General features: G+C 38.6%; 2 protein-coding genes across 2 annotated transcripts in view; both read right to left on the minus strand.

Moving 5' to 3' along the window:
- LOC307254392 (sterile alpha motif domain-containing protein 9-like) overlaps window positions 1-9,308 on the minus strand; it is a 10,043-nt gene extending 735 nt beyond the window's left edge. Inside the window, exons 1-4 of the mRNA XM_080032774.1 lie at window positions 9,210-9,308; window positions 6,135-6,876; window positions 5,592-5,874; window positions 1-3,240 (exon numbers count right to left, since the gene is read on the minus strand). The exon at window positions 1-3,240 is cut by the window's left edge and continues 735 nt beyond it. Of these exons, the coding sequence (XP_079888900.1) occupies window positions 1-3,240; window positions 5,592-5,874; window positions 6,135-6,866 (4,255 nt within the window). The 5' untranslated portion in view covers window positions 6,867-6,876; window positions 9,210-9,308. The remainder of the gene's footprint in view (window positions 3,241-5,591; window positions 5,875-6,134; window positions 6,877-9,209) is intronic.
- Window positions 9,309-25,969: 16,661 nt separating this feature from the next.
- Window positions 25,970-59,262, minus strand: nrd1b (nardilysin b (N-arginine dibasic convertase)). Its single transcript, XM_080032752.1, has 32 exons — window positions 59,165-59,262; window positions 56,200-56,478; window positions 55,401-55,501; window positions 54,726-54,874; window positions 53,951-54,032; window positions 52,856-53,009; window positions 52,210-52,283; window positions 50,833-50,928; window positions 50,086-50,208; window positions 48,363-48,420; window positions 47,205-47,278; window positions 46,591-46,660; window positions 45,930-46,007; window positions 44,451-44,571; window positions 42,772-42,830; window positions 42,562-42,616; window positions 41,705-41,809; window positions 41,301-41,424; window positions 40,510-40,596; window positions 39,634-39,753; window positions 39,084-39,135; window positions 38,154-38,304; window positions 37,413-37,540; window positions 36,240-36,402; window positions 35,848-35,879; window positions 34,882-35,020; window positions 33,959-34,006; window positions 33,817-33,869; window positions 32,068-32,151; window positions 31,316-31,523; window positions 29,781-29,870; window positions 25,970-29,057 (listed from the first exon to the last, which is right to left on the minus strand). Exons 2-32 carry the CDS (start codon window positions 56,463-56,465, stop codon window positions 28,812-28,814), a joined length of 3,390 nt encoding a protein of 1,129 aa, XP_079888878.1. The 5' UTR covers window positions 56,466-56,478; window positions 59,165-59,262; the 3' UTR covers window positions 25,970-28,811.
- Between the last annotated feature and the right edge of the window lie 3,877 nt (window positions 59,263-63,139).

The raw sequence follows: 63,139 nt of genomic DNA on the forward strand, positions 1-63,139 counted from the left end.
CCTTCACATACGTCACAATTTCTGTATTTTCATCAGTTGGACTTGGCCAGAAAAGCAACAAGGCCAGGTAGTATGGGTCAGGGAACGGATACCCAAGTCCTACATCTTGCAGGGTTTGAGAAAGTAGATCAGAGAGGTCGCCGTGATTCTTCACAAGTTTAGAATTTTGTTTCAGTAGGTAGAGGACTATGTTTGACAAGATGAAATTGATGGTTTCCTTTGTCTTTTGCTTTTGGTTGAGAAATAGTTGGTGTTTCTGCAAGAATGCATAGCACTTTGTGATCTCCTCAATCTCTTTGTCAGGTTTGTCCAAATGCTGTAGAATCCCTGCAAATGTATCTGCTTGTTTCACTTCGAGGGATAATCTTCGTTCCTCAACATCAATTTTCAAATTGAGAATGGGATTGTTTTGTCGTTCTTTTTTAATTTCCTCTGGTGCACTGCAAAAAAAAGCGATATACTTTTTAAAAAGACCACTGACGGTCCAATGATTCTTTGTAGCAAATTCTGAACTGTTCGCTTTTATATACATGAAGTAACTGCCAAGATACTCAAATGTTTCTTTCACTTCAGTTTTCAAACTGAGGAGAAACGGCTCATGTTCTTTGATGATCTCCACATATCTGTTGTTGAACTCACTGTCTTCCTTATACACACTGGTGATTGGGATTTTTCTTTGCAGAAAACTCTGAAGGTACTTCTTCTTCATTGGAACACGTTCCTCAAAGAAGGGCAACCTGCTCAGTATCTCAAAGACGAAGAAAGCAATTTCCAGCACACCCATGTAGCCATAAACATTGTATGAATTCCTGGGATAGTCATCTGACTCATCATCGGCAACTTCCTTCTCAGGTTCATCCTCTGCATCTGCCAGCTCTTGAGCTCTTTTAAATGCTGTGATAGCATGTTGTGCCATTGTAAGGTCAATGTCCAAGTCTTCTGGATTGTGCGATGTCTCCTGCTTTTGTCTGTCGATGTTAGTTTTTAAATTGCTTTTGTGAATCTGTGCAATTGTGTCAAATGTGTAGGGGTTTTCCTTGATGTTCTTGGCCTTCTCAGCCCATTTCAGAGCCTCTGGGAAGTCACGCTCTTTGATATACAAGTATCTCGCCAGTGCCTGAGGAATAGATGCACTCACCACAAACCTGGATGCTGCTTTCTCAAAGATTTCCTCAACAGTTTGTCTCCCTTGCTGGTTGTGGATTTTGTCAATGAGAAGAGAGAAGAGATCTCTTTCATTGCTATCTTTCCTGCGCTGCCTTTCAATCAACATCTGTTGAACTGAGAGCATGAATCTGTGTTTGACAACTGCAACACTGAAGAACAGATCACAGTGAAGAATCTCCATAGTGATATCACTTACTTTTACGTTTAAAAAGCTTCTCTCCAACTCCTTCAGACACGCAGATGCTATGGTGTGATGAAGGATTCGGATTCCTTTGTATCCTCCCCAATCTTCAACCCTTTCTATGATGAGAAAGTTTGAATATGGCTTCATTTTTTCCAGTATATTCTCCTCTTGCCATCGAATCATTTTCATCCCCAAAAAATCTTCACAGAGTGAGAGAGAGATTTCAGATGCTGCCACATAGGTGTTAAGTAATGCAAGGAAGGCAAAAAGTCGGGCCTCCTTTTCGCTGAAATCAAAGTTCTTCAGTGTGTTTCGAGCAAGATCGTCTATGTATTTTTGGTCAAAATTGCTTTTCATGATCATGAAGGTGTAAAAGTTTTCAGGTTTTTCATGAGTTTCTTTGAGATCACTGAGTTTTTTTTCAAAATCCTTCTGTTCTTCTGGTGTCAATGAAGAAGTAATGTATTGACTTTGTGTTTGACTGGGTCTCATGTATTGCTCCTTCGGGCTATGGGAACGAACACAGTTTAGGATGATGACTTTGCAGTGTTGTGCGTCACCCACAGTTTTGTTTAAGTTATCCTCTGAAGCTTTTTGAATGCAGTTCACAAGATAATAAGGATTCTCTGTTTCTTTTAAATTATCGACTAACAGCAAAACCGGAGTTGGTTTCTCACTTTCAAGTTTCATGAGTCTACTGACTTGAATCGCAACTTCTTCCCCAGTCAGTGTGTGGTCTTTGAGCACGGCACATCTGAACTTCTTACGGAGATCCCACATCACGTGCATTGCTAATGTGGTGCCACCACAGCCCGGATGGTGAAATAGATTGAGTAGAACACACATGTCCTTTGAGTCCCTTAGCTGAGACCTAATCATCTTCTTCACATTTTCATACTTGTCTCTTTTGACAAATGGCTTTTCTTTGTCTTTTTCACAGAAGTAGAAGTTCCACCATTTGACTTTCCCTCCTCTGTAGAATTCCTCCTCTTCTTTGACTCTGAAGTCTTTATACTCTTGACTTTTTTCATCGTGGATGTTTTCACACTGATTCTGACACAAAATGTCCAGAGCTGTCAAAAGTTCTTCATCCTTCTGTTTCAGGACAACAGTGCTGTTACCAGAAGGAATCCGCCTTACAGATGACGTATTGATTGGTCCCAGGGCCAATATGGTTCCGTTGATCTCACTGAGGGTTAGTTCATTTATGGATAGATGGTCAATATCAAAGTCACACTTTTCTTGTATCAGCTTTCTCCATTTTGCATATGTGCTCTGACATTCACAAATAGTGATGATGCTTTCCTCTTTTCTACCATTTTTTATGAAAGACCTGTACGTGTCAAAGATCGGGTCTTTCTCAGAGTCCACAGGTGAAAGTAGGAGGAATATGACGAGACTTCTTCCATGGAGAAGAACTTCAGGGTTGCAAATAAATGAAATCAACTGGTCTACATCTCTGTATGTTTCCCTGAACCAGTTCTTGTAGTCTAACTCCTTGTATGAGTCACTTTCAAGGTCATGTCTGCCATTGCAGAAGACCCAGCTGGTCTGTTTGTAGAGATTAAGGTCCTTTATCACTGAATCAGTCTGTCCTTGATATTGTGAGGGTGTATGCAGATTGGCTACCCGTGACTCTCTGTATGAAGGACACAGTCCACCTGGAGCATTAGAGTTAGGGTCAAAGTCTAACACACAAAACAGTTTCAGCTTATTCAAAAACTGGAGATACGGCACCTGTTCTGGACTGCTCTTGTTTACAACAACAACAAATCTATCATAGCTGTCAAGTGAGTTTCCACCACAAGTTAACAAATCCTTAAGTTTGTCACCCTGGTTGGTTTCTTTCTTCTGAGCTTCTTTAGTAGGACACTGCTGCTCCAGTTGACCTGTAAAGTAGCAGTAAAGTACATATATTAATAAGTTTAAAAAAACACACAAAACAACACCACTATTAACTGAAAAGGTTGAGGCAGTTCTCCTTTTTTTCCATTGTCAGAAAATCCCATTAAAAAAACTTAACAAAGATTTAATCCATCTCTCAATCCTCTCTGACTTGCTTTCAATGATTCTCAGCTCCACTGCCTCTTAATGAAGATGTATATTTTATTTTTATTTAACCTTTATTTATCCTTAACAACAACACATATAATATTATTTAACAGAAATGCTGCAAATTTCAGATGGGTTTTATCAGACCCGCTCCACTGACATGCTTATGCTTTATGTCCCACAAGCCCGGTCTGAGCATTGAAAGACAGCTTTTAGCTTCAGTGCCCCTGACTCCTGGAACAACTTACAGCAACAAAGTAAAATGAATACCATGATATCCTTTAACCAATTTAAACATACTATGTAGTACTGTAGTTTTAATGTAACATTAATGAAAACATGAGAGGGTGCATTTGTTTGGGACTATTAGCAGCTGAAGATGGATATATAGGTGGGGCTGTCTATTGTGCAGCAGGAAGGTGAATGTGGGACTGAGTCAGAATAGTGTTCATGATGATAAAGGAACATGTCACGCAGTGTGAGTGTGGCTCACTGGTGTTTTTTAAATTGTATTTTTGACAATAGCACTTACGGCCCCCACACACATCCTACCTCTACTGCGCGTCTACCTCGCGTCTGCGTCTGACTTTTTGTCACAGACTGTGAAATCAACGTAGAGCGAGCACACATCCAACCTCAGACGCACTGCTGAGGCGCGTCGGAGGCACGTCTGCAGCGACGCTCCCCTTCACCTCAGGAGGCTCGCCTATTTTTTTTCTGAGAGCAGCGCGTCTCTCTCGCGTCTATGTGCTTTAACTGATAGAGAAATACTCTGCTGACAGTCATACCAGCAGCATTCACTCTAGTTACACGTTTACCCGGTGTGTTTATTTCAAAATAAAACATCCCTCAGTCGTATACGCGAATAATCCCTTTATTTCACGATTTAATTGTGCAATCAAAATCCGAGGGATTTAAAACCTAATTTTCAATTAGGTCTGGCATTTCATTTTTGGATAAATGACACATATAGAGATCCAATATAGTGAAGAAATAAAAAAGATCATGATGAGCGCAACAGTTTTCCGTTGCTCTATCTGTGTCTACGGCCTTCTTCTTCCCCGACCACACCCCCCTCTCTCTCTCCCGTATAAATCAGTAAAGTGATTTTTGAAATACTCTGCTGAGAGTCATATTGACTTCATACTGGCAGCTTTCGCTGTAGTTTCACCATTTCCTGGTGTGTCCCCTTCAAAATAAAACTTCCAACAAGCGAAAATATGGCAAAAAAAAAGAAAAAAAATGGCAATGGGGCGCACGGATTACTGTCCAGACTCAATATAAATCATATGCATCATAGATGACATGAAAGAACTTCATTTTTAATGGGAATTATCTATGAAAACTCTATGTAGAAAGATAGGGCTTTTAGAAGCAGCGCTGCAGCAGCAGCAGCTGCTGAGACGTTGCATGTGTGTCCGAGAAAAGTCCGAGAGAGGCAGCAGTAAGGTAACGCGACGCGCTCCAGAGGTAGACGCAGGATGTGTGTGGAGGCCGTTAAACCTGTTAAACCAAATCTGAAAAATCCTTCTATGTAATATGAGGAGTAACATGCATGATATTACGCATATGAAAAGAGTTAGGCATACAGTATTTATAAATTAAAGATATTGTAATTTTAAGTTTAATAAAACTGAAATTCAGTTTAGATGAAGCGGTTTATGCTGTGGTTCTTATTACACATTTCATCTTCATCATCTTCAACCGTTTATCCGACACATTTAGTATTTTGAAATAATCACAGCAGTTCTCTGCCCGAACATTCTATAAAAACTATCATACGGCCACACAGTCCTGTCAAAAAATCTAGACAGTATTAAATCAGTCTTTTAAAAACTAAAGTGTTCTAAAAGCTTATTGAGAAACCCACATTTGTTATCATATATTAATATTAACTATCTTAGACCAGGTTTCCATAGGCTTTAACGGCTATGTGCCCCTGAAGTACAAGTATTTGTTGAGGGTTAATCTCCACACCCACCGCCCAGAAAAGTCTTGTAAAAAAACAAAATACAGTCTGAGGATGTTAAACACAAACCCCACATTCTAGTGGGGCAAAAGTGATCAAAAGTGAGAGGGATTAATTTTATATGACTATTCTTTGTTTATTAGGAAAATCCAATTAAGTACGTATTTAAGGCCAATGAAATTAAACATCTTTGAATATATTGTTACATTGGTGTCTTACCCATGTTGTGTTCCAGTTGACGAGCCAGTTCACACTGATTGATGTCTTTGAGGATGTCTATTGTGACTCGTAAAGCCTCTTTGCTTTTATAGTTTTGAATCATTAGGTCAGTGGTGTCCATTCTGTCCTTGTTCTCCAGTTTACTCCAAGGAATAGGTTTCCGCTTGGATTTAGAGTAGTCTTTTAAGTGGAAGTGAAATGTTTTCATATCTTCTTTTAAAAGGTTATCTAGGGTTTTCAGGATCACCTCAGTAATCTTGGGTATTTCTGGTTGGACATTGGTCTGTAGGAAGAAACAGAAATAAATATTTAGTATAAACTTTTTTCAATTCAGTTTGGCAAACATTCTGAAGTATGATTTCGTTCTAAAAACAACTTAATCTTTTATCTTTTTTCGCCGTTAATCATGGAGCTATTAGTCAGCGTAATCCATTCTTAGTGGATCTGTCCCTTAGTTTTTAAGGTCACTCTACAATTTAACATTCTATTAACAGGATACAATATTTCATATACTTTGACATTTAAAATGATGTAGAAATTTACCACAATAGTTTCTTTCTTGACTCCCACGTTTTGTGGCTTTGGAGGCTGAATTTCTTGCTTTTCCGAAGATTTCTTTGATGGTTGCTGAGCTTTTTCAGATTTACATTCCAACGTTTTGTCTGTTTTTGAATCAGTTTTGATATGTGATTCTTCTTGTTTTGCTGTCATTGCCTGAGCAAGACTTAAGTCAGGCGCAATGGGGTTTGTAGCTTCTTTTTGATCTGTGCAGGTGTGAAGGATGGGTTTCAGTGTTGGCTCTGGTTTGTTGTTCAATTTACGGAGTTCTGCCAGAATCTTAACAGCAGGACCGTTTTTAAGTTCCAGGTCCAGAAAGTCATGCTTCTCGAAGCATACCAGGCAATCTCCAGACACGTCTTCTTCTTGGAGACGTTCTGCATATTTGCTGTATAAATTCACATGCTGCAGTAACCACTGGGAGACTTGTTCCTTTGTCCAGTTTTCCATATATGCTGGTGACTGTGAGTCATGCTGTGCTCCTTTTTTCAGACTCTCTAGATACGATTTGATTTTGACAGCAGGACCATGTTTAAGTCCCAAGTCTAATATGTCTTTTTTCTCAAAAACTTCTAAAACATCTCCCGATACTTCCTCTTCAGAGAATCTGTCTGCACATGTCTCATGAACTTTGACCTCTGTCATTAGCCAATGGTGGACGTCTTCTTTGGTCCATTGTTCAATCGGGGGTGGCGGCGTTGTTGTTGAGCGTCTCATTTTGGATCAGCTAGAAATGAAAAAGTTGGTGATTTATTCAAATAATGAAAGAAACATACAACCCCAATTCGGAAAAAGTTAGGACCGTATGTAAAATGTGAATACAACAGAATGTGATCATTTCTTAATCCTTTTTGACGTGTCTCCAATATAAAACAGTTCTAACACATCATATGTATTTGTTTAAACTCATAAACTTTATTGTGTCTTGTATATATATACACAAATTGTAAATGTTGTGCCTGCAACACGTTTAAAAAAAGTTGGGACAGGGGCATGTTTACGGCTGAGTTACATCACCCTTTCTTTTAACAACACTGAGTAAGCATTTGGGAACTGAGGACATTTATTGTTGACATTTTGAAAGCAAAATCATTTCCTATTCTTGCTTGAAATACAACCTCAGTTGCTCAACATCCCGGGGTCTCCATTGTGATATTGTGTGCTTCATAATGCACCACATTTTTTCAAAGGGAGACAGGTATGGACTGCAGACAGGCCAGTCTAGTACCGGCACTCTTTTCATACGAGCCAAGCTGTATTAAGATGTGCAGAATGTGGCTCGGTATGGTCTTGCTTAAATAAGAAGGGACGTGAAATAGACGTTGTCTGGATGCCAGCATGTTGCTCCAAAACCTGTATGTTCTTTTCAGCATTATTGTTCCCTTCATAGATGTGCAAGTTACCCACGCCATGGCACTAACCCTCCCCCATACCATCACAAATGCTGGCTTTTCAACTTTGTATTGGTAACAGTCTGGATGGTCCTTGTGCAGACTGCACATTTACGGGCCAAACTTTATATCCATTCATGATAATATCACTTGTTACCAGTTAACATGTTTTTGCGAGTACTGTTCCAACAGGTATTTTTTTTAATTCTACAGCTTTCCAAACCTTTTAATGCCCCTTTCCCAACTTTTTTGAAATGTGTTGCTGGCATCAAATTCAAGGCATATATTTACGAAAAACAATTAAATAGATAGGGTAAAACATAAAATACATTGCCTTTGCATTATTTTCAACTTGATTGTATGTGAAAAAGGATTAACAAATGATCACATTCTGTTTTGTATACGTTTTACATAACGCCCCAACGTTTTCGGAATTGGGGTTGTGTGTGTTAAGCAATATCACATGAGAGGGAGTACGTTGTCACTCTATATCAGCAAGGCTGTGATTCAGTCGTAGGTACGAGGCCGCAGGCAGAGTGCCAAAGCTACTATAGGGTAGGCCTGCTAATGCAAATAACACAACACATAAATTGTGTTTGTTTACAAAATGTATTAATTTCTATTTAACTGCTCCACATCCGCTCAGCTGATCCGCTCGAGCCGACAGCGATAAATGCAAGGGTGTAACCGTTAAGTCATTTTTGTACATTTTCACACACCCCTGGGCTTTACACTTGACACGTGGAGGTGGTAGAACTCCACGTGTCAAGTGACAGACTGATACATCTGCGGTGTGTGAAAGAGAGATCTTTTCTTCCTGCAGCAGTCAGACTGTAAAATCGGCAATGTTGAAATATCTGTTTACTTTTGTAATGTTTACATAAGTTATTATTATTGCAAATTAGTGCTGTAACCCGAAAATATCCCCACTGTGGGACTAATAAAGGATTTTCTTATCTTATCTTAAACAAACATGGCACAGTCTAAAGGTTAGCCTCACAGCAATAAACTGTAGATTACACTCGGATGAAGTCCAATCAACCAGAACTAAAAATACTGCAGAGCAGCTTCACCAAGTTCAAACCAACAAGAAACTAAATAAAAGGTTAGTTTGTGCCAGTTTGAGTGTGAAAACCCATATACTGCTATACACAAATCAACTTAAGTGAGATAACACGCGATGCATTAAGATTTTTGTGAACCAGTGTAGCCATGAAAGGAGACACCCTGGTGGAGCATTGTTCCCAAACTGTTTTAAAATGCAGCCTCTGAACTAGGAAATAAATGTAATACAATTCACGCAAAGAAACAACATTGAGGACATGTCCGCCTATTGTAAGAAATCATACGTTAACACAATTTTGAGGTTCCACTACCTTTAAATGTATATTAGCCTATTCGAGCTCTCTCCCCCCTTTATGACACACAGACTGTAAAATCTGCACGTAGGATTCTTCAGGACCCCTCCTCCCATATCCTGTTTACTGAGTTTGAGTGGTTCCCCTCCATTCTGTCTGAAACAAAGGAGGAAGGCAACCTTCATCCCCAAGGCTGTCCAGCTCATTAATACTGATCACTAACTTGTGAACATGCTGCTATGCACTTTATAACCTGCTATAATGCAATTTAAGAAAGTATTCATACGCAGCCAGGGACTTTTTCCACCTACCTCAGACTGGATTTCAACCGCTGACCATCTCCCCTGGAATGTAACTGTACACTCATCTATTTGCTGTAAATTTTGCTGAGAGGAAAACGTTGTGCTGCCGAGACCCGTGTATGAAACTTAAGCCCATCCCTCCTACATTACTCCCTGCAGTTGTAAAGTAATAGTGACGCCCACTCACAGACAGTTGAGTTCAGAAGGGATGAGTTATTCAGTTATGGCAGCATTTAAATAAGATTATATAACACTGTTTATTGTTTGTATTTCAGTAAAAACTTGTTAAACAGTAAAGCTATGTTAAGAAAGAAAATAGCAAAACAGAGGGTATGAGGGTGAGTTGCTTCCAATGTACAGGTTAGAGGAATAAACATGATCCAGGAAGTCCAGTTTAAGGAATATATTATGAGTTTAAAATATAATCAAAACACAAAACTCTGCTTAGTGGTTTATAACACAATGAGTCAGCATTTTATAATATGGCAGCAATTATATTTTAGGATGTAATGACAATCACAAGGGGAACAGAATATTTTCCATGTCCATTACGTAAAACGTAATGTAATGTAATGTAATGTAACGTTGATTTTTATAGAAAATTTTGATTGGTCATAAACGGTAGCTTGTGGATTTTATCACATATATGTTCATAATTACCCCCTGCATATTTTATTGTCACTTTTGAGTATATGACACGAGTGTTTGCTGTCATCGCTACCAGAGCTGCACATCTTCCTTCTGCAAACACAGCTCAACATCCTGTTCTGAGGAAACTGGCCTCACACCCTAAGCACATGCTAACCTTGTTTCCTGTGAAGCCTCAACAAGCGCAGCCGAGTCTAGTCAGCAACCCGTTCCTTAGTTTCTACCCCATATATCCCCTGACATAACTCTGAATTATTTGTCCCTCTGCTCTTAACCCTGTTTGAGCAAGTATATTGGCTTATAATAAAACTCTCAAAGACAAGCTGAATTCTTAAGAACTCTTGATTTCAGATATTTCCCACACAATGGCCCAAGAACTAGTTGTCACTCTACTGTTTTGTGGTAGAAGTGGTGTCAGGCTCAACTTTTTTTTCATAGAATGCCAGACAGTACACAGTGAACGTATAAAAAAAAATAGGAGACTTCATTATATAAGGTGTGGCTGCCACTGCAGTGCAAGGATTGGTATTTAAAGCATGATTGTGAATGTATTCTACATTTATAAAACAAATACAAGATTATTTTTTTCTTGGTGACTCTGAATCTTCTGTGTCATCCCCACTCCTCACTCCCTTGCTCCTGTGTAAACAACAGAGAAGTGAGTCAATCAATCAAAAGTTCCTATGCAATTATAACTAAAGGGTTCGTTCTGCCATTTCAAATAGCTGACACTGGAAAATAAAATGTTTTAACCTTTTAAAATGCGTAGCTTTTGGGCAGGGTCACATGAAAGTAAAGAAAAATCTAAGGTGAGCAAGTGCACTTTCAAACACTTTTTTTCATTTTCTTTTTAAAAGAACACATACACACACAAATGAAAAACTGAACTCAAAAACAAAAGACAAAATAAAATGAGAGCCAACACGGCGTACTCTACTTTACAGGTTTCTAAGGACTTCCAATTACATTGTATAAACTTTAGACAAATGTTAAGCAGAAAATAAAAAGGTCATGAAGATCCCTTCAGTACTGTTATATAGTCAAGGAAAGGCTGACATATCTGTTTATTTTTTTCTGAAGTGAAATTTTTAATTTTGATTTGTTTTCTTACCCATGTCCCTCTCGAGCTGACAGCCAAGATCGAGCTGACATATCATGTGTAGAATATCTCTTGTGACCAATAAGGCCTCATCGCAGCCGTAGTAGTTTGTCACTAACGTGGCGATGTCCATGGTGTCCCTGTCTTCCAATTTGCCCTGAGGAACGGCAGTGTAGCCATTCCTGTTGTAATTTTTGAGTTGGAATTTAAAAGATTTTAGGTCATTTCTTTCAAGTTTATCCAGGATGTTTTTAATCACAACAGCTGGGATCTGGAGGGACAGAAGAGCAGACATGTTTTTGTTATTAATACACTGATACGCCTTTTTCATTTCATTTTGGCCACAGTAGCAGACATAACAAACTCACAGTCAACCATCATAACACAGGTACAAACTACATACTACTAATATTAGTTATATATCAAATTCAAAGTCAGCTTTACAGTCAATTTAAAATATGTGCCAGACATACAAAGGAATCGAAATTGCGTTTGTCACCGACCCAAGGTGTAAGTGTGTGTGTGTGTGTGTGTGTGTGTGTGTGTGTGTGTGTGTGTGTGTGTGTGTGTTTGTGTGGTGCAATAAGAACAAGAGGACAATTAGGTCAAATAAGATAAGTAATATTAATAATTAATACATTCTTAGTAGTGCCAAAAGTAAGGCAAAACAAATCGGTATACATAAAATTAAATATAATAAAAAAGTTAAAAAAAAAAAAAGTGCAATATGTGGAACATTATTTCCAATATGTACAATATGAAATTAGAAATGTTAAGTGTATAATGTAAAAAGTATAAGGGCAATAAATAATGATATTCTTTGAAGGTGTTATAAAAACAAAAAGTTTTACCACAGCTGTTTCTTTAGTCGCCCCTAGTGTTGCTGTTGCCTGCACCGCTTCAAAAGTTTCCTCAACTTCTGCAGGTTTCTCCAGTGAGTGATTTTCCTTTTGAGATTCTTTCAGTTCTGTGAGATTTGCCGGTGTCTGTGTGACTTGAGGGACAGGACCAGGGTAGCCGCAGATCCCTGAAAAGTCTTAAAAAGTAATTAAATTTAGGTTGTGGTATTCAAGGTCTTTAAATGTCTTAAAAAGTCAGGGCAGAATGAACAAGCTTGTCTTTTTTTGTTTTCAGTCTATTTTTCTAGTTTAATTGTTACATTTATAAAGGTTTTTTATATTAGGTTTTATTTTACCTGTTTAATTTATATCCTTCAATGATAATCCGGCAAATCCGACACCCAATACGTATCGGTATTACATTTTAATTTTAGAGGTCTTCAAAAAGGTCTTAAAAGTCTTTAAATTAGAACTTTAGAAATGTGCAGATACCGTGGACAGGACGCAGTGTTGGTTCTGGTTGAATTTTCAGTCGCTGAAGCTCTTTGAGGATCTTTACAATGGGACCTTTTTTCAGGTCCAGATCTAGAAAATCCTGCTTGGTGAAGCAAACCAGGCAATCTCCAGACACATCTTCCTGTTGGAATCGTTCTGCCTTTTCCCCATCTACCTACGTTTAAGGTTTTTTTTGTTTGCACCATTAAAAATGTACAGAACAACAAAGATAACAAACAATTACAGTGCAGGGAGAGACTAAAAAACAGTGGGCTTATCTGAAGCCTCCACCCGAATAATTTTAAAATTTCATAATGTTATAGACATCAAAGAAACAGAAAAATAATAATAATAAACAAGACAACATAAAATGTGTACAAATAAAATACATACCTTCACATGCTGCAGTAACCACTGGCTCACTTGCTCTTTTGTCCAGTTTTCCACATCAGCTGGGAACTGTGACTCGTGCTGTGTTCCTTCTTTGAGCCTCTGTAGATGAGATGTGATTTTGACAGCGGGGCCGTGTTTAATTCCTAAGTCTAATACATCCTCCTTTTCAAAGTCAACTAGAAAATTGCCTGAAACTTCCTCTTCAAAGAATTTGTCCGCACAGCTCTGATGAACTTTGACCTCTGTCCTCAGCCAATGGTGGACGTCTTCTCTGGACCATTTTTCGATGTTAGTTGGTGGCTCAGATGTCGACTGGCTCATTTTTTACTATCTAGAAATGGGAAAAAAAGTACAATACAAAAAACAAAAAGTAATTTCGATCGGCACGTGTGAGACTTACATTGCATGTGTGTTAATTGACAAAATAAAGACATAACTTTACAAAGAGAAAGAAAAGGAGCATGAAATAAGGGCTGTAGGGACAACCTGACTGGCTGGATAAGGCAAATGTATGCTGCTCTAAAAAAGGACACTGTTTTGGAGGAGCTTTGCGCTTAACTTTTTCAATGTCGATTACATTCAAGCCATCGCAAAACGTGTTAACAAAAAGGTGATAAGCCTGTCAGCTCTGAAAAAACTCTCTCTGTATTTCTCAGTATGGCAGCGTTTACAAACGGATGTCTGACACTGGCCCAGGAGCAAAAAAAAATCCCAAGAAGAGCCCAAGAAATGTTTCAGTTGTTGATTCTACTACTAAAAAAACCTGGATGTACAGAATAATAAAATCCATGTGCCATTACAGAAGGCTTATCTCATGTAGATGCACTGACAGTGATGCTGTAATTGATCAGAATTCCTCAAGGGGGCGACATAAGTTAAGAACTATAGCTTTATATTCTCTGTGTCCTTAATCTTTTGGTTGTGGCTGGTTATGTCAATGCAAGTTGTGAGCCCTGCCCTGATATTCCTTGAAAGTTTTCAGGCGAACCACTTTGCAGTTGATAAGATAAGATAAGATAAGATAAGATAGTCTTTATTGTCACCGTACAGTCACCCGTACAACGAAATTGGGATTGCCAACTGAAGGTGCATTATTACACACAGAAAAAACAGACAAGCAATTTAAGATAAAAACAACAAGACACATAAATAACACAAGAAACAAGACAAGGACAGGCATGTCATAATAAATAAATCTAAAAGGCAGAAAGCATATTGCACTTGTGTAAGTGAGGTAGCCTATGTGTATGTCTGTTTAATGTGTTTATGTTTTTTGAGTGTTCAGTGTCCTGATTGCCCAAGGGAAGAAGCTGTTTGCCAGTCTGTTGGTTCTGCTCTGCAGGCTCCTGTACCTCCTACCCGAGGGCAGTAGGCTGAGCAGGTGGTGGCTGGGATGGAGGTGGTCACGGATTATTTTCTTTGCTCTCGAGAGGCATCGAGAGCTGGCGATGTCATTTAAGGAGGGCAAAGGAGAGCCAATGGTCTTTTCAGCTGACCTTATCACCCTCTGCAGCCTTTTCCTGTCAGCCACTGTGCAGCCAGCATACCACACAGTGATGGAGAAGGCCAGCACACTCTCGATGGTTGAGCGGTAAAAGGTCACCAGCAGCTTCTCCTCCAGTCTGTTCCTCTTGAGTACCCTCAGAAAGTGGAGTCGTTGTTGGGCCTTCTTCACCACCGCTTTGGTGTTAGCTGACCAGGATGTGTCCTCTGAGATGTGAGTTCCCAGGAACTTAAAGGTGGAAACTCTCTCCACGCAGTCACCGTTTATGTGGAGAGGAGCGGGGTCAGCTCTGTGTCTCCTGAAATCCATTATGACCTCCTTTGTTTTTGTGGTGTTAAGGGACAGGTTGTTTGCAGCACACCACTCCACCAGCCGCTGCACCTCATCCCTGTAGGCCGATTCGTCTCCTCCGGTTATGAGCCCCACCACAGTCGTATCATCCGCAAATTTGACTATTGTGTTGGTGGGGTGGGTGGGAGTACAGTCATGTGTGTAGATGGCTAAGATAAGCAAACACTGATACTATCGCAGTGTCTGTGACTATCTTCAGAGGTCAGAATAGTCATCTTAGGCCCACAACCCACTCCATTATACATTAAATATCAAACACTCCAACACATGAGTTGCTTTTCTGTGTTTCTTGGAAATGCCTGTCCCATGTTTTAGTGTTAAAATAACCACCCAAAAAAGAATGTGAAATAATTCTGGTCACGATAAAAAACAAACATTGATGGTTGGTTCAGTATGTAGTGGAAAGCAAACAGTAGTCTTTCGGGTTAAAGTCTGACGTTTGCTCCGAATAAGTTTCTACAGGGCTTAGTCTTTTCATTGTTCATTTTCTGCAGCAACTGAAAGTGTAATTTTCTTAATGAAAAAAAGCAAAAAGGTCCAAATGCCTTTAAGTGTTTTTAACAATCTTATCTTTTTATCTTCTATCTTTGGGAGCTCACTTTGCTGGGCTAGTATTCAGCATGCATTACACACCAATCATCACTGGCAAATAGTGCAGTACAACAAATCAGTAAGTCAAAACCAAACCAAGCAAGTGAATCAGAGGTTTTCTTGTTTAACACGAGCATTCCTCCAGTAGTTGAACAAAAAAAATGAAGTTTAAAATCTATAATAAACATATTCAGGTTCAAAATGTAAATCAAACTAGGAAAATAACATCAAGTTGTAGGTTAAAACATGTAAGACAGTAAAAAGTAAAGATTTGGGAACATTATCTTCAGAGCAGCTCAACTGTGGAGTCAGTGATGAAGCAAAATGATTTGAAGTTCACGCTCCAGCGCCGATGAAATAAAATAAATAAAAAACAGCGATACAGAAACTTAAAATTTTACGAGTTTCAACAACTTTCTCTTGTTGATTATTAACATCTGAACACAATGCGTCTTGATCGTTGACCTCTACAAACACAAAAGACACTGCAGTAGGAGGAATATTACTAAACAAGCAAAATCATACTGTATGTCTGTGTGATCTCTAAGGCTTTCTAACAACATTTTTACACTTAATTGCACTATACTATCATGCTTAACCAAAATGCACATTGTAAATATTATACCTGCTTAACATCAGCAAGTGAGCATTGTCATTGTGAGCATTTAGCTCAAAGCACAACTTGCTGTAGACTTTCACACTACAACTTCTGTAATTTTTCATGTGAACAACCAAGTGTTACTACACTAGTATATGCACATGTTTAAGATCCAACCAGAGACCTCATGGTTACTGGGAGGAGGAACCAGAGACCTCATGGTTACTGGGAGGGCCCTCTCAAACTCAAGGGCATTCAAACACCCCCAAACTCCAAAACTCTGCGTTTTATAATACTATGAGAGAGAATTTTACAATTCTGGAAAGTTATAGATAAGTAATAATTCAACCACAGCAATCATTGTATTTTATGATTTCATGACAACCACGAGGTGAACAGGATCATTTCCCTGTTCTGGTTACAGAGTAAACTGTCATTGGCACCTATTTGATTTGCAAGGAAAGTTTGTTGGAAAAAATCGAGCCTGGAATTTTGAAATGTTGTTTTAATTGTAGGGCTGTTACTTTTTTAAATATCATTATCGGAAAAGCCCACATAACTTCATGAGCGATACTTTACTATTTAGTTTTTTAGTTGTGTATTGACAATGACCTAAGAAATAATTAACATACCAAATTAAAAAACAAAAACAATTCAATTTGTCCAATTATTGAATGTATGACCAAATACCTGAAGAACTTAACATTCATCAACTGCTCAGCTTTGTTATCCAAGAAAAATAGCAACATTTGTTGCATGTTAACAAAGACGATTTCAAAAGATTTGAAAATGTAAGCATTTATTTATTAGATAGTTTTATACCATAAACATTTCATAAAAGTTTTATGGGGAAATACATGCATTCATGTTTGTTCATTTATATAATTACTTAAAGACCTACTTCACTGGTGGAAATATGAAGGTGTATTGAACTCTGAGATCCTTTGTAGTATAAATGTGCAAAACATTTTTGAAATCGGTTCATCCTAGCCTGAGAAAAGGTAGAAAGAGTGTTTTATGGTCTCACTGTCTAACCCTACATTTTACTAGTGTGACATCACACTAGTAAAAATGTAGGAAAATAAAAAAGTAAAAGTATGTCCCAATTGTAGCATACTGCATGCTAACTGGATATTCTGTTATGATTATGTAGAATAGAAAGAAGAGAATATGCAATTTGGAACGCAGGCGAATCACATTCTAACACGTGGCTGCCATTGAAGTATAAGGATGATCAGTCAAAGCATGATTAGAAATTCATGTTGATATTTACGGCAAAAAAGCAACATCTTTTCTTTTTTTTCTTCTTTTTCTTGAGTTTTTTTCCAGACGATGACTCCGGCTCCTCTTTGCTCTTCTCACTTTCAGAAGAACTGCTGTCATCCTCCTTCACTTCTGTGTAAACAATAGTAAAGGAATAAATAAGATGCTGTTATGATCAGAAAACACTAAAGAAAATGTAAATAATGTTAAGAACCATATATAAACTTTTTGGAATATTGTATTTTTTTATATGCTTTATTTTAGGAGCAAAAAAAATAGAAATAATTGGTAGAAAACAATAATTAAAGAAGATAAATGAACAATTAAAAAATGTAATAAAAAAGAAAGAATGAAAAGGAAAAAAAATACATACATACCTACAGTGTATATATAAAAGAAAAGGGAGAAAAGGATTAGGATTTTTAACAACTAAAGGACAATTTGCAAAGTAATAACATATCCAAGATCAGCAAGTAATACTTTGATATTGCAACAATTTCATACATATTTTTTGAGATATATTTTATTTGTTTTTCTTACCGATGTGGCTCTCGAGCTGAGAACCAAGAGCGCGCTGATTTATCTTGTTGAGAATATCTCGCGTGACACGTAAAGCCTCTTCGCAGCCGTAGTAGTCGGTCACTATTTCAGCGATGTCCATTGTGTCCTTATCCTCCAGTTTGCTTGGAGGAACAGCGCTGCAGCCATCCCTGTGGTAGTTTTTGAGTTGGAATTTGAAAGATTTTAGGCTGCTTCTCTCAAGTCTATCCAGAGTTTTTTTAATCAGCACAGCCGGGGCCTGCAAGAACAGAAGAGGATTAATTAGTTATTAGTACTTCTAATTTCCCTTTCTCGCTTTTTAGTCTCCAAAATTATTTTTATTATAATTATTATTTTTAAATTATAATTAGCTTATTGATATTTTTTTATTTTAATTGATTGTTTATTGTTTTTATATTATTTTATCAAAAAAAATCTGTTTGGCAGATATTACTATTCATCAAGTAATTTTGATGCAGTTTTTCATAACTTATTTTTGATATTGTTGAAGTCAAAACATAAGCATACAACAATAAAACAGAGCAAGGATTTATACAAACAATAAAAAAGCAATAGAAACAACAGACTAAAATACTAAGAATCACACAGAATATGCTGGTTTAAATCAAATCAGATCAGTTTTATTTGTACAGCCCAATACTTTACATTCCATACAGTACGCAATATGACACCTTCTGCCCTTATCTATCTATCTATCTATCTATCTATCTATCTATCTATCTATCTATCTATCTATCTATCTATCTATCTATCTATCTATCTATCTATCTATCTATCTATCTATCCATCCATCCATCCATCCATCCATCCATCCATCCATCCATCCATCCATCCATCCATCCATCCATCCATCCATCCATCCATCCATCCATCCATCCATCCATCCATCCATCCATCCATCCATCCATCCATCCATCCATCCATCCATCCATCCATCCATCCATCCATCCATCCATCCATCTATCCATCCATCCCTCTGCCCTTAGACCCTTAGCTCGGCTGAGGAAAAAACTCCCAGTACAAAACCCTTTATTCTGATTTTTTTTTTTAATTAGGTGACTTGGAGTGTGTAATATATAAATATATAGTTTTACCTCAGGTGCGTCCCTTGTCGCCCCCAGTGATTCTGATGCCTTCACTGCTACAATAGTTTCCTCGACTTCTGAAAGTGTCTCCAAAGGCAGACCTTCCCTTTGAGATTCCTCCTCCTGTTCTGTGCTGATTTCAGGAACAGGACAACATGTCAGCCCTGGTTCACTTTCCTCAGGTGGCGGCTCGGTTGTTGACTCGCTCATTTTATCACTTTATTTACTAAGAATACAAAAAAGAAACAAACGGAGGAGCATAAGAGAAGTGCTGAGGGTACAACATGGCTGAAATCTCACTCACACACACACACACACACACACACAGACACTCACAGACACTCACTCACACACACACGACACACAAACAACTTGCCACATGTGTGCTGCTCTAGAACACCACACATAACTTGCAGATGGCCAATTAAACACTGAGTGCAGTATATTGCGTTGACCCTCTCTAACTTATAGATAGAATTGGCATTTTGGACCCACAACCCATTGCATTCAGCATTTACTACAAAGCACTTCTTACCAATGCAATCCTTGCTCTTTCCTTGGAAATGGCTGTCACATGTTCTATTATAAATATTACAATAACCACCTTTGAGAAGCAATTGGGGTCATCAGGAGCTGACTCATTTAAATCTAGGCTAGACTAGCATTTCAGCATTAATTTCACACCAATCATCACTGGCAAATAGTGCCCCTGTAAAGCACTTTGAATGGCCTTGTGTCTGAATTGTGCTATAGAAATAAACTTGCTTTGCCTTGACTTACAACACCTAAAGAGAGTTAAGACTATACCAAGCAAGTGACACAAAAGTGATTATTTCAATACTTACTATCCAGTAGTTAAAACATTTATTTATTTTTAATCTGCAGTAAAGGTATTTAAGTTCAATATGCACATTCAACGAGGAAAATAACAAAAGGTTGCAGGTTAAAACATGCCAGCATTGCGTACAATGTTTTTAAAAAGTAAGATTTGGGGTGGAAACATTACCTTCAGAGCAGCTTCAGCTTGGGAAGCACGTCAGTGATGAAGCAAAATGATTCGAAGCTCAAGCTACAGCTCAAATTATTTAAACAACTGAAACAGAAACTGTCAGAAAGTCAAATAAAAAAATCGAGTAAAATTTTACAAGTTTTTACAACTTTCTCTTGTTTAATTATTAACATCAACACACAATAGATCTTGTATATCGTTGACCTCTAAAAAAACCAAAAGACGCTTCAGTAGGAGGAAGAATTAGGCTTATTCAGTAAGAGGTAAACCCAAATAGCAATGAAAGCACCTTAAATGTGCTATAGCAGAGTTTGGAAGGAAATATTCCTTGTTTTTAGAGAGGTACCGAAAATTTAGTTTTGATAGTTTGATAAACAAAAGCTTTACATCATTTAAGCAGAGCGTATTACAACTAGTTACAATGACTCATTGATTGACAGCAATAAACAGCCTGTTGATCGATTGTTAGGTGTCGTCTTGGTTTCAAGATGTCAAAATGTGAACAGCATGGGGGCGCCCTTAGCTCAGTTGGTAGGGTGTCCCCCTCATGGGCCTCGGCCAGCAGCAGACCCGGGTTCGATTCCAGCCCGCGGTCGTTCTCTGCATGTCACTCCCCTCTCTGCCCCATTTCAACTCTGTCTCTACACTATCAATAAAGCATAAAAATGCCCAAAAAAAATATCTAAAAAAAAAAAAAATGTGAACAGCATAATAAAGAGGAATGTTTAAATACAAACTGTCATTAACCAGTAAATGGTCGATACATGGCCATGTGTATTTAAAAGTTAAAGGCCTACTTCACCGGTTTGAATATGAAGGTGTATTGAATTCTGAGATCCTATGTAGTATAAATGTGGTTAAAAAAAACATACTTTGTATATATTACTGTGATGTCACAGTAAAATACATCACAGTAATATTTACAAAGTAAGTTTTTTTTAACCCTATATTTCTCTTTCTGTGATGTCACGAGAAAGAGAAATATAGGGTTAAAAAAAACACTCTTTCTGTCTTTTCTCAGGCTAGGATGAACCGATTTCAATTTTTTTCGCACATTTATACTACATAGGATCTCAGAATTCAATACACCTTCATATTCAAACCGGTGAAGTAGGCCTTTAAGAGAAGGTCAAACTAAGTTCACGTACAGGTTATAGTGCATTTTAGAATTATATTTTATGTATTACTGATGATCATGTATGTATATTTATTCATATTTATATAATTTACTTAATTGAGTGATGTGATGATTTACATATTGTTTTCTTATTTACATTGAAGGCCTCTGGGTGTTAATCAAACTAACCCTTCCAAAAATGCAGAACTGAATCTCATTCTAATGTCTTTCAGCCACTACAGAACAGTCAAAGCATGATGGTAATTTTATGCTGAAATTTACTGAAAAAGGACAACATTTTTTCTTTTTCTTCTCCTTTTTTTCGGGTTGCGTTCTGGACAACGGCTCTGTCTCCGCTGCGTCCTTCTCAATTTCAGAAGAACATGTGGGATTCTTCTCCACTCCTGTTTAAACAATAGATGAGTGAGTTAACAAATGAACGGCTATGATGCTGCAATAATCAGAAAGCAAAAAAAAACAAATGTAAATAGTCGAAATGATAATATATATTATATTTTGAGCAGCTAAAGGGGGAAAGTTACAGGGGGAAAAAAAGTTAAGCAAGTTATGCTAACCAATATGGCTCTCCAGCTTAGATCTAAAAATAACGCCGATTCATCTTGTATGAACCATAAAGCCTCATCAAATCAACACATGAATATAATATAAGCTGGCTACCGATCGGCTAATATTTTGACTTTGATTAGCATTTGGCTTCAACACACATGACAAAGGGTTTATGAAAAAAGTTTTGACTTAACCTGTAGAGCTTGATGCCACTTCTACTTTCACATTAATTGAATTAAGAAGATTTTTTTCTTCCTTCTTCGTGTGTTTACGTCTTGAATTTGATGGTAAGCCTGACGTCGCTGGGTCCTCCTCATCAACAGACTCATCATGGCGCTTATACTGACCTGTGTAAACAATTAAACAATTACACAATGTAGATTAATCAATTGATGGACAAACTGTTGTTATACCTCATTTCCACTGAGTGTTTTTGCTTTCAGTACGGCTCACTTTTATTTGCGTTTCCCACTGTCAAAACTTGGGAAGGGTCCCAAAATAAGCGGGCCAAGCAGCACCTAGTTTTGGGACCTCTTCGTTTGGGTACCAAGCCATCCCAAAGTAAGGGTGATGGAAAACGCAAGCCAGATATAGCGTTACCATGCTGACATGAACAAACCTGATACTTACTGCTCAGTGGAAAGGAGGCATTAGAGAGTCAGTCATTGTCAAGGGTGTTAGCATGGCCTCGAGGGAAGGTGGCTGACAAGTAACCATAAGGTTGCTGGTTCGATCCCCGGCACCGGACAGGAGGGTGTTAGTTGTAAAACTAGTAGTGGCTGGTATAACGTCTGCGGTGCCCACCATCTCTACCATTGTGTCCTTGAGCAAGACACTTAACCCCAAACTGCTCCAGGGGCGCTGTACTATGGCTGACCCTGTGTGAGGACCCCCTCTGGAGTGTGTCTGTCTGTCTGTCTGTCTGTCTGTCTGTCTGTACTATGGCTGACCCTGTGTGAGGACCCCCTCTGGAGTGTGGGAACTTGAAAGGGGATTGACAAATTTCAATGTAACCATTGACTAATAAAATAACTTAACTTAAAACAGAATCAGGCTTTGGAGAAATCTGTAGGTTTACAGCAGTACAGTGTGCGATGCTAGATTAGTTTTCTTACCCACGTGGCTCTCCAGTTGAAAAACAAGGTCTAGCCGATTCATGTTGTGGAGAATTTCTATTGTGACCCGTAAAGCTTCCTCACATTTATAGTGGTCAGTCATTAATGTGGCGATGTCTATCGTGTCCTTATTTTCCAGTTTGCTCCGAGGAATGGGTTTACCCTCTGAGCAATTTTTTAGTTGGAAATTAAAATACTTTAGATCATCTGTGCCGAGGTTATCCAGGGTATCCTTTATCAACAGGGCAGGGTTCTGCAAAAGAGATTAGAAAACAAAGCTTGACCTGGATTGAACAGTGCAGCAATACTCCTTTGTACAGCTCTGGAAAAAAAATTAAGAGACCACTCCAAATATTCAGTGCCTCTCGTTTTACTATTTAAAGGCATATGTTTTAGTAAAATTAACATTTTGGTTTTAATCCACAAACTACTGACAACATTTCTACCAAATTCCCCCCAAAAATAATGTCATCAAGAGCATTTCCATTAAAGGCCTACTTCACCGGTGGGAATATGAAGGTGTATTGAATTCTGAGATCCTATGTAGTATAAATGTGCAAAAAAAATTTAATTGGTTCATCCTAGCCTGAGAAAAGGCAGAAAGAGTGTTTGTGAAAACTGTGATGTCTTTTACTGTGACATCACAGTAATATTTACAAAGTAAGTTTTTTTTTTAACTCTATATTTATCTTACTGTGATGTCACAGTAAGATTAATATAGGGTTAAAAAAAACAATCTTTTTTGCCTTTTCTCAGGCTAGGATGAACCAATTTCAATTTTTTTTGCACATTTATACTACATAGGATCTCAGAATTCAAGACACCTTCATATTCCCACCGGTGAAGTAGGCCTTTAAGTAATTTAGATATGAAGATTTAAAAAGAAAAATCCAGACTGGTCTTAATTTTTTTCCAGAGCTGTATGTGTATTTAACTACTGCACAGATGTTACTGTACAAACATGTCATTATTTAACATGAACTAAGGATACAAATACAACACTGATATACTAACAACCTTTGCCTCTGCTGACGCTGGTCCTTTGTCCTTTTCTAGAGTGTTTCCAAGTGGCAGATTTGTCTTTTTCTTGAACCCAAAGCGCCAACCGAAACTGGGACCAACCGAAACTGGGACGAACTCTTTATTTTTCAGTTGATTAAGCTCTTTGAGGATCTTCATAATGGGACCCTTTTTCAGGTCCAGATCTAAAAAATCCTGTTTGGTGAAGCAAACGAGGCAATCTCCAGTCACGTCTTCCTCTTGGAGCCGTTCTGCATATTTGTCATCAACCTTTACACTGTGCAGCCACTGGGTCACTTGCTCTTTTGTCCAGTTTTCCACTTCAGCTGGGAACTGTGCCTCTTGCTGTGGTCCTTCTTTGAGCCTCTGTAGATGAGATGTGATTTTGACAGCGGGGCCGTGTTTTATTCCAAAGTCCAATACGTTTTTCTTATTAATGTCTCCTAAAATGTCTCCTGAAACTTCCTCTTCAATGAATTTGTCAGCACAACTCTGATGAATTTTGACATCTGTCGTCAGCCAGCGGTGCACGTCCTCTTTGGTCCATGTTTCCATCTCAGGTGGGGGCTCGGTTGTTGACTGGCTCATTTTGAATCAATAAAAAAATTTATCCGGGAACAGAAAGAATGCATGAAAGATGAGAGAAAAAGTCCAAGATTACAGCTGCTGTGTCTCGAGCTGCGTGGTTTCACCTGTCTGCTTCACTCAGGAAATCTTTGGGTTAGCCATCCGGGACAAGCCCCAAAAAAATGTATATGGTCTCTTCAATATGAAATGTTATAGTGCAGGCTAGAATAGTAAATTAAATTCCAACAAAATATTTTACTGTGCAGCTGCCTTTAGTGTGATAATAACCTTAACGTATGCATACGAGTACCTTGTGCTCTGTAGCAACAGGAAGAGAGACCCTGAGCGGTTTTCAACAGCCGTATTTATAGTGATGCTTTATTAAGTTGTCTTGTGCTTACGTGTCATTTGTCATGAACACAAGAGTCTTTACCATAAATGGTTCTATTATCTACCTACACAACTTCTCGCTGTCTGCACATCATCTGAAGTTTGTCTGACTAAACAAAAATACATCGTATGGATCCCCATTACTTCCTCTTTGACCTTTCATGTCCACAATCATCACTCCATAAAACCATATTTTTGTCACGGTTCGATCCACTTCCCCGTTTCCGCCCTCACCTTCGCTGGCCTCCAAAGGGGTTCCTGTTACCCCTAGCTCAGTTCTGAAATTTCCCAGGCCACTTGCCCCTGTCACTTTCTAAGAAAACATTAACTGATTCTGGCTTCATTAATGTGAATATTCACTGGTTTTCCTCTATAAAACTGACTGGAAACATTACGGGACTTTTCAAGAAAAATCAAATAATTCAAATTTGTATTAGGTGGACTTTGTATAGAAAACTCGATGCTAGTAAAGCTAGTTATGCTGCTTTTAGACAGTGTCCATTCATTCTGCAACTGCAATTAACCATAATGAGAAGTGAGCTACAGTTCTCAAGTTTGAGTTTTGCAATTACATACTGTATGAATCTTATCTTTTTCACACACTTTCTGCAGTTAGAGCTTGTCTTAGTTTCACTCAACTTACATGTTATGTGTCACGGACATTAGTTTCTGTTCCATAAAGGGTTCTATGGTCTGCCTAAACAACTTCTCGCTTTTTTATTGTTCATCTGAAGTGCACTTGGTCTGAGGTTTGACACTTGGCTAAACAACACGTACATTCTCAGCACTTCTTCTCTTTCCGTTTATACTTCTCCTTTGTACTGTCATGGCCGCAAAGTGAATATGAAACCATACATTCTACGTGTTGGATTACTAACATGTTTTTGTTTAGCCAAGTGAGATACTTGAGACCAAAACTAATTATATAAACACGTTTGATTCTAACACCGACTCTTTCTGTTTCTCTTTGCTCATACGCGTCTCCCCTGACCATGGCTTTGTATTTTTTACTTGTGTATTTATCATATGTCTACTGTACCACCTGTGAACTTGTTAGCAGTAGTTTAATGTAGCAAAGGAGATTTACTTTTGAACTTAAAGGAATACTTCCCGCATACGGAACCGGCGTTCTATCATTAGAAAATCACTATTATAATATAATGAATGAGGTTCTTCTTCCCTCAGTCTTCCTTTGGCCCAGCTGTCCTGTTAATCTTAATGTGACATCACACATGGTGAAATGTAGGGTTAGACAGTGAGACCATAAAACACTCTTTCTGCCTTTTCTCAGGCTAGGATGAACCGATTTCTAAAAAAATTGCACATTTATACTACATAGGATCTCAGAGTTCAATACACCTTCATATTCCCACCTGGTGAAGTAGGTCTTTAAGTACAAGTGCGGTACTCGGCGCACTGCACTTGAGTTAAATTCCGAGGTACATTAATTTAGTATTTCAATTTCACAAACACAAGATTTACCTCCGTTTTACACAGAATGACCCACAAAACTTCCAATTCTTAACTAAAACACTTTATTGAAGGTATGTTTAAATGTCATTGAAATGCATATTCAATTCAAAATGAACTTGCAGTGATTTTGGTGCCACACTCTCTCAGCCTCCACAAACTACTGCAGTACATTCATTTAAAAACACGTCACAGCTTTGCATCACTGGCCACCAGAAAACAGTTTAGTCTTTTTACATGTAATTCTTCATATACGCCATCCAGTCCTACAGTATGAACATGTATATAGAAACCCATACAACATAAATAAAAACATAGCAGTTGTTAATATCCATTGATACTGGCATGAAAAGTGACATTAATATGATCATTATTCGTCTTTTTTTTTTTTTAAATCGCCCTGAGTCTCCGCGCTGCATTCATGTCACCTTGGAATAATCGTACAAATTATTTTACAGTTGAAAGAAACGACAACAAAAAAAAAATCAGACTTATTTAAATCCATCGGGACGCCATGATTGAAGTTTTTTTCTGCTCAGCTTCTTTCACGATAACAATGAACATAATATTCCTTTAACACTTCAATATTCTCATTGATATTTCCACAAACTAAAGCTCTGGCAAAAAATTAAGAGACCAGTCTGGATTTTTCTTAAATCTTCCTCTGTACATTACTTAATGGAAATGCTCTTTAATGACAAAACATGTATTGGAATTTGGTAGAAATGTTGTCAGTAGTTTATATTATAAAACCAAAATGTTCATTCTACTCAAACATATGCCTAAAAATAGTCAAACGAGAGACACTGAACATTTGGAGGGGTCTTCTAATTTTTTTCCAGAGCTGTACATTAATATTTTTCACCACGTTATTGGTCCTGGACACTGTACAAATCAAGAAATCTTTACATAGTGAAATAAAATCTTTTATTAACTTTCTCAATTTGTGAAATTACTCCAAAGATTTTCTGACTTCTCTGTGTTTACAAATGGACTGACGATTATGGCTTTATTTTTAGAAGATAAATCCGGCAAACATCTCCTAATTATTTTACGGACTTTGAGATGCACATGCAAAAACACCCCAGTGCAAAATGTAATGCCTCCTTTGAAATCTACTTCCTTTGCATTTTTACGTGTGTAAATACACAAGATTAATGTGTTCGGCTTAGCCAAAACACAGGTGACCTACACCCCAATACTGTCCCTGAATGCACCATGACTGAAACGGCAGCTGCTGCTACGTTAACATGCTACACAGACTCACAGGGAAATGCCTTGATTCAAATTATTAGTTTGTGTGTTAGAGACTTATGGAAATGCATTTAAAAAAAAAGTATATTGTTAGTATTTTTCCCAATATTTGGACTTTACAGAGATTAATCATTGTGCCTTGAAGGTCACACACAATGTTTTAAATGTGTGTTATTCACAGACCCATAGTTCCAGTGTTGTTGAAATAATTTAGGTTACCAAAAATGTCCAAAATAATGTAAATTGTAAATGTCTTTCGCTATCCAAAAGGCTTTTTTACCAGGGAACAAAGAATAGGTTCACAACTTTGAGCTTTTCTGCAGCAATGGAAGTAAATGAAGCCTTGAAAGTTGATGCAAAAAAAATTGCCTAGGTGTCCCAACTTTAGTTGCCGACTTCCAAACCCCTCTGTCTGTATAAAAGCGGTGTTGTAACAGCCTGTGTTTAAAGCATTATTTGGACTATATTGACCTGCAAGAAATAGTAGATTGATTGATATTATTGTTGGATTAGATAGATGGATTGATTATTTTATTTTCAGAGTACATTTAGATAAACTGCGTAAATTGCAATAAAAACTGGAAAAATTGTGGCATTCTAGAATGTTTGACTGGTAGTGTAGAATGCAAAATATATATTTGAAATTCTTAAATGGTTGGATTGGAAACGGCTTATTTAAATTAACTGCTTTTGATTTAAATGAAAATTTTCTTTCAGCCTTTTTGCTCATTTGTAACAGTCGGTAGAAGCCTGCGCTAAGGTATTAACTTTTGGCATCATATTTTTGCATAAAAACTAGCCTACACTCGCATTATTTTGCCTGTACACACACATACATTAGATTCTATATACGCTACATAAAAAAAGTGGTTTAAGCATTTTTAATTTAGCTTTTTTCTATGAGATGCTTTATACATGTTTTCCCACAGGATGTGAATGCAGCATTAATACCAACACTCACATGAGCCAAAAATAAACTAAACACTAGGGTTGATTCCCGAATAGTCGAATAGCCCGGTTCGACTGCCGATTTCACAGTCAAATAGTCGCAAAATGTTGTAATGAAAAAAGGGTAATTCTATCCCAGCTATATCGGGGGGGGGGGGGGGGGGGTACTGAATGTCTGATTTTACATGGAATGAGTTGGTTTAGCCCAATATATCATGATACAGTGGCTATATAGTTGTGTTAATATCAGCCTATTTTTAATACTGCTAATATAAATTTGAACATAACACATGATCTTTTAAGCAATCTCATTCGTGTGTGTGTGTGTGTGTGAATTGTAGACTAAGTCGCGATAAAATTAATTCCTATGCCAAACTGAAATTTGTTTTTTCAGCCCCTTTGAGTGTGGGGCAAAAATTGAAGCCACAATCGCAAATGAGATTTTTTGAGCAAAAAAAAAAAAAAAAAAAAGCATGAATTCGACGATTAATCGACTATAGGCAAGATCCGACTATGTGAATTCTCGGTCCGGGTTCACCTTTTACTAAACTGAAATGTTCGGCCATTTTCTGTCAGCAGTGTCCTCTTGTATCAAACATCAATTCCTAAACTCCTTTTCCACGGTTGCTTTATTATCTCCGACAGAGAGAGAGAGACAGCGAATGCCTCGTGTTGCATTGAAGTCCTGTTGGTGTGTAGTAAATAACAGAGAGTAGATACAGGGGGCTTAGTTTAGGATTTTGTGGTACGGATGGAGCTTGAGAGAGGACGTGAATGCTCTTATATTAGCGATCAGAGTGACTTCTTTGAGAGATGGCGAGGAGGTCGGTAGGAAGGTGAGTTCGCTGACTTCTCCGTAGCTAGAAGAGGAGGGGGGGCTGGGGTTGCTAGGGGGGTTGTCGGGGCTTTCGGGGCCACAGCCGGCAATGCTCTGTTCTGGAGGGTCGTTCTCCTCCGCTCCGAATCCAACAACCTGGGACGGACGGAGAGAAAGACAAAAGCATCAATCTCTTTCAAAGGTTTTTTTATTAGATTGCAAAGTAGCAAAGCAACTGCAGTACAATGGATGACAACTTTTTTCCCCTTTTTTCCCCCCCCCCGAACATACCCCACCCATATCCCACCCTCACACCCAATCACAAACAATCCTGCATTAAGAAATTAGTACAAAAAAAATAATACATAATGTTCAAAAGCATCAATCTAAACGCATTTTAAAAAAAAATAATTTAAACACAATGAAACAAAAAATAATAAAATATATATTAAAATACAAAAAATAATTATAAAAACAACAATTAATTTTTTTCTTCTAAAAAGGATAAATATATCTTAGATTTTACAGTATATAACATTTAATTTAGCTGAGGCTTCTATACAAAAACGACTACTAGGAAGTGCATTCAAACTCAGAAACAGCCAGTATAATTTATTTTTAAACCAAAATTGAGTTCAATTTAGATCATATCAATCTTTTTGAGCATTTTTATTTTTATGATCACTTTTGTAGACTTTCTTCCAGACAGCTAATTTCTATATGAATCAACTTGCAGATCTTATTTTTATGAACTAGACCATTTCAAATTCCAGACAGACTTACTTTTGATGGACTTATTATATATATATATGACTTTTTAAGGATGTTTATAAACCCTGATAGACACACACACACACACACACAGACAGACAGACTCACGTGTACGCTGAGCTTCCGGCTGCTGGCGTTTCTGTGTTCGAGGAACCATGAGACCAGCTCGGCCTGGGAGAAGAGTTTCAGAGCCTCGATCTGTCAGAGACCACAGAGGGTTAGAAACAAAGCACCAAGATGAACCCTTTACATAGCTGCTTTACACTATACTATTGATTTCAAAATACTGATGTTGGTTTATAAAGCACTAAATGGTTTAGCGCCAAAATACATTACTGATCTGCTGATACGTTATGAACCGTCCAGAGCCCTTAGGTCGTCTGGGACATGTTTACTTACATGTTTAAATCGAGTCTGAAGACTTTTCTGTTTCCATTTTAACCTGTACTTTTTATTTTATTTAAATGTTTTACTTCTTTTCATTCGCTTTTAAATGTCTTCTAATGTGTTTTATGTATTTTAATCTTGCCCCTGTAAAGCACTTTGAGTGGCCTTGTGATTGAATTGTGCTATATAAATAAACTTGCCTATACGATATGTCTTCCTCCCTCCACCTCTCACTGGATTGATCATAGCTGGGCTGGGCATGCATTTCGCTGGGTCGTTCTCCCCTTTCTTGCTTTCCCGCGACCGACTTAAAATTCGGAGGCAGGGGACACACATTCTTCTTCTACGTTTTAATTGCGAATCACTGCCACACACGGCCGTACTGCCTCTAGCGTAGTGTCGGGCTTTTATATGAGCAGTTAAGTTAGAAAGTAGCCTCTCTACATCTCCTTCTCAAAAAGTCCCGGATGAAATATATATAAATATATAACATTGAATAGTCCTGCCTCTGCAAATTTAAGACCTTTGAGTTATGGATTTAAGACCAGCATATCACATTTTTAATACATTTAAGACTTGTTAAGGATCCGCGGACACCCTGACCATATAATAGGACCAAGATGAACCCTTTACATGGCTGCTTTACACTGGGACATATAGAAAGAGTTTAGGGCCAGGTTCCAGGGACATATAGAAAGAGTTTAAGGCCAGGTTCCAGGGAGTTAGAAGGAACAGGGAGTTAGAACAATATAACTAGGACTAGCATTAACCTAACCACAGAGGGAGTTAGAATAGGGATTTCCATGGTTATCACTTAACCGTTCACCGATAATACTGAGCGCATCATGTCTCTTTTTTCTTTTGTTGGCTACTTCAACTAATTAAGTACTATTTCAATACAGTATTTCACTTGGGGATGTTCTAGAGGATAAAAATCCACCAGAATGAGCAAACAACTAAAGAAAGATATTCACTCATTTTGACAAAAAGTGATTTTGACAACAAGGGTTCTCCAGAATCGCTGACCTTTTAATATGGAGGGAGAATTAGGGGGATTCTCTCAATTGATCTCTCGAGTATAAATAAAGGTTAAATTAAAATAAAATGAAATAAAGGTGTAGGGGCCTTAGTGTCTCACATTATACTGGAACATATAGAAATAAATAATAATAATAGTAATAATAATAACAACTATAATGATATTATTAATAATAACAATAATAATAATAATAATAACAACAACAGAGGTGCCTCACCTCCTTCTCGAGCCTCTTGAAGACGTACTGCTGCGTGACGACCTCAAACCAGTTCCTGTCGACCTCCTCTCCCAGGTGAGCGTCCTCACACTCCTTCAGCTTGATGAGAGCCGTCACCTGGGTCCTAAAGCCCTCCGCACTCAGGCCCGACAGACGCTCCCCGAAACTCACCAGGAACTCCTCGATCTTAGCCTCCACAAACTCCGTGCTGAGGACAAAAACGGTGAGCCTCTTTTGTTTACATACCATTTACAGAGCCAATTTTATTTGTAAATTATTATTTTTGAGCTCACACACAGTACGGACAGGAGACAGACATATCATGAGGAGATATTCACAAACTCTGTACTGTGAGGATAAAGAAAATACATTGAAAAAAGTATTTTTGTCAAAGGTTTCCAACATTTTTTATGGTGAATTTACAATACTTTTTTATCAACGTCATTTTACCAAATTTCCACCACCTTAAGTGTCAGCGAATAACAAACTCTGTGCTGTGAACACCAAAGGAATACATTTAAAAAGCTATTTTTGGCTCAGGGTCTCAACACATTTAACCAATTTATTTTAAAATCTTTATTTAAAAAGGTGGAGTTAGCGATTTTGGAGAACGCTTGTTGTCAAAATCACTTTTTTTCTAAATGAGTGAATAACTTGTCATACTGTGCGTGCACTAAAAAAAAGCAGGCCTTTTTTTATAACTTTCCCAGGAAACAAATATAAACAGTAAAACTCAACAGATTTTGTCTCACTTGAACTTTGTGGCCTGTGTTTCCACGGTGACGGAGAATCCCAGCACTCCAGAGGTGTTTCTGCAGGTAGGGTACACCTGGTACCTGGGGGGAAAAGGATATGAGATGATTAAAGAAATGCATGCACATGTAATGAGAAATATTGCATAATGTATGTCTCCAAAACAAAGTGAAATGTTCGATTCATCAAATGCTTATTCTAAAAGCACTCAGACAAGTTACACCTATCCCATTGTCTTATACTTCATCTCTAAGGACCCAAGAGACAGGCAGCTTCTCCACATATTCAATAAACGGCATCCAAGTCACATCATACATCTGGATGGACTGCACTTTCTTTCTTTTTTAACACTTTATTTATGCATGTTTCTTAATGTCAGTACACACACATTAAAGGCATCATAGGAGATTATCTGCAATATGCACTTTTTAATATGTTGTGAAAAGTGCTTTTTACACCCCAACAGCAATAAATGACTTATGGGCAATGAAAAAGAAACGAAAAACCCCCAAATTCTGTACCTTCTATAAACCTGTTAAAATGCTGACCAATCGGAGACGATGGACCCGTATCTAAAGAACCAATCACAATCCTGCGCGTTCTCTCCCCTCTGTGTGCGAGCCTGAGCGCGTTCACGGAGGGCAGAGAAAGCGTTCGTGCCATATCGTAGTAGGCTACCTGGCAGTGGACTAGACTCGTGACTTGAGCCTTTTGACTTGACAAGACTTGCTACTTTCCCCAAAACCCAAAGATTAAAAAGTAGGCTATATTTTTAAGTAGGCTACTGCTCTGTATCTTTCATCATGTAGCCTAGTGTAGCGGAGGAAACTGGTGGATGTCGCCTACCGGTACCGCGCTGATCTGCTTATCACTGGTTTCACTTCAGAGGTGTCGGCCAGAACACCACTTAAGGCCAAAAACGTCAGACTATAAGCATGAGAAGAGGAGTATGGTTTTTCCGCTCTTTATTTTCCTTCTTTCACAGGCACAGCAGCATAGATCGCAGGAAAAGAGACACAGGCTTACATTCCGCTCGTGAGGAGACGTTAGAACAGCTGTTGCGACCTGCGAATCGCGGCCGTCAATAACATCCATAAACTGTAACTTATAACAGCGATCGGGACTGCATGTACTTACTCACACACGGGTGATTCACATAAACACGTTTCAACTGTGTCGACTACTGCGGCAACATGCGCGCTCACACACCTGACCGAGAGAGAAGAGAAAAGGAAACTTACTAGACAGACCCTCCGGCCGACTGACGTCACGGCCACTAACTGACAGCTATACTGTCATCCACACTGAACAAAACTCATCTCAACACTCTATAAGAAATAACAACACTGTAACCTATAAACTTTGGGGCCTTTTCTGCATGTAGCCTATGTGTGAGTGTTTGTGTGTGTGAGTTAAATGTTAACAATCACTGGTAAACAGTGCAATTGGGAAGTGCAGCCAGCAGCGCTCGTGCACGGCTGTGTGTCGAGGGGTGGGGGAGGGAGTCCCGAGGGGAGAGGGAGGAGTTAAACGGAACTCCGAGGACAAGCTAATTTCAAATCATGCTAGCTCTCTCAGATCGTACAGTATAGCTTTAAATGGTCCCATCAAATAATAAACCAAAACATACCCCCATGTTTTCATGTTTTACTTAAAATTAAATAGAAATTTCCTTTGAATGTTCAAACCTTCCCAGCACCTAGTCCGTCTGAAAACCCTGAAATGTAACTAACACTCCGTAGACTCACCCCAGTGTCTCCTTGGTCCGGAGGAAGTCAAAGCACGGCTCTTCCATGTGCATCTGTGGAGACGGACAGAAGACACATGAACTAAAGCTTCACTCACATTAAACTCCTGTTTTAAATGTGTTTAAACGTCATCAGAACTCACCACCATCAGCTCCATGAGAGCGTGTTCTCTGAGGTTCTTCAGCCCCGACTGTAAGGACACAAACAAATGTACAGTCACATTAAGCTTCAGAATTAATAAAAAAGTCACACATGACGTGAACTAATCATCTTTATTCATAGATTTCATCATGTATGATGAAATAACTAGGGTTGGGAATATCAACATTGGCTACATGGAATGTAAAGCCCACTGAGGCAAATGTCTATTTGTTATTTTGGGCTATACAAATAAAACTGATTTGATTTTACAATATGGCTACAATCCACTCATAGACTTAAGCCAACAGTCCGAATGGATTTTTAAAAGGAACAGACTGACATAGCAGAAATGCTGCTTTCCAAACAAAGGTTGCGTTCCGAATCGCATACTTTCTACTATATAGTATGTAGAAAAAAGATTTAGGATGTCCCGATTCTTGTGGCCAGATTTAGGATGGTTAGAAGTACCCGGATTTCCAACGGCCAAGATTGTTAGTGTTGAAAAGTGCATCCTATTTGGGCGATTCTGACCCACAAACCAGTGCGCACGTGAAGTGACGCAACATCGACGAAGCCTCCATATGAAAACAAACGGGGATGCGACGGATATAAAAGCAAGAGGCAAGATCAAGGCGCAATGTTATGATGAAATAAGAGAGAAAAGTATGTCCCAATAGTATGCCTACTGCATCCTAACTAGATTATTTTTATCGTCGGATGTAGTATGTAGAATAGAAAAAAGGAAGAGTATGCGATTCGGAACGCAACCTAACAATCTTGGCCGCATGAAGTAGGACATCCGGGTACTTCCTATCCTAACCATCCTAAATCTGGCCACAAGAATCGGGACATCCTAAATCTTTTTTCTACCAAACTATATATTTCAGGTGTGTGTGTGTGTGTGGGGTGTGGGTCTGTCCTCACCTGGAAGTAGACGGTGACCTCAGAGTTTGCGTCGCCCTTGTTGAGGGATTTGACTTTACAGAGATGATGTTTCTGAGGAAGCTCCACCACCCGGAACAACACGGGGACCTCTGCTGTCAGCGGCTGGAACTGCAGCTTACTGGAGAGACAGACAGACAGACAGACGAACAGACAGACAGACAGACGGACGGACAGACAGACAGACAGACAGACAGACAGACAGACAGACAGACAGACAGACAGACAGACAGACAGACAGACAGACAGACAGACAGACAGACAGGGGCAACACAGAGACAGACAGACAGGGGCAACACAGAGACAGACAGACGAACAGACACACAGGCAACACAGAGACAAATAGACAGACAGACAGACAGACAGACAGACAGATAGACAGACAGACAGACAGACAGATAGATAGATAGATAGATAGACAGACAGACAGGCACACACACAGGGGCAACACAGAGACAGACAGAGACACAGACAGACAGACAGACACAGACAGACAGACACACAGGGGCAACACAGACAGACAGACAGACAGACAGACACACACAGGCAACACAGAGACAGACAGACACAGACAGACAGAGACACAGACAGACAGACAGACACACACAGGCAACACACACACACACACACACACACACACACACACACACAGTTAACATCATATTTACAGATCAGACTCCTATGCAGAGCAAAAACTTTTTGCAAATACATTTTTATATAATTTTAATAAACAAATGTTTATTTTTTTTCAAACACAAAATATTTAGAAGATTTTTGTATTTACAATTTTTTATTATTTTTTTTAATCACAAATGAATTTTACTTTAAATAAAAACATTGTTTTATTGCAGTGGGTTAAGTTTTGCTCAAGCTCTGCTAAATACAGACACTAAAGTAACTCCATAGAAAATGTGAATGTGAAATACACAAATGAAGCAGGATACTCACTCTATGAAATACTGCAGGAACTCCTTGGACTCCTGTTGGGGGAAACAGTTTTAGCAAGATTAAAACCTTTTTTCTCTTTTTTGTCACAATATATTTATATATCCATCCATCCATCAACCCATCCATCCATCCATCCATCCATCCATCCATCCACTTATCTAGCCATCCATCCATTCATCCATCCATCTATCCACTTATCTATCCATCAACCCATCTATCTATCTATCCATCCATCCATCCGCCCATCCCAGATCTTGAGGCGTTTCACCGTGCTAGTGAAGTTGCCCTGCACCAGTCCCTCATTTTACTGACTATCTATCTATCTATCTATCTATCTATCTATCTATCTATCTATCTATCTATCTGTCTATCCATCTGTCTATCCATCTCACCGTGCTAGTGAAGTTTCCCTGCACCAGCCCCTCACAGTAGAGTTCTGCCTTCAGCGCAGTCACAAAGGTCATGAGGTCGTCCACGGTCAGTCCCTTCATCACAGCTTTGTACTTCTGCATCACAGACCAGCGGCAATGCTCCAAGATCAACAGGCGAGTGTCCCTGTACACAGAGGAGGAGAATTCATTTTATATCAGTCATTCAAAAGCCAACTCAAAACTCACCTCTTCAAGAAAGCATGTGACCCTTGACCCCACCCGACTCGATTCAAAATCTCATTTTAATACGTCTTTCTTCTTTTCTGCCCTTTTTCGAAAGGTCAAAGCACATTTAAGACAGTTTATTTTCATTTGTCGTTTTCATTGTAAATAATAATTCATTGTAACTGTCCACTTGTTTCATAATTGTATTGTATTGTTTCGTATTGCTTATTCTTTTCTTTTTCTTTACTTGTTCGAAATAAAAACCAGCGGCAATACTCCAGGATCAACAGACGCGTGTCCCTGTACATAGAGATTATGAGATTTAAAAAAAAAAGGTCACCACAACCATACCACCACTGAATATCCTGTGCAATCAATTTTATTTTTAGAAAATTTAAAGTAAAATTACTTTCTAATGTATTAAAGCTGGGGTGGAGGATTTGGGGAGAAAATGGCAGTTGGGATAGAGATTCAAATCCAAATACCTCAACCGCTCCACTTGTTCTCTTTGGTCCCTCCCCTATGGTCCCTCCCTGACACGCTCTACACCAACAAAGTCGTGCCAAAGTGAATGGACAGTCCCAACAGCCAATAAGAACAGAGAATTGGAGCCTCCCTCTGATTGGTCAAAGTGTCAGCTCATGTTAACTTTGACCAATCAGAAATCATATACCCCAGCTTTAATGCAAATTCAAAAGTTTGCAGATTCAACAAACACAATGTACTAAAACAGATTAAAACATTTTTTGTTTCTGATTACTCATTTATTTCATCAACTCATTATTAAAAAGTGAAAGTATGAAATACAAATCACGGGGGAACGTTTCATAAAAATGTGTCTGTATCATATCGTGGACTGAGTAATTAGCTAACATGTAATTTATTGTTGGACATATAAAAAGGTGTGTGTGTGTGTGTGACTGTGTGCGGGCCTGCGCGTGTGTGTGTGTGTGTGTGTGTGCAACATACTTTCCGAGTCTCTCTGGTTTGATGAGGATGTTGAAGTAGGTTTTCTTGAGCTGCTCTGAGAACATTGTGAAGACTCCGGGGTCTGCGGTGAAGTCTGCCAGATGGTCCACTATCAACCTCAACAGCAGCTGAAACGGCACAGAACAGAAAAGTTACTGGAGGTAGTAGTAAAGGTGCTCCGAGGAAATTTCCATTTGTGTTAATTCTAGCGCCCCCATTTGGACAAAAGCGGTAGTGTTTTAATCACGCCAGCTGTTGTTCCTGGGTGAGCGTATACCCCATGACAAAGGCATTAAGAAAAACTATATAAAAATAGCATTCTTTACACTGATGGTCTCGTTTGCTGTTATACAAATTATAAAAGAAGAAGAAGAAGAAGAATTATAGAATAAAATAAAATAAGAAATTATGAAAAGGTATAAAAGCGTGTATGTGTCTGTCTGCCTCCCTGTCTGTCTGTCTGTCTCACCGGTAGCTTGTGGTTGAACCCTTTCAGTCTGATGACCAGTCTGTGCTCTCTCTGTCTGTCTGTCTGTCTGTCTATGAGCCTGTCTGTCTGTCTGCCTGCCTGCCTGCCTGCCTGCCTGCCTGTCTGTCTCACCGGTAGCTTGTGGTTGAACCCTTTCAGTCTGATGACCAGTCCGTGCTCTGCCTGTCCGTCTGTCTTTCTCCCTGCCTCCCTCCATGTCTGTCTGTCTGTCTGTGTGTCTGTCTGCCTCCCTGTCTGTCTGTCTGTCTCACCGGTAGCTTGTGGTTGAAGCCCTTCAGCCTGATGACCAGTCCGTGCTCTGCGGCGACCAGCTTGTATTCCAGCTGAGCCACGTCAGCCTCGTACGCCGGCTCAGCCAGGTTATGAGCCAACACGTTCACAAAGATATCGAACAGAACAAGGCTGAAAAACAAGAATATACTGTTAAACACACACACACAAGTACGCATACATTTGTGCTTTCTCACTTTCTCTCTCACACACACACACACACACACACACACACACACACAATGTCTTGATGATTGAATTAAGTTATGGGCCAAAACGTTCACAAATACATCGAATAGAACCAGACTGAAAACACAGGGATATACTGTTAAACACACACATACACACACACGCATCAATACGTTAAAACACACATACATACACACACACAGAGGAACAGCACAGTCAATACACACACACTCACTCACTGACTCTCTCCTACAAACACACACATCACACAGACTCACACACATGTTTGTACGGCTATACTTGTGAGCACATTCATTGACATAATGCATTCACTAGCCCCTTACCCTAACCCTAACCATCAAAACTAAATGCCTAACCCCAACCCTTACACTAAAACTAAAACATAGTGTTAACCCTCAAAAGGCCTGTCCAAAAAATTTACTCACTCTTAGGTCTAAATTCAAAATTGGTTCTCTCTCACACACACACACACACACACACACACACACACACACACACACACACACACACACACACACACACACACACACACACACACACACACACACACACACACACACACACACACACACACACACACACACACACACACACACACACACACACACACACACACACACACACACACACACACACACACACACACACACACACTAATGATGATTGACTTTAACGTGGACATTCATGTGTGTGTCTCTTACTTCTCAGGACTCTTCTGAATCACCGGGGAGATCAGGTTGAAACGAATGTACGCTGAAAAACAGAAAACATTATTATTTAATCATTTACTTTATTTTAAACCCCACAAACAAACTTTTCTGTTTATAAAATTAAAAGTAAGTTTTGTTGGTTTGAAACAATTTCGAAAAAAATTACTTGGAATTTTGTGTGAAACACTTTGATATCAATTTGAAGTTTTTGCATATTTATTTATTTTCAACTTAAACTGCTTATAATAGATAATTCAGCATTCGATTTCAATATTCCTTTATTAATTAATTTATTTAATGAGTCATTTATCTATGTACATATCTATTATATCTTCCCATAATCACACTTGTGTCTGTAAACAGTTCTTAGTATTTACAAGTTCCTTAAAAATCACACAGTACTGCTCCATAAATAAAAAAATAAAGTAAAATGCAAATATCCACAGTTGAGGGGCTTGTTTGTACATTTATCTATTTCTAAATGTATTTATTATAATGGCGGATATAGTCCTCTATAGTTGAGGCGTTTGTTTGTACCCACCTTTGGGTATCTTGAACTTGTTGTCCTTCTTGTACCACAGAGCGCCGCGCTCGTTGTTTATGATCCGGACGGGAAACTCTGAGTCTGGACAGTCCGACGCTTTCAGGGCGAAATCCGTCGCTGAAAAACAAAGAAAAAAGAAAAAAAAGTACAATTAAAACTGTGCTATAAATCAGCTATTGTATGAATCATTAAATGTTTTCCTTTTACATTGTGATAATGTAGTAAATATAACTTTTAACTAGTGCTGTCAGTTTAACGCGTTATTAACGGCGTTAACGCAAACCCATTTTAACGGCGTCAATTTTTTTATCGCGCGATTAACGCTCGTCATGGCCTAGGAAATGTTGTGGTTGTTGTTTCACATGCTGTTGTATCACCTAGTAATGTTAGTAACAACTGAAACACCACAAACTATACATATGGCTCGCATTTAAGTTACTGTCAATATATAGCATATAGCCTATTGTTATTTGCACTGAATTGCAAATTATGATATTTGAGAAGAAATACACTGAATTACAATGGTGTAGACATCATTGTAATTAAGTGTATTTCTTCTGTAATATCATAATTAGAATGGGTGTGATGAGAGCATTAAAATGAGGAACAATAATGGGACAAAAAGAAATCAAGGGACATTCAGGCTAGAATAAATAATCGCGATTAATCACAAGTTAACTATGACATTAATGCGATTAAATATTTTAATCGTTTGACAGCACTACTTTTAACACAAGATTAACCTGGCCAAGACAGCAGCACTATGTCAAAATAATCACATCAAATACATGTATTTTTCATACACCACATTCAGCATCCAATTTATATACATGGCATGATCAGGGACACAAGAAAATCGTCATATTTTCATACCGATGAATTTGTTCTCAGCAGGGAGGTGGAGGTCTGTGTTGAGTTCAAAGTCTCCGGCCCAGCGCTGTGCCCACTCCTCTGGGATGTCTGGGGGGGCAAAACAAACACACACAAGATTAATATGAGTACAAGCTGTCTTATATTTAGTTGTTTGGTTTGATTTAAATGTAATGACCAGCAAATGTTTCAGCTGTGTGTATTTGTGCGTGCGTGTGTGCGTGCGTGCGCGTGAACCAATATAGATTTTAGACCTTGAGAGTGAGGACATTGTTGGAAAATGGGGACATTTTGTCCGGGTCTCACTTTGGGACAGGCCTTTAAAGGGCTGTTTGAGGGTTAACACTAGGTTTTAAGGACAGACCTTTAAAGGGCTGTTTGAGGGTTAACACTAGGTTTTAAGGACAGGCCTTTAAAGGGCTGTTTGAGGGTTAACACTAGGTTTTAAGGACAGGCCTTTAAAGGGCTGTTTGAGGGTTAACACTAGGTTTTAAGGACAGGCCTTTAAAGGGCTGTTTGAGGGTTAACACTAGGTTTTAAGGACAGGCCTTTAAAGGGCTGTTTGAGGGTTAACACTAGGTTTTAAGGTTCAGGTATGAATTAGGTTTATGTTAGGGTTAGTGTAAGGGTTGGGGTTAGGCATTTAGTTTGGATGGTTAGGGTAAGGGGCTATAAGGGGCTAGGGAATGCTTTATGTCAATGAATGTCCTCACAAGTATAGCCTTACAAACGTGTGTGTGTGTGTGTGTGTGTGTGAGAGAGTGAGTGAGTGAGTGAGAGTGTGTGTCTCTTACCCTCCTTGTTGTAGCAGGTTCCAAACCATTTCTCTCTGAGCGGACAGTGACCCTCGTTCTCTGGCGACAGCAGCAGGAGGTTCGCCCTGTCTGGAGTCAGCAGCGTCACAGCTTCACTGATCACCTGAACACACACACACACACACACACACACAGAAACAAACACGCACACACACACATGAAAACACACACACACACACTTTAACTCAATATGATATAAATGCCATCCAAAACAACTGAGAAATGCACAATACTGCACACAAGCAGCGGTCGAGGAATGGAAAAAAATCACAATGCAATATTTTCGGCCCTACTTTTTTTCTTACAAGATGTGAAAATAATCACGTAAACACATTTACTGATAAGAAGTTACGCTTAATGGTTGATTCTAGTCTACTTTTTACCTGTGTGTCATACTCAAACATGAGCTGGTCCCCGGTGAGGAAGTCTTCTTTAGGAAACAGCTGCATGTTCTCACAGATGTTCTCCACAAACTCTATGGGGTCCGTCTGGGGGAAAACATTTATATTTATGTTTAATCTCATATTTACAACATTTAACACAAGTTCAATCACATATTTACATTGAATTATTAACACGGTATCATAGAGATTATTGGAGTTTCTTTGTTGCTATAGAATTGTTTCATTTGACCTATTTTTTTCTAATTAATTATTTTGGGGAAAAACCTAGTTAGCAATTAAAGGTGCAGTGTGTAATATGACATCATCAAGAAAGTTCTACAAAGTTCTAGAATGCAACACTCCCTGGGTAACCCCAACCCTTTAGAATAATAACAGAAGCTACAGTGGCCTTCAAGGAAAGGAACAATTCTAAATTTTGAACAATGCACCTGATGACATTCCAACTATGACACTTTCAAGATGGCGGCACTAGGCCTTGGTCCAAAATATGCAGAAATATGGACATATATGAGACCCTTTCTAAGGGGGAAAAAAATTATTCAAAACATTTTTTTCAGCTATTATGCACTAAATTAAATGTACTTATGGATATTAAAATTACTTTCTACAAAATCTGCTAGGAAATAAAACCCAAAATTCTACACACTGCAGGTGTAAATTACATTTTTATAACATTTCTGACTGTTGTTTTTGTAGCATCGAGTATCAGTGATTGAAGGGTTGAAACCTCATCTCGTCTAATTGAAAGTATTGTTTAGCGGAAAGACAGATCTATTCATTGTTCATTTATTTATTATCATCTTTACACATTTGTTATATTAATTCAGCCGCTTTACCTGCTCCTGGTAGTGGAACTCGTTGGCTTCGATCTTCTGAATTTCTTCATAAATCCTGAAAGAAAATTGATATATTACATTTTATTTTTTGTGGTGAAATTCTTTTTTTTTATAACCAAACAAAGAAGGCATATTTCTCTATTTGCTACAATGGATATGATATTATTATTAATTATCTGTTTGAAATCAGAATGTATTGTGGAGCCTGACCTCTGCTGGGGTCCCAGAGTCTGAAGCATCTTCAGGTACTGGAACACAAAGTGGACAACCTGCACAGAGGGACAGAATGTGTGTGAGTTATGGGACAAGGAAGCATTTAGAAATAAACAAAAATGTATGTGTGTGTGTGTGTGTGTGTGTGTGTGTGTGTGTGTGTGTGTGTGTGTGTGTGTGTGTGTGTGTGTGTGTGTGTGTGTGTGTGTGTGTGTGTGTGTGTGTGTGTGTGTGTGTGTGTGTGTGTGTGTGTGTGTGTGTGTGTGTGTGTGTGTGTGTGTGTAATTGTGCAACTATGGAACCAATTTGAGTTTTAAACCTTAGGAGTGAGAACATTTTTGGAAAGTGAGGACATTTTGTCCGGTTTTCACTTTGGGACAAGCCTTTAACCCATTGATGACTATGGCAATCTAGGATGCATGTCCTTAATGCCTGACGGTTTTCTGAAAAAATAGTATGAATTGTAAAGTCTACCAAAACCTTAATATCTAAGCCTGTGTAGCACATAGAAACATGAAATAAAATACATTTAAAAGGTAAGGTTCACAGGTTTTATTTAAACATGCTCCCTTAGCGCTTACAAACCAACAAATATTTATAAAAATTGTCAAAATTAGATGGGGGAGAAAAAAAAGAATAAATAATAGAAAATATTTAAAAATAATGTGCTAGACAAGGTTATAATCCTGCTTCTTTTTAGCATGGATAGTAGTGACTGAGTGTGCAGTGGAGGGATAAAGATAGACAGATATAAGAAGGAGAAGATAACTTTATTTTATTATTTAGTTCAGTTATCACTGGCACCATAAATCCGATTTTCCAGTACAACTGGAACGCAGACTGACTCCTGCTGTCGGGAGCCGATCAGCTGGTCCAAACGGCTGTATACCACGGAGATGAAAACGAAACTGAAACTTAACTATCGCCTGAATTTGAGTTGGAGCATCAAAATATAGCCTGAATTCATAAATATTGTTAATAAATAGATGCAATGTGTTTTTTTTTATTATTCTTTATTTATTAATTTTTTGATTGGCATGATTTTCGGCAAACCACACATTTTTTGGGTGGTCACGTGGTCTTAAAAAATCAACAAAACCCACCTCATGTGTATTTGAACCAATGACGGTGCATTCTATGTTGCGCACGCCATGAAAATTAGATAAAGTAACATTGCTGCGTGACGCAGCATCAGGCAGGAGATACAATGTGGCATCACGCAGCAGCCGTCATCAATGGGTTAAAGGGCTGTTTGAGGGTTAACACTAGGTTTTAAGGACAGGCCTTTAAAGGGCTGTTTGAGGGTTAACACTAGGTTTTAAGGACAGGCCTTTAAAGGGCTGTTTGAGGGTTAACACTAGGTTTTAAGGACAGGCCTTTAAAGGGCTGTTTGAGGGTTAACACTAGGTTTTAAGGACATGCCTTTAAAGGGCTGTTTGAGGGTTAACACTAGGTTTTAAGGACAGGCCTTTAAAGGGCTGTTTGAGGATTAACACTAGGTTTTAAGGTTCAGGTATGAATTAGGTTTATGTTAGGGTTAGTGTAAGGGTTGGGGTGAGTGAGTGAGTGAGTGTGCGCGTGGTTGTGAGCTTGTGTGTGTGTGTGTGTGTGTGTGTGTGTGTGTGTGTGTGTGTGTGTGTGTGTGTGTGTGTGTGTGTGTGTGTGTGTGTATTAACCTGGTAGAAGTTCTTGTATCCCTGGTCAGTGAGTGTGATGGAGATGGAGAAGATGGAGTAGGTCTGATTCTGGTCGAAACCGGTTTCACTGTTTCCTCCAAACAAAGCCAGAGCCCAGCACCTGACACACACACAGGCACACACACACACAGGAACACACACACACACACACACACACACACAGATAGAGATATAGACACACACACACACACACACACACAGGAACACACACACACACACACAGATAGAGATATAGACATACACACACACAGATAGAGATATACACACCACACACACACAGGAACACACACACACACACACACACACAGATAGAGATATAGACATACACACACACACACAGGAACACACACACACACACAGGAACACACACACACACACACACACACACACACACAGATAGAGATGTAGACATACACACACACACGGACACACGGACACACACAGATAGAGATAGAGATATAGACACACACACACACACACACACAGATAGAGATATAGACACACACACACACATAGGAACACACACACGCACGCACGCACACACACACACACACACAGATAGATATAGACACTCACACCACACACACACAGATAGAGATAGAGATATAGACACACACACACACACACAATAATAATAATAAGCTGGTGTCCTCACCAAACACATTTCCTTTCACTAATTTGTTTTATATAGGTTTTATATTTTGGTTTTCAATAGAAAAAATAAAAGTTCACAGGAATTGTTGAGTACGGTCTGAATTAAGGTTCTTCCAAAGGAATCGGTATCGGAAGGTCAGACTAGACTAAATCGACAATCGTGATCAACCGAATAAAATGCAATCGGGGTTGCGTTCCGAATCTCATACTTTCTACTATATAGTATGTAGAAAAAAGATTTAGGATGTCCCGATTCTTATGGCCAGATTTAGGATGGTTAGAAGTACCCGGATGTCCTACTTCATGCGGCCAAGATTGTTAGTGTTGAAAAGTGCATCCTATTTGGGCGATTCTGACCCACAATCCAGTGCGCACGTGAAGTGACGTAACATCGACGAAGCCTCCATATGAAAACGAACGGGGATGCGACGGATATAAAAGCAAGAGGCAAGATCAAGGAGCAATGTTATGATGAAATAAGAGAGTAAAAGTATGTCCCAATAGTATGCCTACTGCATCCTAACTAGATTATTTTTATCGTCGGATGTAGTGTGTAGAATAGAAAAAAGAAAGAGTATGCGATTCGGAACGCGACCCGGGTGATTCTCATGAACAAACAAAAAAGGCCCATTGCACCCAAAATGAACCTCCTTTATATCAAACTGGATCTAATTTGTTTGTATCTAAAAAACAAACTATAGACCTTTAGCTTAGGCAACTTTTTGAGGGTTTTTTTAGACATTTTTATACAGAATATGAGGAAATAATTTGACGGTGTTGAGAGTGATTCTCTTGTTGACTCACTTCTTGCGGAGCAGAGACAAGATGCTGCCGGGGCCTTCATGTCCGATCAGCCACGAAGTGTAGTGGAGAGGCTTCACCCTGAGAGAGAGAGACACACACAGAGAGAGGGACACACACACATTAACACACACACACAGAGAGAGGGACACACACATTAATACACACACACACACACACACATTAACACACAGAGAGAGAAACACATTAATACACACACACAGACACACACAGAGAAACACACATTAATACACACACACACACACACACATTTAAAGACCCTCACACACACACACACACACACACACACAGAAACACACAGAGAGAGAAACACACATTAACACAAACACACATTAAAACATGCGTCCCCCCACATACACACACACTCCGTTTAGTCTGACAGTGATCTTAGAGACAGGATAAGGTAACACACTTATAAACATTCACACACACACACAGCCTGTTAAGACTTACAGTGATCTTAGCGATATGAGGAGGCCACACACACACACACACACACACACACACACACACACACACACACACACACACACACACACACACACACACACACACACACACACACACACACACACACACACACACACACACACACACACACACACACACACACACACACACACACACACACACACACACACACCTGTAATGTTTCCCCTGTGGTGGTACGGCCCAGCTGATGGTCAGAGCGTGAACCTTCCTCACAGGAACAACTGCAACACACAGACAAAAACATAAGATATAAAAAAGGTGTAGGACGGCATAAAATTGTCCAAATTAATTTTGTCATGATTAGTGAATATCTCCTCATGATCTGCTACCTGTCTACTGTGTATATGTGCTGAAAAAAATACAGTGTTAATAAACAGCCTAGGCTCTGTAAAGGAGCATGTTGCTAGCTATGGTGGGTCCCCTTTGTTTAAACACCAGTTAACAGAGCCTAGGCTGTGTATTAACACTAGATTTTTTTTTCAGTGCACACACAATATTCACTGATTTTGACAAAAAGCGTTCATAAATACGACTTTTAATACTATGAATTAATAACAGCAATACAGAAAGTGTCTGTGCCCTCCACAAATCAAATTGCTCCAACTGAAAGAAGCCCGACGACATCTACGACAACCGATTTCATGGCACACACCAAACAGATTTGTGTCCCCGCCCCCTCCAGACTCTAAGACGGCGATTATCGGGCCGGTGTGTCCGGGCCTTTAGTGTGAGTAAATAACAACAGCAACAGAGAGTGTGTCTGACCTCTGTAGAGTTTGTTGAAGGCCGGAGTGTCAAAAGGACGCAGCAGCTCGGAGAAATCGGCTCGAGCTTCAGAGCTGGAAACAAACAAGTTCTTTAGTTAGTGTGTGTTTATCATACGTGAACTGTTTTTTAATTTGTGTAAATACTTCACATATTAAGACAGAGTTTTAAGGCCCTTGAAGGGAAAAAATGTCTGGGAACTCAACAATGTTAAGAGAATAAAGTGATGAATTTAAAATAAAAGAAAATAAAATATAAATGTATGAGAAAAAAAGTCGAAATATATTGAGAATGAAGTTGTAGTTAAAGTGTGTGTGTGTGTGTGTGTGTGTGTGTGTGTGTGTGTGTGTGTGTGTGTGTGTGTGTAATGAGTGTGTGTGTGTGTGTGTGTGTGTGAGTGAGTGAGTGTGTGTGTGTGTGTAATGAGTGTGTAGTGAGTGTGTGTGTGTGTGTGTAATGAGTGTGTGTGAGTGAGTGAGTGTGTGTGTGTGTGTGTGTGTGTAATGAGTGTGTGTGTGTGTGTGTGTATAATGAGTGTGTGTGTGTGAGTGAGTGAGTGAGTGAGTGAGTGAGTGATGTGTGTGAGAGAGTGAGTGAGTGAGTGAGTGAGTGAGTAATGAGTGTGTGTGTGTGTGTGTGTGTGTGTGTGTGTGTGTGTGTGTGTGTGTGTGTGTGTGTGTGTGTGTGTGTGTGTGTGTGTGTGTGTGTGTGTGTGTGTGTGTGTGTGTGTGTGTGTGTGTGTGTGTGTGTGTGTGTGTGTGTGTGTGTGTGTGTGTGTGTGTGTGTGTGTGTGTGTGTGTGTGTGTGTGTGTGTGTGTGTGTGTGTGTGTGTGTGTGTGTGTGTGTGTGTGTGTGTGTGTGTGTGAGTGAGTGAGTGAGTGAGTGAGTGAGTGAGTGAGTGAGTGAGTGAGTGAGTGAGTGAGTGAGTGAGTGAGTGAGTGAGTGAGTGAGTGAGTGAGTGAGTGAGTGAGTGAGTGAGTGAGTGAGTGAGTGAGTGAGTGAGTGAGTGAGTGAGTGAGTGAGTGAGTGAGTGAGTGAGTGAGTGAGTGAGTGAGTGAGTGAGTGAGTGAGTGAGTGAGTGAGTGAGTGAGTGTGTGTGTGTGTGTGTGTGTGTGTGTGTGTGTGTGTGTGTGTGTGTGTGTGTGTGTGTGGTCTTACTTGTTGGGAACGTCGTTGAAGATCTCTCTGACCCACTGCTCCAGAGTGTCCAGAGTCTCTGAAGGTAAAAGTCAAAGTTAGTGACGGATTAAAAAAGAGAAAAATTAGCAGCAGCTGACCTATTGTTCTCTTTTGCTTTTCAACCTTCTACTGTATTAAGTTACTCTTTAAGCTGTACATCATTTCATCTCACAACCGAAAAATTGTAACTCTCTACTATGCATTCGTAAGGTGAGTATTCCAAGCTCAATTCAGTATTCAAAAGTTCATTTTTTTGTGTGTTTTTTGTGTTGCAAAAAACTTAAAAACACGGGGGGCGCCCTTAGCTCAGCTGGTAGGGCGTCTCCCCCCCCATGGGCCCTTAGCTCAGCTGGTAGGGCGTCTCCCCCCCCATGGGCCTCGGCCAGCAGCGGACCCGGGTTGGATTCCAGCCCGCGGTCGTTCTCTGCATGTCACTCCCCTCTCTGCCCCATTTCAACTCTGTCTCTACACCATCAAATAAAGCATAAAAATGCCAAAAAAATATCTTAAAAAAAAATTATAATAATTAAAAACACTGGTTGAAGATGGAGTGTGAGATTGTTTTTTTAACAGTGGAAATAAAACCTATTCAACCCCCATTGCAGATAAGGTTTAAGGCTAAATGTACCAAACAAACAATAAACAAATAAAGCATACAGTTATAGACTAATAATTTATACAATATTGCCACCTACTGGATTAATTTGGAACTGCAGGAATTCCTAAATGTGCTTAATATTGGGATTAATATTCAACATTCAAGATATTTAAGATGGTTTATTTGTCATATGCACATTTTTTTTTTTCTTAACCTTTATTTCTACAGGTAAATCCCATTGAGACCGAAGACTCTTTTTCAAGGGAGACCTGTTTTCCTTTCCCACGTTACCATTCACACACACATTCACACACCGATAGCAGCAGGCTAACTATCGACATTCACACGAGGCAAGGTGGGTGAAGTGTCTTGCCCAAGGACACAACAACCATGACACAGGTGGCAGGGCGGGGATCGAACCTCCAACCCTTTGATCATCAGCCGACCTGCTCTACCACCTGAGACACAGTCGCCCGACATTAACAACTACAGCAGCAGTCATTGGGAAAGAAACTCTTAAGTCCCAGGCTCCTCTCAACAACGCAATATAGAAGAAGAAAATGTGTAAGAGAAACACACAAGTGATATATCTAATATTGTTGTTTCGCCCTACACACTTCACCACAGCCGCCAATTATCATTGTTATCTGTGTATGTGTGCGTGTGTGTGTGTGTGTTTTTTTTTTTTTTTTTTAACCTTTATTTCTACAGGTAAATCCCATTGAGACCGAAGACTCTTTTGCAAGGGAGACCTGTTTTCCTTTCCCACGTTACCATTCACACACACATTCACACACCGATAGCAGCAGGCTAACTATCGACATTCACACGAGGCAAGGTGGGTGAAGTGTCTTTGCCCAAGGACACAACAACTATGACACAGGTGGCAGGGCGGGGATCGAACCTCCAACCCTTTGACCATCGGCCGACCCGCTCTACCAACTGAGCCACAATTGTCCCAAAGCCACAGTGTGTGTGTGTGGGGTGTGTGAGAGAGAGAGAGAGAGAGAGAGAGAGAGAGAGAGAGAGAGAGAGAGAGAGAGAGAGAGAGAGAGAGAGAGAGAGAGAGAGAGAGAGAGAGAGAGAGAGAGAGAGAGAGAATACCTTTAGACTGCACAGCCAGCGTCATGTAGTGAGCAGAGTAATATCTCTTCCAGAAATCTCTCAGTCTCTGGTACGTGTTGATCTGATTCTCTTTGGGCTCGTGCTTCAACGTCTGAGCGTTACCTAAAAAACAAAAGATATATATTTAACAATGATGTGACATATTTCTAATTATTCCAGTTAGAAATAGGACTTTTATAAAGTGACAATTTCCTTACTATACAGGATTTTTTTTAAAGCTATAGTGCGTAATTTTTTTTAATATAAATGAATGTCTGTTACATTCAAGCCATCACCAAACGAGTTGACACAAAGTTGATTAAGCCTATTATCAGCTCCACAAAACTCTCTCTGTATTTCTCAGCATGGCAGCATTTACAAACTGGTGTCCCCCCCCTGCCCCTCCCCTGACACTGGTGCAGGAGCTCAGAAAAATCCCAAGAAGAGCCCAAGAAATGTTTCAGTTGTTGATTCTACTGCTAAGAAAAAACCTGGACGTACAGCAGAAGGTATAAAATCCATGAGCCATCACTGAAGGCTTTACCTCATGTAGATGGCGATGCACCGACAGTGTTGTTGTAATCACTCAGAATTCCTCATGGGGGCTACAGAAGTTATGCGCTATAGCTTTAACTAATCAGACATTGGTGAATGGTGTGTGTGTGTGTGTGTGTGTGTGTGTGTGTGTGTGTGTGTGTGTGTGTGTGTGTGTGTGTGTGTGTGTGTGTGTGTGTGTGCTGTTCTTACCCCAGCAGAATTTGGCCATAGGATGTCCTGCTTTAGCCAGACTTCCAAACAGCATCTCCTTACGGTGGCAGTCAGACGGCCGGGCTAACTGGTATTCTGGAACAGGAAACAAAAGGAACACAGACAGACAGACAGACAGACAGACAGACAGACAGAAAATAGACAAGGAATGAGCTGAAAGGTCTGGTAGTTGGTTCAGATCTCCATCGCGATCAGCCAAAAAAAAAATGTGTTATTATGCTGCTGTATTATGTTAAAAATTGTTTAAATTGTAGTTTTGTAAATGATTTTTTTTAAAGCAAGACAAAAGGGAAGAGGAACATTTAGGCAATTGTGCAATCTTGAAAATTTGGCAAAATAAATGGAAAAAATGCAACAAAAAATAAATAAATAACGTGTTTGGTATTCAGCATCTGCAGTGTATCATTATCTTCGGTTTCGTAAAAAGAATTTCCATTTTGGTGCATTCCTACTAAAAACCATCAACAAAACTAAGCCTAAGCAAGCCAAGCAATGTCTCAGATCTTTAAAAAGACTGACAACTGCCGGACAATGACAAGGAGTATAACCAAACAAAACTGTAAAGTTCGAAGATGCAGGACAACATTTGGCCAATTATCTCTCTCAGTGCAAGGTACACACCTATGGAATTCTCTACCATCAGAGATTAAATCCCAAACAGAACTAAAGAGTTTTAGTGTGAAAGTTAAACAGTGGCTCAAGCAGCAGCAGAAATTTGAACATTAACGTCTCTCAAGTTATTTTAATAGAGCACTTTACTAATGTTTAATGCTAAATTTAATTGTGTTTTAATCTGAAATGTATAACTACAGCTGTGTGTATTGACTCATGGTACCTATTAATTGTATTATTCACTGTATCTCTATCACTGCATTTATTGTATTTAGTATCTTTGATTGTATTTTAAAGCCTGACCCAGGGACAAAGACTGCAAATTAGCTGAAGCTAGACGTCTTATTTGCATCACATTTTCCCATTTTTTTGTGGCAATGTTGTATGTATTGTCCCTGTCAAATAAACATTAAAATAAAAAAATAAAATAGAGAAACAGTGGTGGAGCATACAGTGGCTTGTAACCTTTGGGACATTTCCTTAGCTATCTTTATTCTAATTTATATGTTATTGTTGTTGTTGTTTTGTTTTTTTCTGGTCTTTATTTTAAATTGTATCTATACACTTCTCTGTATCTGTATTTGCTAGTATGTATGTACTAGATAAAAGAGTATTTTTCTGTATATTATTATTTAACAAAATATGTAGCACTTTTGTCTGTTAATCTGTATTTTTGAAATAAAAAATGTGATCGCAAAAAGAAAGAGAAACAATGTTGGAGTATAAAGTGAGTGAGTGACTGACCGCTGTCCACAGCCTCCACCTCTCTGTCTATGGCGTCTTCTATCATCAGAGGACAGATGAAGAACTGAGCCCATCTGAAACACACAAACAGCTCTTAAATTCACCATCAATAAAGTAACAAAGCAACACAGAAACAAATACATAACACTTTATGAATTGAAGGTGTAGTCAGGGAATCCGGAGAACGATTGTTGTCAAAATCGGTGAATATCTCCTCATGATCCTCTACCTGTCCGTACTATGTGCGCGCTGAAAGAATTATTGGTTTCAATACACAGGCTCTGTAAACGGGCATGTTGCTAGCTATGGTGGGCCCTCTCTGTTTACATACCGGTTTACAGAGCCTAGGCTGTGTACACACAGTACAGACAGGTAGCGGATCATGAGGAGATATTCACTGATTTTGACAAAGTGATTTTGACAACAAGCGTTCTCCAGAATCACTGACTACACCTTAAAAACACAGATAAAAATAAAAACATCTGAAATGTCTTAAACTCCCTCCTGACCTGTCGATAGCCTCTCTGAAATAATTTATTCTTGTAACATGTACTTAATAAACTAATCTTATTTTTATAGTTTTCTATGGTATTTAAATCACATAAAACACAGATAAAAAGATAAACATCTTAAAACCCCTCCTGACCTGTCGAGTGCCTCTCTGAAGTACTTCCTCTGCACGTCGAACTGGAAGATGGTTCTCTCACAGTCTGTGGAGGCGTTGTCGCTGCCGCCATGTTTCTTCAGGAACGCGTCAAAGCCGTTCTCTGCCGGGTATTTCTCACTGCCCATAAACACCACTGGACAGAGCAGGGAAACAATATTAATACACGTATTTAAAAGGTGCTACAAGGAACTTTTTAAATATTTCTGAAACAGTCTAATATTAAGGGAAAAGGAGATTAATACACAAGAAACATACAGGACCTTTTATAGGTGGAAAAAGCAAAGAAATAATCAAATTTAAATATATACAGTTTTCAGACTTTTTAACAGCTTTCTGCAGGAAGGGAACCGGACGTGGCTCTATAACCACTTGTTGAAAGGGCTACAGCGCCACCTAGCATAGTGGAGACAGCCATGCATCGGACATTTATGGAATATCTGAAAGGCCATGTATACTCAGACAAGTGACGCGGTCTGTTTGAGTGGCAAGTTCGGTATATGTGATAATCCAATCTAGTTGTCCCATGGAAACGCACTGCGAAACGCACTGCGATTCGATCGCATACTTTCTACTATATAGTATGTAGAAAAAAGATTTAGGATGTCCCGATTCTTGTGGCCGGATTTAGGATGGTTAGAAGTACCCGGATGTCCTACTTCATGCGGCCAAGATTGTTAGTGTTGAAAACTGCATCCTATTTGGGCGATTCTGACCCACAATCCGGTGCGCACGTGAAGTGACTTCACATCGACGAAGCCTCCATATGAAAACAAACGGGGATGCGCCGAATATAAAAGCAAGAGGCAAGATCAAGGCGCAATGTTATGATGAAATAAATAAGTAAAAGTATGTCCCAATAGTATGCCTACTGCATCCTAACTAGATTCTTTTTATCGTTGGATGTAGTATGTAGAATAGAAAAAAGAAAGAGTATGCGATTCGGAACGCAGGGTGAGTGTTGAAACTGCTAAGTGCACCTTAAACACATGGACAGAAGGAGGAGGGGATTTGAACCACCAACCCTGCACACACCAGTTAATTTCCTAACAGCCTTTAGCTTGAGTTGAGACTCACTGTGCTCCAGGAAGTGGGCTAAGCCTGGAAGGTCCTCTGGGTCACTGAAGCTCCCCACACTGATACAGAGAGCAGCGGCAGCCTGGAGAAAACAAGTATAATAAAATTTAAAATATATATGTGCAAAAAGACATAAATATTCTGGATGTAAAATGTAAAAAAGTCAAGAAGGGAAAATAATTTAATAAGAAATAATACTAAAGTGACGTGAAAATGATAAAGAATAAATAAAAATACATCAGCGCAAATATAAGGCAAGGCAAGGCAAGGCAAGTTTATTTCTATAGCACAATTCAAACACAAGGCCACTCAAAGTGCTTTACAGGGGCAAGATTAAAATACATAAAACACATTATAAAACATTTAAAAGCGAATGAAAAGAAGTAAAACATTTAAATTAAATAAAAAGTACAGGTTAAAATGGAAACAGAAAAGTCTTCAGACTCGATTTAAAAGAACTGAGAGTTGCAAATAAATACAAACCCATATAAAAAATAAAAGGAAATAAATAGTAATAATACTAAAGTAACATGTAAATAATAAAAAATAAATAAATAAATAAAAATGTATAAATATGTGCAAATATAAATACATACACATATTAAAACAGTTTTTAAATGTGTGAATTTTTACATGTTTCTCAGAATTAAAAAAAATATATATAATTTTTTTAGACACTTCACAGGATATAAAGAGAGAAAAATTATCTTAAAAAATACAAATAAATAATATAAACATATATATATATATATAAAAAGAAAGTGTGAATCTTAACCTGTTTCTCTGAGCTGCCACTCTTCTTCTTCGCTGTTTCTTCGTCCAGTTCGTCAAAGTCGCTGTCCTGCTCTTCCTCCTCCTCCTCCTCCTCGTCTTCCTCTGACCCTTCACCGGAGTCTCCCTCCTCATCCGCTGCTTCCTGGGCCCCTTCACAATAAAATACAAAAGGCTTTATTTATCAGCCATATCTTAACCGTCACTGATATACAATTAACATTTTAAAACATTAATAACGTGCTTGTTAAAGGTGCAGTGTGTAATATGACATCATCAAGAAAGTTCTACAAAGTTCTAGAATGCAACGCTCCCTGGGTAACCCCACCCCTTTAGAATAATAACAGAAGCTACAGTGGCCTGCAAGGACAAGAACAATTCTAAATTTTAAACAATCCACCTGATGACATTCCAACTATGACACTTTCAAGATGGCGGCACTAGGCCTTGGTCCAAGGTATGGAGAAATATGGACATATATGAGACCCTTTCTAAGGGAAAAAATAATAATTCTAAATTTTTCTTCAGCTATTATGCACTAAATTAAATGTACTTATGGATATTATAATTTCTTTCTACAAAATCTGCTAAGAAATAAAACCCAAAATTCTACACACTGCAGGTATAAGAACAATGATTAAATAAATGAATAAATATTTTAAATATTAAGAGCATTTACCTTGTTCCTCCTCCTCCTCTGCGCTCTCAGCTTCCTGTCCGTCTGATCCACTGAAGTCTGAGATGAGAAGCGCTCGCAGACCGTTACTCAGCTCAATGAACCTGTAACACACACAATGTTTTGTTTGTTTTTTAACATACACACCATTTTTATTTGACAGTCAAAGATCTTCTTCTAACCTTCATTTCTACAGGTAAATCCCATTGAGACCGGAGACTCTTTTTCAAATGGAGACCTGTTCCCATTCCCACGTTACCATTCACACACACATTCATACACCGATAGCAGCAGCTAACTATAGATATTCACACGAGGCAAGGTGGGTGAAGTGTCTTGCCCAAGGACACAACAACCATGACCCAAGTGGCAGGGCGGGGATCGAACCTCCAACCCTTCGATCATTGGCCAACCCGCGCTAACACCTGAGCCACAGTCGCCCCATTTGAAGTACTGAGATGAAATGGGGACAGAGAGGGGGATGACATGCAGCGAACAGCCCGGGCTAGAGTTGAAGCAGGTCTGCTGCTAAGAGGACTGAACCTCTATGACACACACACCCCCCCTCCCACACACACACACACACACACACCCCCTCCCTCCCTCCCCCACACACACACACACACACGCACACCCCCCCCCTCCCTCCCACACACACACACACACACACACACACACACACACACACACACACACACACACACACACACACACACACACACACACACACACACACACACACACACACACACACACACACACACACACACACACACACACACACACACACACACACACACACCTGTATTTCTTGGGGTCACTCGGTGATTTGATGATCTCTGAATCTCCCGGTTCCTCCGCGTTGGCTCCTCCCCCTCCGTCGCCGGCAGCAACAGCAGCAGCAGCAGCAGCAGCTCTGACCTCATCATCCTGCGCCGGTCTAACCACTACCTCATCATCATCATCATTGTGCGACGGCTCTAATGCCGGTGGAGGCTCGCCCTGGTCCGGGGCTGAAGCCTGAGCGGGAACGCTGCTACCGCTCGCTGACTTGTTGCTCTGAGGCATTCTGACAGGAATCCTACGGAGAGAAAACAAGATGTTTATTGACATTTGGTCTTTTTTATAAACACACACAAACAGACAAACACAAACACCTGCATCATCACAACAAGGACACACACCACAAGAAATTCAACAAAAAACAAAGAAATGTATCAATTAAATAAACAAACAAACAAATAAATTAATTAATTAATTAATAAATGAATGATTGAATGAATGAATGAAAATGTATCCCATGGCTCCCAGAGCTCGACAAAGTCCTTCTGCTTGCCCTTTGCAATATAAGTCTCTTTCCAAAAGAAATAATTTTGACTTTTGACTTTAACTATATGTGCGTGAACATATTACACACACTACTGTCAAGTCATAATTTAAAGGTGTAGTCAGTGATTCTGGAGAACTCTTGTTGTCAAAATAACTTTGTCAAAATCCGTTATTATCTCCTCATGAAAAACTCTGGTGTCAATATCATATAGCAAACAAACATTCCCGTTTACAGAGCCTAATACTGGAATACTGGATTAGATTTATATAGCGCTTTTTCCCCTAGGGACTCAAAGCCCTTTACAGGGTTCCAGGTTCCATTCATACACGCACCATACCGGTGGTGGTAAACTACCATAGTAGCCACAGCTGCCCTGGGGCAGACTGACGGAAGCGTGGCTGCCATTGCGTGCCAACGGCCCCTCCTACCACCACCTCAAACATACAGCAATCATACGCATTCATACGAGGCAACAACAACTATGACACAGGTGGCCAGGCGGCGAATTGAATCGCCAACCCTTGGATCATTGGCCGACCCGCTCTACCACCTGAGCCACAGTCGCCCTTATGTACTGCACATGTACCTAGGCTGTGTATTAACACTGGACTTCTTTAATAAGTGCACACATTAGTACGTATAGGTAGTGGAGCATGAGGAGATTATCACTGATTTTAACAAGAAGTGACTCTAAAAATGTGTATCTTGTGACAACAGCTTAAACTCCAACACCGAACATCCCACATTCAAAAACTATATATCCACAGATTCAGTGCTTGCAGTTCTAGTTTTAATTGCTGCCACTCTTCACCACTGTGTAAATGTTTCAATAGTTTTTTTTCTCTTCACCTGTTGTTGTGTATTTGATGTATTTGCATTGAATAATGTGTATGTATTGTTGTTTTTCCTTTGAATTTGTTTTGATCTCGACGTCATTGTAAATGAGGGTCACCCCTCAATTGGTCTCTCGAGGATAAATAAAAGTTAAATGAAATTAAATTAAATGAAATGACTCCACCTTTAACTTTTAAACACTGAAACTAAACAACCATTCCATCCTGTCCTCATCAATGCTTCAAAAACATTTCAGGATTTAAAGGGGCACTGTGTAATATGACATCATCAAGAAAGTTCTACAGAGTTCTAGAATGCAACGCTCCCTGGGTAACCCCCCCCCCCCCCCCTTTAGAAAAATAACAGAAGCTACACTGGCCTTCAAGGACAAGAACAATTCTAAATTTTAAACAATGCACCTGATGACATTCCAAAAACATGGATGCCTCCATAAGACTTGCCCGCTCAATGTAGAAAATGTAATATTAATATTTGTAATTCTCTGCTCAGGAGGATAATTCAGATTATTGGCAGAGGTGATTTTACACCAATGAGGACATATTTATGAATGAGGATATTGATTTTAGCTAATAAATTACTTAAAATGTTACACAGTGTCCCTTTAAGGATTATGAACAAACGTTTGACTTATCATAGGTTTTTTCAGCTCATTCTAAAAAGGGACAAATTTAGATAAACTCCTAAATCACACAGTTCACACAGTCTGCTTTTAAATCTAAAAGGAGGATTTCTTGTTAAAGACCTACTTCACCAGTTTGAATATGAACGTGTATTGAATTCTGAGATCCTATGTAGTATAAATGTGCGAAAAAAATTGAAATCGGTTCATCCTAGCCTGAGAAAGGGCAGAAAGAGTGTTTTTTCTAACCTTATATTTCTCTTTCTCGTGACATCACAGAAAGAGAAATATAGGGTTAAAAAAAAACTTACCTTGTAAATATTACTGTGATGTCTTTTACTCTTTAAGAAGAGACCCGGTCAAGAGTTTTAGTTTAATTTTCAAGTCATAAAAGTAAGTCATAAACTCCCGAACATCTATATAGCCTACTCAGATATATAGGCCTACTCTAATGGCATGTTCACAAAAAGTTCAAATGAATTAATTTACAATAAGAAAAAATAAATTCGATTTATGCCGAATTATAGGCTGGGATTTATAGTTTCTGAATCTATTTCGAGTCAAAAGTTATCACGCGTGGTTTTAAAAATAAAAGGGAATAAAACTGTAAATAAGTAATTTTATGAATGAAGTCTCGCGAGAGTGACTAAGAACTGTCCGTTAGAATTAATTTACCAGGAAACGCTTGAAAGCTAACATGCTAACTGTTTTAACCTTACACACGGAGGGTGTTTGTGGTAATTTCCGTTGTTTAATAAGGGGCGTTAATTAGTTAATTTAATAACATAACCTGCTTGGCGTTAGCTGTACATTAGCTTTAGGGTAATCCTGTTGAATGACAGCTAAATTTAGCCACACCTGCTAAAGTACGAGTCGTTAAGCGTAGCCGCTACTCAAAACCTTAACTCCAAAACATGACGTAGAGATTTATTAAGTTATAGTTTAATTCAAGAATCAGCTTACCTTTGTTTCAAGTAGTTTTCTTGTTAAAATAAGTTGAAAATTGAAAGATTTCGGTACAGCCAAGCGCCTAGCCTCCGTCAGTTTGTTAGCAGTTAACGGCAGCCCCAAAACAAAGCCTGTGATTGGCTGAGAGAAAAGCGATCACCTGATTGGTCGGATATGTGACGTCGACATAAATAACAAACTGGTTTACGTTCGATGCATTTGTTTTGCGACTGTATTTTCTTATGTCAAATGCTGATGCTGAGGATGTTTTACAAGTGTTGTGCGGCTAAATCATAAAAATAAAAAACAGAAATATTAAATATATTTTTTCTATGAATGAGAGGAGTTGGATTAATGCCACGTTTTAATTTTAATTATTTTAGTCTTATTAGGTACATTTTTATATCATTTATAAATGTAGGCCTATAAATAGTCTCAAAGAAAGTCCAAATATTCCCCCTTTCAAAAATGACATCTATTTTGATATTCTAAAAGGATTAAGGTATTCATTATAACAAACTATCTTAAATCTGCCAAACTCTACCTGTAACTGTTTTAATTAGGCTATATTGTACTTTCACCCATTTCATTTTAATTGCTGCCACTCTTCACCACTGTGTAAATGTTTCAATAGTTTTTTTTCTCTTCACCTGTTGTTGTGTATTTGATGTATTTGCATTGAATATTGTGTATGTATTGTTGTTTTTCCTTTGAATTTGTTTTGAACTCGACGTCATTGTAAATGAGGGCCACCCCTCAATTGGTCTCTCGAGGATAAATAAAAGTTAAATGAAATGAAAATGAAAATTATTATACTCTGATAATACACACATTCTGCTGCATAATAAGTACTTTTCAATCAAGGCCTATAAGGTTTTTTTCTGATATTTTTGTACTGATATTTTTAAGTAAAAAAAATCTGAACACAAAAGATATTTTTACAGCATTGTATTAATATTTGTATTTAAGAAAATTAATTAAAAATCTTTAAAATATATTTTTACCTTTTTTACATACAGCTCTGGAAAAAATGAAGAGACCACTCCAAATGTTCAGTGTCTCTTGTTTTACTATTTCTAGGCATATATTTGAGTAGAATGAACATTTTGGTTTTATTCTATAAACTACTGACAACATTTCTACCAAATTCACAATAAAAATATTGTCATTAAAGAGCATTTTCAATAAGTAATGTAGAGATGAAGATTGAAGAAAAATCCAGACTGGTCTCTTAATTTTTTCCGGAGCTATATATTTATTTTTGTTCAAGAGATAATTAAATTTATTCAAAGAAAAAAAGTGCAGACACAAATAAAAAACAAATCCCATCTTCTATTATAGAGTGATTTTTATTATACTAAATTGCATCTATAATATACAAACATTCACAATAATTTTGTACATTCACTTTGTGCTTCTCCCTGCGAACAGGAATGAATTGTAAGACAACAACTTTTACATGTTACTCTCTATATACTTTGTCCATGGGTATAATACACTACACAGCATAAAAAATAAATCCATACTCAACACCATTATAATTTCTAATTCTATCATTTACAAAGTCACTTAAAAAATAACCATATGAAGACAATGTCGATTATTAGGCTATTTATTGTATTTTTTTAAAGGGACACTGTGTAACATTTTAAGTTATTTATTAACTAAAATCAATATCCTCATTCATAAATATGTCCTCATTGGTGTAAAATCACCTCTGCCAATAATCTGAATTATCCTCCTGAGTGGAGAATTTCAAATATTAATATTACATTTTGTCCATTGAGCGGGCAAGTCTTATGGAGGCATCCGTGCTGGTTGGAATGTCATCAGGTGCATTGTTTAGAATTTAGAATTGTTCTTGTCCTTGAAGGCCACTGTATAGCTTCTGTTATTATTCTAAAGGGGTGGGGTTACCCGGGGAGCGTTGCATTCTAGAACTTTCTAGAACTTTCTTGATGATGTCATATTACACACTGCCCCTTTAAGTCAATTCCAAGACACATGGACGGTGCAAGGTTTCACACAAAACGTGCGCTGCTGTATTAGCTGTGTAACTATTTTGGCAGGATACTATTTTTAACTTTTCTCTATCTGTAATATTGAATAATAAATGCACAATTATTTTATTTTATTTCATATGCACACAAACAAACATAGTGTTATCTCAGCTGATATGATATTATGAAAAATATCACACTTTCCGACCATCAAAGATACTGTTTACAAACACAAAAATTTCCTTTTAACAACTGATTTTTGAACACGCGATAAATATCATGATAACACACACTCTCACACAACACACACACACACTCATAAACATTCAGACACACACACTCACGCACACACACACACACACACACACACACAAACACACACAAACAAACACGCACGCACGCACACACACACACTCATAAACACAAACACACACATGCACGCACACACACACACACACGCACACACAAACACTCACACACGCACACTCACACACGCACACACTCATAAACACACACACACACACACACACGTTCATGTAGGAAACACTGCAAACTTGACAGCAACATGACTACACCTGCTATAAGGGGAAAGGATACGATCATGTGCTCTTAATTTATCAGATCTGCTCACTCGTGTGCGTGAGTGTAAAATGTTTCTCGCGTGGCGTTGGACTGTGTCGGCCTGTGCAAAAAGCTGAAGCCACCATGTAGCAGGGCTGCAGCACTTCAGGGGTAGTCTCGGATATATGTGTGATTGTTTCTGATGTTTTTTGGTCGAATTATGTATTTTTTGTCACTTTTTTGTCACTTTAAGGTCTTCCTAGTTTGAAGAACTCAAAAGTTGAAGTTACATTTACATATGAATAAGTTATCTCAACATAAAGACAATGAGTTGGCTCAAATGTAGACAGTTTACCTTCAATCTAAAGAGTTTTAGTTTACGCCTCAAAACTGAAAAATGTAGTAGACAGTTGCTTTGAAAATTTGAGTTCTCCTAACTTTTTTATTTCTACCGTGCATTTCCTCTCTATTTAACTTCTCATTTTCACAATATCTGAATTTCTTTCTCAGTAAGGGTTTCCAGCTGCAGCCCTGCCTGGGAGTTGTGCATCGGTGGTGTAGTCCTAAAGCGTTTTTTTTTAAATCCAAAAACACATTTCTAAGTATAAGGCCAGTGACAGTTAGAGGGCTATAGGCATGTTGTATACCACTGGTTTCACTATAACTACAGTTGATACTCATATTATTAGAATATCATGGAAAATTAATTTGAATTGAGGCAAGAATTCATGAAAAATGGGCCCATACCAAATACTGAGTACATATGGATGATTATACTTTATAGAGGGCCGACATTTCTGCATTTAAAATCACTTTTTTATTGATTTCATGTAATAATCAAATTTTCTGAGATTTTGAATTTGGGGTTTTCATAAGCTGTAAGCCATAATTTATTTATTATTATTTATTATTAAATTATAACAAATAAAGGCTTGAGATATCTCACTTTGCATGTAATGAGTCTATATTATATATCATTTTCACCTTTTAAGTTGAATTACTGAAATAAATGAATTTTTGCACGATATTCAAATTTTTCGAGTTTCACCTGTAGCTATGTGAACAGCAGATGGCAAGGTAAACCACTTGTAAACGTGTGAAAATGAGCAGCTGCGGTGTAAGTAAGTTGTAAGTTGTAAGTTTGTCGTTGTGCTACACTTTGAGAGGAGAGAGGCAGCGCTGTGCTAACCTGTGGACCCTGCTTAAGTTATCGGTGCTAAATAGTCCAACATTTTTCTTTTTTTGTACGGTTCTTTACAAGTGAAATTATATTATATTATATTATATTATATTATATTATATTATATTATATTATATTATATTATATTATATTATATTATATTATATTATATTATATTATATTATATTATATTATATTATATTATATTATATTATCGATGCCAAGCCATGACTCTGACGGCTCATTAAA

The sequence above is a fragment of the Ammodytes marinus genome (assembly GCF_949987685.1).
Source record: "Ammodytes marinus genome assembly, chromosome: 8".
Classification (NCBI taxonomy): Eukaryota; Metazoa; Chordata; class Actinopteri; order Uranoscopiformes; family Ammodytidae; genus Ammodytes; species Ammodytes marinus.

Bases quoted from the DNA above. Each gene is read 5' to 3' on its own strand.
- nrd1b (XM_080032752.1), bottom strand. From the start codon at position 56,465: ATGCCTCAGAGCAACAAGTCAGCGAGCGGTAGCAGCGTTCCCGCTCAG. The intron at 42,831-44,450 runs GTTAATACACAC...CCCTCTGTGCAG, and splicing joins GATACAAGAACTTCTACCAG to GTTGTCCACTTTGTGTTCCA. The intron at 35,880-36,239 runs GTGAGATGGATA...TTCCCCCAACAG, and splicing joins AGGGAAACTTCACTAGCACG to GAGTCCAAGGAGTTCCTGCA.